Source organism: Desmodus rotundus, chromosome 7 (genome assembly GCF_022682495.2).
Source record: "Desmodus rotundus isolate HL8 chromosome 7, HLdesRot8A.1, whole genome shotgun sequence".
In the NCBI taxonomy this organism is placed as follows: Eukaryota; Metazoa; Chordata; class Mammalia; order Chiroptera; family Phyllostomidae; genus Desmodus; species Desmodus rotundus.
In genome coordinates, this window is record NC_071393.1 from 125874199 (window position 1) to 125946287 (window position 72089).

At 43.5% G+C, this 72089-nt stretch overlaps 1 long non-coding RNA gene across 1 annotated transcript; it reads left to right on the forward strand.

Moving 5' to 3' along the window:
* The first annotated feature begins 1679 nt into the window (after nucleotides 1-1679).
* LOC123480518 (uncharacterized) lies at nucleotides 1680-49174 on the forward strand. Its single transcript, XR_006656554.2, has 3 exons — nucleotides 1680-1717; nucleotides 47749-47929; nucleotides 48944-49174. It is a non-coding gene; the product is annotated as an uncharacterized lncRNA (long non-coding RNA).
* Nucleotides 49175-72089: the final 22915 nt, after the last annotated feature.

Genomic DNA, 72089 nt, shown 5'->3' on the forward strand with positions numbered 1-72089 from the left:
GAAGCCTGAGGAGACAAGACCATTGGGGATGGAGAGGAAGCAAACAAAATGGGCGAGGCAATAAGGAGTTAAAACCTGCAGAAGTTGATGACCATCAGAATTTAGGGTGTGAGGTGAAGGGCAGGTTTCAAGAAGATGCTCCAGGGTGGAGCCCTTCTCCAAGACAGGGCTGGAGGAGGAGGAGTGAGTCTAACATCTCCCCAAGTTTCATGGTGATACCCCAGGGCACTCGGATAAAGACTGGCAAATCCAGATGTCCCAAATGACGGCTAGAGAAATGTGGGCAAAGAAAATGAGAAAATCAGTGGGGAGAGGGACACAGAATTATTACTTTTGATCCTTGAGACTTTTTAGTTACAGCTGGCGCAGCCTCCTCATCTCTCCCACAAGCTGACTACTTGATTCTCCACCAGCCCCCTCGTAAGTCTGATAAAAAGAGGAGGTCAGGTGACAAATGAAAGCCACTGTGAGACTGGCACACAGTTGGAACTCCCTAAGTGGCAGTTGTTATTATTATTTCAACTCTCACGGAGACAGAAGGGCTAGATCCCAGACCAACTCAGCAGCTCAAAGTATGCATCTCATTTGGTTCTAAAACACAGCAAATACCTTCATCTCAGTCAAAAACTTCAGTGCATTAAGGCTCATTTCCTCTGACAATAAGTGGAAGGTGAGGTGAGATAGAGGGATTAGAAATGTATATATGTTTATCTTTTTTTTAGTTTCTTTAACTTTTATAATCTTTATTGTATTTTTTTCCATTACCATTGAGTCCCTTTATACGTGCCCCCCCACCCCAGCAATGACAACACTGTTGTCCATGAGTCCTTTTTCCTTTTTGTTCAAACCCTCCACCCCCCAACCTTCCACCACCACTAGCTCTCATCTTGCTCTCCATCTATGAGTCTGTCTATATCTTTATGTATATATATAATGTGTGTGTTTTTTATATTCACTTGATGGTGGCTTTAGTGAAGTTGCTACAGATACACAAGCTGAGCTCGGGAATAAAATGCATCTGAATTGCTCCCTGCCACTTACTTCATGCTGCTTCGAGATTGCTACCTTGGGCATAGAATGAGAGCAGGAAATGTGCTTCCTGTTTGTAAAAGGAAAAAAAAAAATAAGCAGTTACCCTTTAGTAGCAATGAACGTAATGTCTTGTAAATGGCTCCTTTTATCTTGTTTGTTTGGCAAGAGCAGGACAGAAGTATTTTAACAAAGCTTTGCTCTTTGTCCTCCACCCACCCCACCCCCAACCAAAGAAAATCCCTTCCAATCAGACCTTCAGATTGCTTAACCTCAAGGATGACAGCAAAGCCCACAGGTGCACTACTCCCTTTTTCCAGCAGGAGGAGCTTTCATTGGTTAGCTAATCCCAGCTCTCAGTTTATCATCCAATTGTCTGCCTGGCTGAAAGTGTTAGGAAGGTAGTGCCTAGGTAGCTTTGAAGAGGGAGAAACAGGGATACCTATACAGCCTCTGAATGTTTCTGGTGTAGGACTAAACCAACAATGACTTCTCTGTCTTCTGAAGTTTGCATACCACACCCTTTAGAAATCAAACTGGAAAGAAGGAAGAGAAGGAGAATCCAACCAAATAAGAATTGAGTCAGGAGCCTCAACTTCTAACCTGCCAGCACATGCACAGACAAGGAAAGAGAAGGAGGGGGCAGAAGAGAAGGAAGACAACAAAAATCCACATTGAAAGGCAGCACGTGAGTGATGATGATGGCTTTGGGCAGTAAGATAGATGAATCAGAAGAGTGTGAGTAAGTTCAGCGGGACAATTTGCCATTACTCTGCCAAAGTCTCTGATATTCATCAACCAAATGTAGTCCAAATTGGAGTCTTGGAGTAAAAAGGTTTGAGATGTGGGATAACGACTCACCCTGTGGTTATGACAGTCTTTACTCCTGGTGTTCCAACAAGTGCAGGGCCGCCCCATCCCGGAGACCTGCTGCAGCCTTTCACCCTGCAGTTAGCATGGCTTGCCGACCTCGGTCAAGGCTGCACAGCCCCTCCCTGCGGCTGAGCTTTACACACCTGCCACATCGGTGGGGCAAACAGGCAGTTCATCATAATCAAATAACCAATAAACCTCAGGTCTTGAAACTCAATGCCCCACCTAAAAGGTGCTCGGGCTCGGGGAAGTTAGGGGAACACACACCAGGTCGGCGGCTCTGCGGACTGCCCCTAACACTCAGGGGTCGGCGCAGAGCGGAGAGTGGGAAGATTACAGAAGTTTCAGAGTTGTCTGAGGGTGAGTTTATGATCTGTGAGGAAGGGGCTGGCCACTGTGAACAAAGCTAAGCCCGGTGTCAGGAAACTTACTTAGTGTTTACGAAAAATTTGGAAGAGGTCCCAGGGCCCATCATCGGAGAACTCAGGCAGTCACCGTGCAAACCCCACCTTAAATTGGGAAGGCAGTTTCATTCCCTCCACTTAAATTGAACTTAAAACTGGGAAGGTTTGCACTTTTCCAAAAGCTGATTTTCCCTGTGAAACACAGAGTATCGTTAAGAAGGGGCAGGGCGTGCTCTGGAAATGTGCCGTTCTCATCCACCTAGAGTCCAGTGGGCCACTCCAGCCTTCCGGGGCTGGGGCTGGGAGGGGCCGTGACAGTGAGGGAGTGGGAGAGGAGAATATGACGACTTCGCTCTAATTCTGCCTTGCCATAAGGTCAGGAAAATGCTTGTTTAGCGGAATGTGAAATTCATAAGGATAATTACCTGCTGTATTCATATGAGTGGCTAAAAAGCTGGTAAGTCTGCAATCATATTTAACTATGTTGCCTTAAAGTGGGGAGGCATTTAAGTGCCTTTGTGGATATTTACACTTACAGGGATTCAGAATATCAAGGTTTTGTGTTACACACCAGATGCATCAGTTTTAAAATGTATATATAAGTATACATACCTAATAGTAAAACCTATGTTATTTATATATTGCTGGGACAGCTTAAAATAATAATTAACATGCATTATCTTACACGGTTTCAAAGGGTCAGGCATTCAAGAGCGGCTCAGCTGGCTGGGGGCCTCTCCTGAGGTCATCGGCACGCTGCCAGCACGGTCTGAAGGCTTGACTGGGCTGGGAGATCTGCACCCGAGATCATCCACTCACACAGATGGCAAGTCAACGCTGGCTATCGGTAGGAGGCCTCGGCTTCTTGTCACATGGACCTCCTTGTAGGGCTACTTGAATGTCCTGACAACATAGCGACCGGTTTCCCCAGTGTTTGTAGTAGGACACGACTGTACTTGCTTAAATACAGTAGACATGTGTTCTCTCATTTATAAAAAGTCCCGAGATAGGTGATGCATGCGTGGTATAGTGGCTCAACTAAGTCTTCAGACACCCCGGTCATTCTGTCCACCGTCTATTCTACAAGAACTGAAGGTTGCCTCCTTTTTAACATCGCTACCAGAGAGCCAGCCATCTGTCCACAGTCCAATAGGAAGCAGAATTGAGAGTGGAAAGGCAAACACAGGTCCACACCAGTTGTCTGCTTCATAGTTCTACTTCCCAGAGGATCTACCCACTAATGAGGATGGCCACACCAGATTATAATAGAGGCTGGGAAATGTAGATCTCAGGCAAGCCCATGGCCACTCCAAATGAAATCAGTTCTTATAACCAAGGAGGAAAAAGGGCATAGGATCAGCAACAAGTAGCTTCTGTCATATCTGATTTTGTAGAAATGGCCAGAGTGTCCTATGCCAGAATGCTCACATGGTATTTTCATAGATTGCAATGTATTTTTAAAAACCAGTGATAAAAGTTCCAAGTAGAGAACAGTGGAGAAAACAGGTGGGTGAGAAGTAGCCACAGCAGAAGAGATAGATGTCTCATTGTGGGTAAAAGCATAAATTACTGTATTTTTCAGACTATAAGATGCACTTCTCCCCCACCATAAATTTGGGAGGAAAATGGGGGTGCATCTTATAGTCCGAATGGGCGGCGATGGAGTGGGGTTTTTTTTCCTATTTTCCTCCTCTAAAACTTAGGTGCGTCTTATGTTCTGGTGAGTCTTATAGTCCGAAAAATACAGTATCTGGAGTACTATCCCATTGTAAGGATCAGAGGTTTGCCATGTTCCCTAAAGAGTTTTAATGGTTCCAGGAAATGAATGAGAAGTGACAGATGCTCTGTAGCCCTAGCCCACCATAACTGGATTATCTCTTTCCAATGTGATTGGGGACCCATTTGAACATTAGGCTGAAATCCAAAGTTGTTTTTCCATTCTTTGTCCCTGACATTTACAGTAAAAGACTGAATTCTCTGCCTACTAAACTGTGAGTCACTATCCTAGTGGGTGTTGGAAAATGATACAGAAACAAACAACATTATTTATGCCAATGGGGACGGTAAGTCACCCTTCCTTTGCACCCAAAAGACACAAGTGCAAATCAAAACTTCTTATGCTTCAGAAGGGAAATAATCCACAAGTTTCTCAGAGGAAGGAATTACCTACCTGCCTATACAGTGCAATAAATGTCTCTTTTAAAGTGAAATAATTTCTGAGCTCCTCAGCGGAAGACTTATGGTGAAAAAGACAGCACCAATATTAAAATTTAATATACCCAATATTGTCATGTAACAATAAATCAACCTGTAAAAAAGCAGCAAGTATTTTTTTTTCTACTCCTAAAAAGAGTTACAGTGCTTTAACTTGAATGAACGTTGGGTTATGATTGTGGGTTATGATGGTGAAAAGTATGAATTTGAGTCCCAATGGCAATCAGATGGGGTTGCACAGGGCAGTGTATATAAAATGCAGTGTACCTCTCTGTCAGTGTCAACGAGTATTTGCCTCTCTTACTAATTCAAGACTATAAAGATGACAAGTTTAGAAGCCAAAATAATGACAAATTGAAAGCTTTAAGTATTTCAATCTTTTCAGCTTTCATGGTGTTTTGCAAAGATTGTCTAGTTCTACTCAGACTCGGGTGTACGGGGATTGGTCTGAGTGCATATTAGTAACAGAAGAAAACTCCAAGGCTCAGAGGAAAAACTCTTCTAGTAGGTGGACTTCTCATCCTATTGTCTACAGACCAGATGGACTCTGTTAAGACCATTTCTATCCATAAGTAGAGTTTGGAGCCATCATTTTTCTAGATTTGCCACCCAGACAAATCTAGTTTAAATTCCGGCCCTGCCACTTAGCAACCGTGTGTCATTGTGGACATGCTGCTAAATATTCCTCAGCTTTTACCTATACACATGTAGGTAAAAGGCACGCTAAGGTGCAAGGTTGGCGGAAGGAATACCTTATATGAAAGGGCGGAACCTGGTGTAAGTGCTAGGTAAATGCTAACCACCTCCTCCACACACCCCTTTCTGAATTACAAAATCAGGAGTTGGTCTCTATAGTCTGTATGCATCCCCATCAAACAGATCTTTGAGCTGCTTCCTTAGCTCATTATTCCTGGAAGATTAAATACTTCTGTATGTAAAGTGATTAATGGCACAGGGCACCTGGTAAGTCTCAGAAATGTGAGCGCTCATCATTATCATCATTATTACTGGAGGTTGCTGGGTTCTATCTATGGCGCTGCCGGAGCTCATACAAATGACCCCAACCCACAAATTTCTCATTATGACATGACTGGTGGAGGGACAGTGGAGTTCCTCATAGAGTGTGGCTACTTTCACTGCTAAAATTTGTTCAAAGACCTTTTTTCAATCCTTTTATTATTATAATTCATCATAAAAAGGCCACACTTAGACCCCAGGAAGCCCTGGCTTCCGGACTTCCGAGCTGTGTTGGCTGCGTTTTGATTTATGAGAGGTCAAGGATGCAAAAGAACCAGCCACAACGGTACACATCCACTCTAGCCCTAAACCTAGGGCAGACGAAAATGCCACCACATCACCTGGAGAAGAAAGCACAGGCAGGCAACCTGGAGTCCCCCCGACAGAGCACAGCTTTGTGGAAAGAGAGTCCTCCTGATACTGTGCCCAGAGCAGCCCTCAGCCTGCATCTCCTGTGATGATTTACAGACCACCCACACCTTCCATCAGAGCCTGAGTGGGACAGCAGCCCACTGCCATCCAAGCTGATTTGTTAGCCGAAGATCAATCATCAGGGCCGACAGAAATACAGTGGAGATTAGAACCCACATGGTAAATGTGAGCACCTTCCCAGGGAGGGCAGGGTGGAAGAGAAAAATGATGGCTAGGGCTAAACAGATAAAGTTTCTTTTGTGGCGATGTTATATCACCCTTAAATAGAAAATACGATTCATTTTCCCCAAGGCTGAGGACAGGCAGGGCAATCCTTTCCAGACCGCTTTGCTGCTTACACTGCACTCAGGGAAACACGTTTTCAAACCCTTGTGTAGTGCAAAGAGAAGCAGCCAGTGGTCACCAGAGCAGCTACTGGGAATTGAGCCCCAAGCCCTGTGCTACGTAACGTGTTCCCTTGATTCCCAACAGTGATGCTGGAAGCTAATATCATCCCGATGTTGTACATGAAAATAAACCAAGGGCCAGCAAGTCAGGCAGTTCATAGACATTTATTGGGCATCCATTGTAGACCAAGCACTGACTGTTTTACATGCTAAGGATTTAGTGGTGAATATAAAAGACAATGCACCACAAGGAGCCAACATTCTAGTAGGAAAATTTTCTTAAAAAACACTTAAATAGTATGATTTAAAGTGCAAATAAGGCCCTGACTGGTGTGGCTCAGTGGATTGAGTGCCAGCTTGCAAGCTAAAGTGCAAATAAGCACCGTGAAGGGAATGAAGTAGTTTGGTTTGTTACAGAGTGATTTGCTAGGAGAGAGGCTGTCATTTCAGCTGGAGTGTTCTGGGGAGAGGTGACATTTAAGTAGTGTGCTCAATAATGACAGGTCAGCCATGAAAACATGGTGGAGAGGGCTTTTCAAGCAGAATAAAGAGAAAATGCAAAGGGCCTGAGGTCAAAGCAGAAAGAAAGTGCAGAAAGAAAGCTTGTATGGCCAGGGGCCAGGATGGGTGAGGCTACGCAACATATCTGAAGTCACGAAGTTAGGAAGTGACAAAGTCAGAATTGTCACCCAGAACTGTATCAGAAGCTCATGTGCAATCCTCTTTTACACACATAGGTGAACACACAGCAACAGCCTGAGTACAGCCCACGGGTTTGGAGTCAGCCCACCCAGGTAACAACCCTGACCTTACCAGGTACAACTTGTAGGGCCTACTTAAATGGAGTTACCTGACTTCTCTAAGGCTTCAGTTTCTTTAACTGAAAAAGAAAATGACTGTGAGCATTGAGCAAGTGGTGCTATCTTTCCTACTCCTAGGGATTTTTCTAAAAGGAATGAAAGAAACATTTTCCATCCTTGCCCCAAGAGTTAGATGGGTCTTGGTCCTTGAAGACTAAGCTCTCTCTAGAAAAAGGCAATGGGTTTTCTCATGAAAGGTTTAAAAAAAACAAAATGAGAATCAAAATTTCTCATTTTGGTGGAGACATGCCCAAATAAGAATAAGAAGTATAAGTCTTCCAGGATTCCTCCCTCAGTTTGTAGGATTGTGCAAAAGCAAGCCAGTTTCCCTGAGCTACCTTCTCCGAGCCATTCTTATATCTCAAGATTTCAGGTTGACCCAATGAGTGAGGCATCTGACATTCCCGAGGGGAGTGTGGGTCCAAAGGAGAAGAGAGAGAAAGGGTGGATATGGGTGCCTATGTATGGACTTTCTTTTTATGTTAATTATTTTGCATATGAGCACTATACTCACATGGAAAAATATTCCAATAATGCATAATGACTGTAGAGTGCTAAGTGGTCTACTTCCCATCTCCACTTGCAGTTCCCCAATTTATTTCCCCAGCAGTAACTACTGTCACCAATTCTTAGGCATCCTTCCAGACTATTGTCTACAGAAACATCAATCAGTTATCAGAGTTTCTATGCATCGATCCATGACGTACAGCTCATAATGACATTTATGTTGACGTTGAAGAAACAGACCTTGAGATGTGAAAGGAGCCACCCAGATTTGCCACATTCCAATGATGGTGCTACTGGCACCATCTGCCCAAAAGAACTTTATCCCCAACACATCACAATGAACACGGAGAGATTGCTCTTCTGGGCAGAGAAGGAAAGTTTCAGTATCTCTTCATTGAACACCAACTATCTGCCAGATCCCAAAGCAGGCACTTGTGAGCACATCTGGAGAGAAGAAGGGGTCCCCTCGACCCAGCCCTGTGCACAGCAGCAGAGGGGAGCAACTTGTGTTAACCTGCAAATAACGAAACCATAGCAACAACAGTCTGCCTGCACCCACAGGAAGTCGTGTCTAGTTTGAAATGGAAAACCTGAATGAAATGCCCATTTCCCTCCTAAATGAGATACATCTGCTTACTGCAATCCAGTATTTTTCTCCTAAACAAATAAAGCATCAAAAGGAGCCCTGAATGGGCCCAGGATCCCAGAGGTAGATGGGGTCTCCAGGTAGCAGGTGCAGACAGGGTGAGGAGTGGGAAGGGCGCAGAACACCGTGGTTAGGCAGCCGATACCATCCTGTTGTTTCTCTGGTTCTTTCTCAATGTCTCAGCTCTCAGTAGGTAACCAGATCTTGTTGTGATTAATTATAGAAGGAATGCTTTGGAATGGATGCACCACAATTATTAAAAGTAAAAACAGCCCTTGATCAACACCCTGGCAAATGTTCAGTCAGATGTGTAGTTAGAAAGAAAAAAAATTCTTCCCAAGAATAGCTCTGATCAAGAAGCAGGTGTCATTATGGAAATGATGACTGTACATCAGCCAGCAGTCACAAACCGAAGGCAGCACCAACACCTTCCTGCCAGCTCTCAAAGGGGCCGATTCTTCCGTGCATCACCCCTACCCCCTCTCCATTTTTTTTTAATTCATGCATCAACCAGGTAGGACAACTTTCTAAGGCTTCCCTTTGCCCCAAATTTTTCAATTCTCTTAAGTTGCCTTTACTAATAGACTCTGTGCCAAAGTAATATTCCAAAAGAAATTAGCTTTGTGCAATAAATAAAGGCTTATTGAGTGAAATGTTGTAAATCTTTGAACAAAGCATTTTCCTGAGTTTTTTTTCTTTATTTCTAATCAAAACCCACCCTCTCATTCTCCTCCCGTGCCCATCAGTGCCGTCTTTTCTCTCAGCAGCTGCCGGTCCAACCCTGGGGTGAATTGGATGCAGGTAACACTCAACCCTGCTCAAACCCTCAACTCCCCAGCAAAGAGAGAGAAACAAAGACCTTGATAAACCTTGAACCTGGAAGTATGACAGTTAAACACAGCATCTCCCCCTTGTTAACCCTCAGTCCTGAAGGGAGCTGCATTATCCTGGCTGGTTTTAGGGAGACAAACAAGAGGCTTTTTACTTAAGTTTTTTACTTAGACCCAACAAAGAGCAGCCGAGGATGGATGGTTCTAACTCATGATTGACACTACAGCCCATCAAACCACCATCCCGTAACCAAGGACTACCCACTCTGGGGCAGGCACAGGCAGTGACCAGGGGGGAAGAGGTGACAAAGACCAAGTCCTTGTCCTAAATCAGAACCAGCTGAGAACCAGACATGCTGCCATATGCTGTGTCTAAAACAAGTAGGGGGTACGGATAAAATTCCAGGGCATACAGGAGATTTCTATGGACGCCGCTAGGCTCCGGGAACCTGAAGGGGTGTAAACAGAATCCCAGGCATAAGGAATCACAGAGCAAAAAAGTTAGCAAAGAAAAGAGAGTTTGGAAGAGGAGAAATATATGGGGTGATGAAAAGAGAATGTAAAACAAAACCTGCATATAAAAAGGAGAGTCACATCAGAATGAAGACTGATGGACTAAGCATCTGGGAGGGATGATGCACGAGCATAAACAGCCCACCTGTTGTCAAAGGAAACACAGGTGATAAGGTCAGGAGGCCCAGGACCTTTGATCCCACGGGAGCTGGGGCTTCCTGCATACAGATCCAGAGGAGGCCTCACAGGCCCTGTGGAACCATGAGGACCCATCGCGGTCTGTGAGGAAACCCCAGCGCTAACAAAGACAAAGGCTGGCACCGGATAATAAGAAGCAATTGGAGGTCAGACCCCGGGCTGGGAGGCCTTTATGGAATAATCATGTGAGGCCCCTGCTATGACTTCTGTGGGTCTCTCTTCCCCTCCAGACATGGGCTCCTCAAGGGATTTTCAGGACCCAGACCCTGTCGGTACACCCTAAGAGTAAGTGTTAAATATATGAACAGGTCACTTTATATTTTCCACAAGGTTTTTGTGTATATGAGCACATTTAATCTCCTCATTTAAACCTCATGAGTTGGGTGTTAGACATTCTAATTTAAAGTGGAGAACTGGAACTTGGAGAAATTGAATGCCTTTTCTAAGATGACACAGCTAGGAAAGAACAAAGCCCAGGTGACCCATCTTCCCGGGCGACCTCGCCGTTCACCTCCACCATCATCACCACATCCACCCATGGAATTCCAGCCTTTCATTGACTATGTACGATAGTCCCTTAGTGCTCTGACTTCCCTCGTCCTTCCTCATTTCCACACACTCACCAAACAAGAGTGCACAAAGTTTCTACGTGCCAGAGACTGAGCTAGGCACTGGACATACCACAGTGCATCAAAGCCCCTGCTTGCCTGGGGCTTGCATTCTAGGAAGGAGACAGATAATAAGCAAGACAGGACATATTTGAACAAGATAACCTCAGTAGGTGAGAAGAGCGACAAAAGTAATAAAACTCAGGGTTGTGATGGAGTGTGATGGAGGAGGCGAGCAGACTGGGTATGGTGGAGAGATAGCTGAGCTGCAATGTGGTGAAAAGGAACCTGCAGAAACCTGGGGTGGCGTGTCCCAGGCAGAGGGAACAGCATGTGCAAAGCTTCTCGGGTGAGAAGAGCTGGACATCCAGGAGGAACAGGAAGGGGGTCGATGTGGAAGGGGCATCAGCAAAGAGGAGGGAGCAAACAGATGAGTAGGGAGAGGAAGCCTAGTCTCATACAGAATCCAGATTTGAGACCAAGCTTATGGGAGCTGTCGTTAGAGAATTTTGAGCAGGGGAGTAAAAGGTCGTGATGTGATATCTTTTTCCAAATGTGATGCCAGTCGCTGTGTGGAGAACAAAGTGTAAGGATCTGAATCAAGCAAACAGAAACCATGCCCTGTGTCTCAAGCAGGAGTGGATTCGATATGGGGACTGAGAAATGAAAGGGCTATTGGAAGGTCTAGGGGGTGAGATCAGAGAAATTGCAGGAAATCACAGGTGAAGGAAGTCCCAGAGACTGTCCTCTGGAATCTCAGTGACCTGGTATGATTCAGAGGACAACTGGGAAACTCTGCCAAAGCCACAGGGACAGGTGTGTCTCCACTTCCCTTCAGGCTTCGGAAGCTCACAAGGACACCATGTCGCACCAGGCAAAACCAACCTGGAGTCAACCAAAAATGAGGGGAATAGCCCTGCATTGCCATTAGACTCTCTAACACAGTGGACAAGAACGGAAGTAGCTAGGAGTCTACCGCAAAGGGAGATGAGGGGACTCGGATGAGGGTGGCGGCAGTGCAAACAGAGAGGCCAGGAATGATCGGGAGCACATTTTTGCCGTAAAGTCAACGGGACTTGCCGATGGGGTGGATTTGCTCACTATTGTCAATCCTTAGAATGTCCTCTCCCAACTTTCTTCCCCACTGTCCCTCAGGGGTCACTGTTCCTCTGGAAACATCATTGAAATTTAGTTCATAGCCATATCATTCACCCACTTCAGTGTGTAATTCAAGGACTTTTAGTATATTCACAAAAGTTGTGCATCCCTCACTACAATCCATTTTAGAGTACTCCACAAAAAAAGAAGCCCTGCACCCCTTAGCCATAGCCCCCAACCCTTCCATTTCCCCACCCAGGTGAATAGTAATCTCCCTTCTGTTGCTAGAGATTTGCCCATTCTGGACATTTCATATAAATAGAATCATACAATAGTTGGTCCTGTGTGGTCAGCTTCCCTCAGGTAGCATAATGTTTTCAAGATTCATCCATGCTGTAGCATGCCTCTATAGTTCCTTTATTTTTAAGGTCAAATAGTTTGCATTGTGTGGATATCGCATTTTATTTGCCCGTTCTTCATCTGACGGGCATTTGGGTTGTTTCCACTTTGGAGCTCTTATGAATGACTCTGCTATAAGCATTCCTGTACACGTTTTTCTGTGGACCTATGTTTCATTTCGTACATATACGGAGTAGAATTGCCAGGTCATAGGGTAATTATTTAACCTTTTGAAGAACTTCCACTTTTCCAAAGTGGCAGTACCATTTTACATTCCCACCAGCGGTATGTGAGTATTCTCGGGTGTCACTTTTGAGGCCTTCCCTCAGATCTTCTTTCCCTAAGTGCCCAGGATGAGCCAGATGCTTCCTCCATTCTCACCAGCCCTGTGCATATCCCTATGATAGCTCTCTTTGTACTGTACTGCCTCCTCTCCATGAGCATCTTCAACAGAGACGGTCTCTTCCACCTCTTCATCCCCACTGTCTAGCGTAATTCCTGGCTAAACGTTGGTTTCTGATTTCCACTCAATTGGTCAAAGAGACAGTCCAGATTAATTGGAACATACTCCGAGATACTTTTGAGGCAACAACAGGTCCGATGTCTTCGGGGAAGCTCAAAAATGCAAAACAAACTCTGAAAGCAAGCTGCTGCAGATCTGAGACTAAAGGGAAGAAACCTTTCTGCTTCCATAGCTGCATTCCAACACATGTTATAAATGAATAATTTATAAGTGTGCAATTCACATTTTCTCTACGATGGTGCCCAGAATGCTGATACGGAGAGAACAGGGGAGACTAATGAGATTTTTACGAGGCATTGTGTGCAGGTTGGTTCGGGATTTGTAGTATTGGTTTCTCAGCAATCACTGAAGGCTTCCCTGGTCACTCCCAATCCCTCAAGCTGAAAAAAAGAACATGGACTTGCACAGAATCCCAATAATACACATTTAAATAATTATTTCATACCAGACAAGGCCTACTTGCTGAACAACGGCACATGGTCTGTCTCTGTGGCAGCCCCAGTGGGCAAAGGACCCCTTAAGATGGTGTTTAGGAAAATCTATTCCTAGCTGGGCTCTATCCCTTTCTGCCTCTTATTCTTTATTTAAGAGGCCACATTTTCATGGAAACAGGATTTTTGTTTTATCCAAAAGGCTTTCTACTTAAAACTCTTTTAATTATGGTGACAATCTTGGGACTGATGAGAAGCTCAGAATAGAATTATAGCTCAGGAAGGAAGGGAGGGAGAGAAGGAGGGAGGGAGGGAGGGAAAGAAGGTGAGAGGGAGGGAGGGAAAGAGAGAGGGAGAAAAGGAGGGAGGGAGGAGGGGAGGGAGAAGGAGAAAAGCAAACTCAGGTTCTAGGACCAGCTTCACTACTAATTCACAGAGGAAATCGCTAAACAGTGTGCTTTTTTTCACACATAACAGGACTGAACAAGGATGGCATTTTTCAGCATAAGGTGTTAGGTTGATAGGACTCCTCAAAATATGCTTTTTTAGTTTTCAAAACTTTATTGAAAATACAAAAAAACATTCCCTACTAAGGCCACCTAAATATCTAAAATTCAACACTGCTAATTGACACCTAGCAGTCTAAACACATTTAAATAAAATTCCACATTCCCCCCCCTAAACCCACTTTTTCCAGCCCACCCACCCTCTCACTCCATGAAATGAGCACTCAAACAGTTGCTCATGCCAAAAATGCCACAATCATCTTGAACTTCTCTCTGGCCCTTACTCCCCTCATCCAATTTGTCAGGAAGTCCTACCAGCTTTACTTCTAAAATACACCCCAGATCCATCCATTCCTCTCCATTCCCACTGCTTCTGCACCAGCCTAACCCACTAGTCTTCTTCCTTGGCCTAGGGCATTAACCTCCAGCCTCCCTCAAAAATGGGTTACCCCATGCCAATCTATTCTCCACACCACAACCTGTGACCACGCTTCCACAAACCCCACCATAGTTCCTCTAGCCCTTGGCAGGAAGTCCTGCTCTCTACAGTGACCTGCAACCCCCCCTCCAACCCCACTGCCTTCTATATTCCCCCACCACATTATTGTTTAATCCTCCCTGGCCTTCCTTCTATTTCTAGAAAAGGCCAAGTTCTTTCCCTCCTCTAGGCCACACTTGCTGTGCCCTCTTCCTGAATTGTTCCCTCCAGATGTATCATGTGGGTCTCAGCTCAGGTGTCTCTTTCTCTATGAGTCTTTCACTCCATCTCTCCAATATTGCTCTATCTAAACTTGACAGGACCACTCTATTTAATGTTGCCCACCATCACCTTCTTCTAGTCTTTATCTCCATTTGATTTATCATTGATTTGATTGATTTGAAACTAAATGAGATATTTTTAATTATATGCATTATGTTTTTCTTTTTATTTACTTTATATTAGATCAGTGCTTGGTCAAAAGTTCTTTCAATTCAATTTTTCACACTGATCCTCTTGGGCTGAACTAAATAAATTCAGATTGTCAGTGGCAGATGGCTTTAATCTTTAAAAAGGAGAAAAATAATTTTGGTAATAATAGTTATGGTGAAGACAGCAAAGATTTATTAAGCCTTTATCAAGTACTAGGCATTTTATAAGTATTTTATGGGCATTTAAGCCTCAAAATAACTCTTCTCACATAAATACTTTTATTATGCTCACTTTACTGATGGAACTAGAACACAGAAAGACCCAGCCAAAGCCTATGCACATTGTGATGGAAGGTAAGAGGACCAGGGTTTGAAGCCATGTTGTCTCAATGTAAACTCCATGTTCTTAATCATAATAGTGTTCTGCTCCTCTTAATAGTTACAGTTAAAAAACTTTCCCCTCTAGAATTAAGTTTCTAGGCAATAAAAATAATGAATATGTATCATTATCTGAAATAGTTCAGATGTAATTTAGGATCACTTTTAAGTGCCATAGGATCCCAACTGATCCCACACTGGTTCCTTAGTCTAACAAGGCAGACAACTGGTTGGTTATCACACCAAATTGCAGATGCCAATCAACCAAGTTGACAGCCACTGTGTCATTAATTTGTTCATTTCCGGTGAGAAATAACTGTCGTCGAGCAGATATGATAGAGAAGTTGGAGAATCAGGCCGTCCTCACTCCATAGGCAAATCCATGTGGAGAGAAAGATTATGAGCAATTTACTTGGGATGGATGGAATCCAGGTGGGAAAATGAGGATGAAGGTGCTGCTGGCTGATGCTCCAGGCAGGTAGCTGGAGGCGGAGTTTCTCTCCCGCAGAACTGACTTAGACAGGCGTTGCCTCTCTTCACCTTCTTCCTGCTAAGTCCCTCCTCCCTTTGCCTTGTGTCAGTGCCTCCAAGATGTCTCGGCCTAGGAAACATTCTATTTCTAAGATGACATTGCGTTTCCCCACACTGATCTAAGTCAGTTTCATAGCTTAACTCTCAGAGACCAATCTTACCTATTTTGAATTCTCATGAGGAAGTTTGTGCCCTTGTATTTTATCTACAAGAATATTGGCCTAAAATGAGAGGGAGAGATGATGGGACATTCTCAGCTCACCGGCTAGGTCCTTTCTAACTCTCAATTTCAAGACTTAAATGAGCAAGGGGAAAAAATGTTTCTTTCCCTTTTGCCCTTCAGAGGTTTAAATTTGATGCCAGCAATAAGGCATCCTCTGCCTATAATTCTGTCTTAATTCATCATTTGTGACAGTTGATCTTACAACCTTCCCGAGTTGTATTGTAATGAAGAGAAAAAGTGATGGGCAGTTGGGCAAAGGTTTTACCAACTGCTATTTCTCTTACCTTACGATCATCCATGAGCATGGTTTCACTTTCACTTCACTCCCTAAGCGGTTCATCGCGTGAATTAAAAGCCATAGGGAGCCTGGCAGAAACATTTCTAGCAGGGTTCTGATTTTCAGGAAGTTCCAAGTCATATCTTTGGGGCGGCCTCGGGTTAAGTGTCCTCTGTCTCATTTTGATCAGAGGACATTTTATTGGTATTGGGTATAGATGAAAAAAAGAAAAGGTCCTCGAAAAGAGGTTATGCTCTGAGAATTAAACTAGTAAAATACACAGTATAATTGTAATTAGGCATCTGTGGGCATAAAGCGAAAGATAGAGTCTGAATGTGTCGCTCAAGAATTCATCGACAGAAACCTCCAGTAATGATGATGGAAATCATCTAGGGGGATGAGGCTGAAATTTGACAGCAGTTTAGAAACTAGAAAACTAATCAATTGACCTTCGTAAGAAAAGCTTGGAGAGGGGGTGAGATCGCCATTCCAGAGAGCATTCAACGCTGAAGTGCCATCAGCCAATGTTGGAAAGTTGGAAGCTGCCTACTGGTCTGTGAGGAGACTCACCAGGAAGCCCCCATTAGGTACAGCTGAAACTTACTAGAAATTCACTGATGGGTGTCTGCAAGACCCACTGACGGGTTTGTGTCGGGAGGCTCCCCTTAAGCTCTGGCAGCCTCACACCACAGGAGCCAGAGATAAAAGTACACAGGGAACAGGAAAAGGAGCCCCTTCCTCCCTCAGTGGCCCTCCAGAGCCCTACTGACAAGCCATGACAAGCCACCTGGTAAACAAGAAATGCTTACACGGTACAGCTCCAGGATCACAAGCCAGGGCAAAGAAGCATGTGTGAAGCTGGGAAGCAACAATCAGGCACCAGTACATATGAAATATGCTGAAAGAACTCTAATTTCATAATTTCTATCGAGGATTTCTATCGCTAGTTGAAAAGGTCCAGAATTTAGAAATGAGGCTTATGTTAAAATGCATGCATAACTCCTCCTTCCCCTGAAACCCACTAATGGATAGAAACAGTAAGAAGAGAGCTTGAAAAAAGATTTTCACATTCAACAAATGAGTGGAAGACAGAAAGCAAATGAAGGAGTGGTAAGTGACTTGGAACGGTGGCTGCTACAACCAAAGACGCCTGCAGAGGGGATGGGAGCCGGTCCACCCACAGAATCTTTGGAAGGTGTAGAATTTGGAGCCGGCAGGTGTGTCATACAAGTCAGGGGTAAGAAACAAGACTGAAAACACAGGACGTCAGCCATCTCGGGCTGCCACAGTCAGGCACCATAGTCCACAGGGTTTAAAGAACAGAAACTTATTTTCTCACAACTCTGGAGGCTGGAAGCCCAAGATCAAGGGGTCAGCAAAGTTGATTTCTTCTGAGGTCTCTCTCCTCCACCTCCTTCTCTCTGTGTGCAAATTTTCTCTTCTTATAAGGACACCAGTCAAATTGTACAAGGGCCTCTCCGATGACTTCATTTTAACTGAATTGCCTCTTTAAAGACTCTATCTCCAAATATAGTCACATTTGGAGGTACTTCAACCTATGAATTTGGGGGATAATAAAGTAATGCAGGTATTAGTTTGAAATTCAAATAGTCAATGGCTTATAATGAAAAACAGAAATGCCCAGTTAATCATTCCCCACTCTACAGTTCAACTCCCCACAGGCAATCACTTTCAACTCTTTGCTCTTGTTTTCTCGTACTTAACCTCCATACTTATATAAATAAAATGTGTGCCTTGCCTTTTATGAATTGATTAATTTTAGACATTATGTATTGACATGTCTTATGATAGATGAGGATTTAGCTCTCTCTCCTGCCTTCCACTCCCATTCCACTTACCTTCTCTTCCACACTCTCATTAAAATGATATAAAAATGTTCATCAACAGTCAAGACTGACATTATTGTGACTATGAAAAAAATGTTAATAATGAAGAATAATTATATAGCATAATTATATTTTATTTTTTTTTAATATTCTGGGAGGTTTTGAGTTAATATTTTACTCATATTTTTCATTTGTTTACTTTTTATGTTTGTATTTCATTTTCTCATGCTTCGTTGTATTTCCTATACATCCATCCATGTTATTTTCCAATGGTCAAATAAATAAAATAATCTGTAAACTATTTTTCCCTGAGTTCCTCTCTCCATGTGCTTCCCCTCTATGTTTCTGTCTGGACAGTTGGCACCAAGGCCTGAAGCACAGTTCTCATCATAAACTTTCATTATGTCTCTGTGTTGGATCCACTGTGTCCCAGGAAACTTTTTGTTTGGTTTACTACTTCACGTTGCTGGAGCACATGCTCCTGGATTCATAGGAAGTTGTTCATAGTGATAATTATGTATTTGACATCTTGCTTTTCTAAAAATGTTTTAATCTACCTTTATACTTAGTTGATAATTTTTCTGGGTATAAAATGTTAGGCTGCAAGTCATTTTGCATCACAATGTTGAAATCATTTTTGCATTTCTTTCCAGATTTGTTATCAAGAAGTCTGATAATGTTCTCCAGGTCCAGCATGGGTGGACCTAGAGAACACTATGCTAAGTGAGATAAGCCAATCAGAGAAAGATAAAAACCATATGATTTCATTCATATGTGACATCTAATGAACAAACTGAACTGACAAGTGAAATAGAGACAGACTCATAGATAGAGAGCAGGCTGACAGCTCCAGAGGGGGGGTTGGAGGTGGCAGTGTTGGGCAAAAAGGAAAGGAACTCGTGGACATGGACAACAGTATGATGATTGCGGGATGGGGTGTGGGGGAGTAGAAGGGGGGTATATAGTAATGGAAAAAATATAATAAAAATAAACTAATTAAAAAAAGAAAAAGTCTGATAAAATTCCATTCCATACTCTCTATCAATGACATTTTCTCCCACCCCTAAGGAAATTTATAGGTTTGTTTTTTTTTTTCTTTTACTCTATGGTCTTCTGAAATTTCATGATGAAGAAATTTCACTGATGAAGGGCCGGTGTGCTTGCCTGTTGTCATTCACTGTGCTGGACACAGTGGGTTATTCTTTCAATCTGGAACTTCTGGGAAATTTTCTCTGTTAGAATCTGAAAATGACTGCCTCTCCATTTTTAAAATATTTTATTAATCTACTGTGGGGCTTCTTGTGTTGATATTCTAAGCTTCTTACCTTTTCCCCCCTAGTTATTTCTTCTTGTTTTATTTGCCTTACTTTCTGAAATGTTTCTTAGTTTTTATCTACTAATTTTTTGTGTTGCTTTTTGTATTTTGACAGTTTTCCAGTTTTTTTCTAATTGTTCCTCCTTTACCTTGCCTAACCCCTCTTTTTCATATATTGACAATGTCTTTTCTTATCTCTCCAATGTTATTTAGTCTGGCTTAGGGAATATAGCGGGTAATTTTTCTTCTTCATTCTTTATCTATTTGCATCTGCTGTGTTTTGGGTTCTTCTCATATTGGATGCTTTTTTCCAAGATGTCTGATAGTCCATCCACATTCAATAGTGCTGCTTCGAAAGCTGATTAGAAGCACTGAAAGTGTGGATGGGACATATTCGTAAATAATACTCAAAATCCTGAGACTGACGTCTATCTACAGATCTGGTATCGGCATCTGGCATCTCTGAGGATCTTAGGTTTTTCGAAAGTAGACTTCCAAAACTCCTACACGTATGGAGAAATTTTACCTAAGCTCCTGCTTTCCACTCGTGACCTGTCTCCTCCTTGGATCTTGACTAATGTCCTGAGCCTTTTCCACTTGACGCCCCTGGAAATAAACCACTGATCTGGTGTATGTATATGTGCATGTGTGTGTGTGCACATGTGATTTGTTATTAACACTTTTTCACAGTTACCATAATGTCAATCTTGACTGATTTTATCAAAAATTTTATATCATTTTATGTCAGTGCCAGAAGAGAAGGGAGGTAGAATGGGAGTGGGAAGAGGGAGAGAGAGCTAAATCCTCAATTATCATAAGACAATGTCCATACATAATGTCTATAATTGACCAATTAATAACTGACAAGGCGTGCATTTTACTTATAAATATAAAAGTAAGTACAAGACAACGAGCTTAAAAGAGTTGAAAGCAGTTGCCTGTGGGGAGTTGAACTGTAGAGTAGGGAATGGTTAGTTGGGCACTTCTGGTTTTCATTATAAGCCATTGGCTATTTGAATTTCAAACTAATGCATGTATTACTTTATTAAAAATTGAATTTAAGAAGCAAAGAATTGAACCAGGAGATTGGAATGAGAGGTGACAGGCAGGTACCTGGGAACTGGAGCACCTTTGGAACCTTATAAATATTGAAGTGAGTAGTGGACTTCCTGCAGGTCTGTGTAAAGGAGGCTCATGTTATTTTAACTGCATATTAAAAAGAAAAATGAGGGCAACAGACTGAAGGACTTAGGAATATCCAGGTTGAAAGCAGAACTCCAAATTCATGAACTTTAATATATACTAGGCTTCTTTACGGCTTAATGGTTGCAGACTAGTAATCAAAAGTTATTCAAGAATAACTCCATTCGAAAAAGTATGAAAGGAAACTCAATTCACTATACACCACAACCACTTTTTACCATTTTTAAAACCCTTCCTCCTGTCTTCACTCCTCAGGCTCCCTTCACAAGGCCTTGGCTCTCACAAGCCAAGCTCTTCTCTCTGCTCCACACACCCAGCCCAGATCATGCAGACTGATTGGGCGTCTCTTCCCTTTCTCCACATCTGTGGTTTGTCCTTCTCTATGTACTGTTGCAATTTTATACTCACGAAGTAGGCTGGCAAGACCTGTTCTTTAATTAGCAGAACTGGGGAAGAGAGAAAGTTATCATGAGGTACTCAATTCCTAATTGTAGAATCTTCTGAGCTAACATTGAAGACATGGGGAAAAAGTCACATGTTGCCTTTTCTTTGCATTATTCCTCTGAGGGACAGTCTCAGGATGTGTTTACTCCAAGGGGTGAGTGTGACGAGCTCTGAGGAGAGAAAACAGAAGCCCAAATGTTGGTTGTGTCCCAGGGTAAGAGACCTAGAACTCAAGGCCCGAACAGTCGCTAGCATGTACAGTCCTGAGGGCAGAGGATATTGTCGACTTGGCTGACAGCTGTACCTTCAGTGCCTAGAGCACAGCCTGCCCCGAACTAGGTGCTCGATAAGTTGCTGAAAACTTGACCCTCTGGCAGCTAGTAGCCTAGTAAGGTCACAAACTGCAGGTCCGGGTCTCACCAAGCAAGCACCTTCTCCCTGCAACAAGCTAACCACAACGGCAGTGTTTGGAAGGTGGTGTTTCTCTTGAAGAAACTGGAGTGCCAGGCTCTGCCTGGGCCTCACCAGGTGGTTGACACGGGCCATTTTCCAGCACATTCTTAATATTCTAAGAGAGTCTGTTTTCTGAGTACACGCTGTCAGGACCTGACCTCAAACCAGGGTGGAAAATGCCACCTTTCAAGAGGCCCCAGCAGCCTGCCAGCCTCCTCTGGCGATAACCCCAGCTTAATATATAACCTAGTGCCTACAGAATGAGAGCCCTGGGCTACAAACCATTAGACCCAGAACCGAAAACCAAACGCAGAACCCCTCCCACTACAGAGTGTGGTATTTTACACACAGGACCCAGTGGAGTTGCCGGGGCAATACCCTGAGAACACACGCTACAGAGTCACAGAGCTACTGAGAAGTCGGCGTGTGGGAGGAAACAGGGGCCCCCTCCTGTGTCACTGGGAGAAACATCGGTGTGGGGGGTCAGTCAGCCAACGTGGATGACTCCAGCAAGACTCAACGAGATAGGATCGTTCAGGGCTTATCAACACGACAGAGGGAATTTTATAAAATACGTGTCCGCAGCTGCAGATGACCCACAGGCGCACTGGAACAAGCTGTTCCGCACGCCGTGCCCTCCGCGCTGCCCCCAGATGACTCCGCTCGGGTCCCCGGGGTAGAATGCATGCCCCATCTTCTCGGGCATTCGAGTAGAGGGAAAAGAATTTCCCATTATAACCTGGGCTCCTTTGTTATCGTGGTGCCTACTGTCATCTAAGTCACTTCAAAAATCTGAAAAGGAGTCTTATTTTTAAATTCATAATGTTGACCAAAGAGACTTGCCTTTATTATGCTCATAAATCATTCATACCTCTTTCATAACAAAGAAATTATTTTTAATTTTTATAAGGCTTATTTTTCTCTTTCTTCCCAACATGAGAGGAAATGAGAATAATATTTTATGTTAATAGGAACAAAATGTTCAAAATGTATGCACCGTATAGAAACCCTATAAAATGTTTCAGTGGAAACATTTTTAAACCAACAAAGGAAATGAAACACAAAAAGCCACATTAAAAGAACATTGATGATTTTTGCTTTAACAAGGAACCTGAGAGGAGCGGATTCTGGGTGGGTGGAGGCGGCCTCTGAGGGGAAATTGTATTCCACAGGGCTCGTGCGGCTAGGGGATGTCCCTGAGCCCAACAGGAGCCCAGCCCAGCTCTCAGGTGCTCTCTTTGCCGGTCAGCCCCTTCCAGAAGCAGGACAGTCCCCCCTAGAGGGGTCCAGATCCCTGAGTTCAGCCTCCAGGGACTGAGGCGGGTGCTGCCCTGCAGGAAGCCTCTTCACTTTGCCAGAACAATGTCACAAATCCTTGGACCTGGCAATTACTCCACTGAAAACCCAGGAATGCCCTTCAATCCACGGAAGGGTTAATAGTGTGGGGAAAGGAGAAGTACATAGTTTACAGTGAAGAAAATGGACCCCCAGTAGATATCCACAGCATCAGAATCCACAGCATCAGGGACAACAGTGGTGGGAGACAAGATTTGGAGGAGAATCTTTTTGTTAGCAGAGACCAAATGGCATGTGCTTGTAGCAAACATGTTAGAGTACATTGCAGCAGGACCATTTGCACGCAGTAGGACAAAGTCTAGGACAACCAGACTTCCCAGCTTCCTGGTGACCACATTTGAGGATTTCAGCACCTTCCTGTGGAAACAGCCACGCTGAGTCCTGCAGGCAAAGTTGATGGGGCCCCTGAGCAATGCAGGAAGGACCTGAACCACCAGGGCAAGGCAAGCTAAATAGACAACCACCCCTCAACATCAACTCAGAGAAATGGAGATGAGCCCTATTCTGCCCGTTGGCCTCCCCAAAATACCACTCACTGCGTTACTAACTTCTAAAATCTCCGAAATGCTTGACTTGGCCTCATCATTGTTAAAACACTTTGGTAGACATTTACAGCTTGCACAATAAATGAATCACAGTTTTTGGAGAGCAGATTTTGATAAATGAGAAAGGGGCATGCAGTGAGAGGGAAAAAAACCATATTTCGAGGACCCATTATATGTCGATTGCTTTGCCTGGGTTATCTCATTTAATTTTCACAATAGCCCTCATAAATAGATATCAGCTACTAAACTGGTAATTGTTTCGTTTGCTGGCTGCCTTCCTCCTCTCTGCATTTGCTTCCTGCCATGTGGAGAGCAACACCCAGACTCTTGCATCTAGAAGGGACAGGCCCATGGGGGCACTGGTGTAAGACGACAAGGTGGGAGGACAGAAGTCAAGGTGTTTGTTTCCTACGCCCTCCATGTTTTCAAGCTGCATTTCTGTCTGCAACTGTTTTTCATCATAAGTCCTTTAATAGCCAACTCTTAAACTATTGCTTGCATTTCTATGATAACAATTCGTTTTAAGGAAGGAAGAACTGGGCTAGTGGGAGGAGATTGGAAAGAGAGGTGACAGATAGCTAGCTACCTAGGAACTGAGGCATCCCCCTTGGGACCCTGAAACTCTCAGGGACTAATCAGAAGGCTGGTGGGGACCGTGCTACCTACACACAGGCTCACAGGTAACCCAGTTGGTGGCACATGTCCTCCGATGGTGCCCTCGTAAGGATGGTTTCCCTGGCTTCTTGCTTGGGGCAGTTTTTCTCTCTCCTCTTCCTTCAGAAGTGGCAAACCCTATGGGACCTGTGGGCCAAAAAGCCCTCTTCACTGTTTGCTTCTAGAAGATGTAGATGGAAGTAGGAAGCCTACGTCCAGCCCTAATATCTGGGTTCTACTCCGACTCAGCCTCCACCGTAACTCATGCTGGACTACACCGGCCTAGGGAAAATAAGTGACCAATGCTTGCCCACTCGTCTCTTTATTCCTACGGCAACAGAAAGAAGAAGAAAGCCATTGCTTGGTACACTAACAAAATTAAATAAAATTTAAAAGAATGTTAAAACATTGGATTTTTACTGCCCAGGAAGAAATGGCACAAAGTGAGCATTCCATATAAGTAATGAGAAGAACAACTGTTTCCTTATTCCTGGGATTTTACTATTGAAAGAGTGCCGTTGATATAAAACACAATTTTCTGTTTATTATGCTACTTTTGTTTTGAATTTGAGGGGCCTGTTGTTTGAGACATGCTTTTTGATCTGTAAATACATCTTTTTAAGGCTATGCATGTCTTCTGATGTTAACAGAGCAGCTGTTAATCTGGAGAGGGGGGCAGGGAAAGGCCTCTATGTGGAAGCCATCAGAATTTTACTGCAAAAATCCATACCTGTACATGGGAGCTCTGGCGTGCAGTGAACCAGTCCCTCACCGCCTGGGACTGCCCTCTGCCCCAGGCTTCTGGGAGGCCAGACAGACCAGGGTGGAAAGTAAAATTCTATCAAGGAGAAAAGAATCAGCAACCAATTCACACCTTCGCTCAAAGAGCGTGACTTAAATTAGGAAGGATTGCATATGTCACCACGCGATCTGTGGAAAGCTCAAGAATAAAACTTACATAGGCTGTGCTTTGTAAATAAAAGAAATTTGGTATGCATTTTTCCTAAAGAGCAGCTTTTTTAAAGGTGCAGATAAAAATGCTGTCAAACGAGCTAAGGTAGGCACAATTCCATTGAGCCAAAAATTTCTAAGAAAGCCCTTACCTAAAGCTCAGAAATGAAGAATGTTCCTAGGGATAACCCGATGACCTGGACACACCGCGTGGTCTCTGCCCCCTGCAGTTTTGCTGCCTCTGGTTCCTGATGAAGTCTTAATCCTTGTATGGCTGACAGAGTCCTGCTCCCAGAGCAAAGAGACTATTGTAGTAATCTGGGTGATTCATTCTTGAGCTAGGTTTGTGCAACTTTCAGACATTTTGAGGTAAAAATGTTATAAATGGATTCACATAGCTGAGTGAAAGCACTCCCTATGGGTGTTAATTACCTTTCCTCTGTGGCACTACATTGTCATCATTGTAATGGTGAATTTTATGTGTCGACTTGACTGGGTCACGAGGTTCCCAGACATTTGGTTAAATATTATCTCTGGGTGTGTCTGTGAGTATGTTTCTGATGAGATAAGCATTTGCATAAGTAGACCGCGTGAAGTAGATTTTCTTTCCCCAAAGAGAGCGTTTTGGAGGGGACATCAGCCAATCCATTGAAGGTGCAAATAGAACAAAAAGGTAGAAGGAGGGGAAGTTCTCTCTCTCTGTCTCTCTCTCTTTCTCTTTCCCTCTCCCTCAGCCTAACACTTAGAGCTGGGACATCAGTCTTCTCTTGCCGTTGCACGGGGACATCATCAATGCCCTGGTTCTCAGACTTCGGGCTCAGACTATAACTTACACCATCCTCTCTCCTGGGGTTCCTGGCTGCAGGCAGCAGATCGAGAGACCTCAGCCTCCACAACCATGTGGGCCAATTCCTCATAATAAATTATGGGGAGCTCAGACTAATACAATCATCATCATCATCATCATCATCATCACTGGTGTAAGTAGTAGAAAGCAATACAAACAATACCAATAATAATGCAAACTCACAGCTACTGGATACTTACCCTGTGCCTGGCACTGTCATGTCAGGTTTACAAGGATCGTCTGAGTTAAGTGTCACAGAATCTTTTAAAGCAAAGAGGGACTATCATTATTCTCCCTTTCCAAATTCAACGTTCGGTGTATATTTACTGAGCCCTTCCTGTGTTTCAGACACTGATCTGAATTTACAGCTGTAAACAAGTTTGATGTGGAGCCTGTTTTCTTATGCGAAACATACAATAAATTAGTAAGCCTATAGATAAGCAAGATGATTCAGACCATAAAAAATTCCATAAAGACAGTAAAATGAGACAATGTCAGTGAGAGCCACCTTGGGGACAGGGAGTGACTAGAGCCAGGTTCTTCTGAGAAATGATATTTGAGCAGAAGCTGAAGGTTGACAAGCAGTTACCCCTGAAGACTCTGGAAAGGTGGTTGGCCAGCCTGGTCTGGCCTTGCGGGGTATCCCTGGATGTGAAGTCGCTGTACCCAGCAACACTTCATTGCTCCACCACGCTTCACGCCACTGCACTGTTAGCTTCTATACCCCCAAAGGATGTGTTACTCTAGATCGGTACCCAGCGAAAGGAGTATTTACATGTCATTCTGATGCCACCTCTCTGATGATGCATAGACAACTACCACCTCTAATCTCCTGTTGCTGTTTTCATTATAATTACATTTTCTTTACAGTATCTCACATTTTAGTTCTAAACAATGCAGGTCAGAGCTGCTGTGTGTTATCAGAACCAGCCGTTTGGCTCTTTTCAACTATTCTGAATAGACTGAAAAGAAGCAGAAGCGTAAAGTCACTTCTGATAAATAAAGAATGCACACAACACACACACCATCAGAATTAGCACTAAAACCAAACACGTCTGGCATAGCATTCATCAGTTTCATAAATATCAGAAATTACCCACATGCTTCTTATTCGGCATGATATATTCTTTTTCAAGAGAGATGCTTTAAATTTTCCGTTTTGTGCCAAGGTAAGTTTTATGCCTCCGTAATGTACAACACATGGATTGTATGACATTATACATTATTTGCATCCCAATAAAACAGCTCATTAATCAAATGGCCTCTTGTAACCCCCAGCTGCAGAAACCACAAAACACACCCGACAAGGAGGGTCATTTTTAATTCAGAATGTGTCCTTTTAAAGTAATATTAGTCCGATTGTGTTAAACAGTGGTCACATGTACAGGAGACGTTAGTGTATGAGGAAAGAGAGGGTCACACGGGCATAGCTGGCCCTGAAACACACAGCGTGAATTTCTTCTCCGATTTTGAGCCACTGTTTTGCTTTCCTACACTTGATTTTGAATGTTTTCTCATGGGGTCAAGACAAGGTCTTTTTGTACCAACCAACATTTAGCCATACTAATGTAAAGATAAATTAGGAGCAGGTCGATTGTCGAAGAGTTCATTAGAAAAGTAAATTGGTATTTTATACTCATACCAATGACCACGGACTCACCAAACCTAATGAAATATGCAAACGAGACCATGAGCCCTAGTCTACTGCTTCATGCATGCTATTCTTGACATGTCAGGAATAATGTCTCCATGTCTCCATCTGCCAGGGCCCTAAGGGCAAGCAGTGAAGGCTCACTTAAGCAAAAGGGGATTTCTTTGGAAGAATACTGGTGGAGAGAGGGTGTTGCTGCTAACTCAATGAGTGAGCAGCTGGAGGATCAGACTTGGGAATGAGCAGAAAGCCAGGGAGCTCCACAGGGATATGAGGCTAGAAGCACAAAACACGGCAACGTCCCCATAGCTTACACAGCTTGGTCAAGAAGCCTTTGTTGCCATTGCTCCTCAAGGAGTAATCGGTTTCCTCTGACCTTATATCAGTCACTCAAGATTCAAAGTCCCAGAAAGGAGTGGCTAATGAGGCTGAGTTCAGGCAATGGGCCTGCTCAAAAGGGAAGAGGGTCACCCTCTCACTGGGTAGGAGGTGGGTACCTGGAATTACTCTCCCACTAAGACCTCTATAACGTGAAAGAGAATCAGCATGCTTTAAAAGGGGGAGTGATTACCATGTTGTACAAAACATTGATTGAGTGTCTATTACATGCCAAGAACTGTGCTGAATAATTTTCAACAGATGTATTTTCAATTAATGACATTTAAACCCGCAAAGCCATCACATGGGATTTTCTACTCATTTCAAATGTGGGGACGATGAGGACTGGGAATATTAAGTGACCTTGACAATGTGACAGTGTTTAATAAGGTGCTAAGTCTAAGGCCCAGTCTTGGTTTCCTAACCCCTGGTCATGTATGCAGAAGCTCTGAGTTCACCCAGAACCTTGCCTTTTATACACATCTGATTGAGCCAATGACTATATTTTGTGTATCTCTGTTGCCACATCATGACATGGATTACAGTGCCCTCTTTAACACAGGAAATAGAGTGATTAGTGCCTTTAAATCTGGAATTAGAAAAATCTAGAATCAATTCAGAAATTTATCCCTGAGATCCTGGACTTCTATAATGACTCTTGGCGCCAGTATCTGCACCAGGTGGAGTTCCAACAGAGAAAGAGAACCGGTTTAAAGTGATAAATAAATGGAAAGATTGAAAGGTTAAGGATCTCCAAAGATTGAAAGAGGTAGGAAGAAAAGAGGAAGAAGGAAGGAAGGAAGGAAGGAAGGAAGGAAGGAAGGAAGGAAGGAAGGAAGGAAGGAAGGAAGGAAGGAGGGAACCAGGGGCTGGCAAATCTGAAATCTGTAGCTGTAGGCCAGCAGATTGGAAACTCTAGGGCAGGATCTGATGTCATCTCCCAGAGGCATAATTTCTCCTTCCTCAGGGAAACCTCACTTTGTTCTTAATGTCTTTCAACAGATTGGATGAGCATCACCCAGATTTTCAAGGATAATCTCTTTTACTTAAAGTCAGCTGATTGTAGGTGCTAGCCACATCTACAAAACACACTCACAGCAACACCTAGATTAGTGTTTAACTGAATAACTCAGTACTATTGCCTAACCAAGTTGGCACCTAAAACTAACCACCACACTATTGTCTTCTCAGAAAAATTGAAACATTAGAACATGTGACATTTCAAGAAAATGAAGTCCATGTGATAGTCCATCATTCCACATACTGCTCTGGCATTGAACTCAGCCCAGGTAATTCTGGAAGTAAATCAAAATCCAATAACTGAGATGAGGCCAATGTTGATCTGTCAAAGAGAACATCGAGCAATGAAACCTGCATCTCAAGATAGCTCAGCCTCTGGATGGTTCCTGGCCACTCAGTGGGTGAGAATTAAGGGACTGCCCTGCCCCAAAGGAGCAATTCTGTGGCATTACTTTTCCAGGAGTCCCTTTTAAAAGCTATTCCTGAGGATGTTCGTATTATGTCATTAGTAAGAATTATACTAAATATTAAACAAGACTTTTGGTAACTATCTAAGGAAATCAAATACAGGGAAGTGTGCTGTTGCTGTTTTAACCAAAGCAGAAAGAGGAGGGAAGGACCCTTGGCTGAACAGCTATTTCACTTTAAGATCGCATTATATCAGTTCACATTAATCCATCGTGTCCTCAAAAAAAAACCCAGGAGTAAAATGTATGATCTCCATTTTAAGTTGGGAAATTGAGGCTAATAATTGGCAGTGCTGAATGTTTCTCCATCAGTCTGGCTCTGAATACACTTTCCACTACATCTACTTTCTGTCCAATCAAAATCTATCTCTAAGAGATGCAGAGAGCCCAGGAAGCATAAGGAGAGATCCAAAAGAGAGTTGGAACCTGTTTCACTTCTTCCTGAAATCATCCACTCTAATTTCTCCTCATAGGCCAGGTTAGTCATCTTTTGGGACATCCAATCATTTCTTGTATAACCGTAGGTCAGATTCTCAGCCCCATGTACCCTTGCAATATGGCCAGAACTGCCAGCCCGGCTCTAATATTTGCAGGGCCCATGAAGAGGTCCAGATGAAGGCCCATACACCATATGTATGGGCTTTTAGGTATTATAAACTAAGCAAGCAAACTATTACATAAAACACAGTCTATTTTTCTACCTTGACAAGCATGCCATCATAGTGAGCAGGGCCAGTTAAACTTTGCCAGCCTCACTCTCTGGAGGTTTGTGCTAGAACATGCTGGCAATGTGGGGGAAGTTGGCCTGGCCCTCAGTCCAGAGCTCACCCTGCTTTTTCTGTCCCCAGTTCTCTTGTACCATGAGAAGCTTCGTGCGCACAGGTGTGGATATGCCATCCAGCATCTAAGCTTCGTCCACACCTCTGCTACGAGCCTCCTCCGCAACACGGTAGGGACCTGGTATTCCTACCTCTGAAGTGATCTTCCCTGAGGAGCATGGACTCCAGGAAGAGACCTAAGATGTGTGGTTGGGCTATTTGGCAGGGAATTCCAGGCACCAGGTAGCTTGTTGGAACAAGATCTGGAAGGGATGGGTATGGATTCTGGGTAAGCGCATCCCTTTGCCTCTCGAGCTCTGCACCCAGTGGAGAAGGACACAGCTGGGAAAGGGTCAGAGCAGGGCCCTCTAAAGCACGGAGATCCAGGGCAGGGACCCCTTTTGCTTGGAGAAAGACTCGAGATGACTTCTGAAAACCTGGCTGCAGCTCCCAGTCCCTCAGCTGCTACTGAATCTGGTCCCCTTGCTTAGCCTGCCCCACTTACTCACTGCCAATTCCCAACCCATTAAGACAATGTATTGTTGCAATGTTCATTTTGCAATAACACACACAGGCATGAATTCAGTCTCCAAGTCTCAATACACTTTCAAACAGCTATCGCTAGAGGAAATGGTCTGGCGGGATTTTGCAACTGTATTATTTATCGTGGCAATAAAACAGAGTGTCCCCAACAATTCACACACACACATGCACGCACACACACCATCACCTTGTTCTCGAATTCAATAAACGGGAGCAATAAATGGAAAGAACACACTTGATTCAAGTCCCTAAATATAGGCTTTTCCTTAGGGGGGGGGAAAGGAAAATAAGTAAAAGCCAAATTTGGTTATACACTTTTATTTCTCTAGATCACAAGGCATAATTTTTCAATAGGATCTTGAAAAACTTAGAAAGACAAATAAATGGTAACTTTCCTAAATTTGTCTGCGTTCCTAGACTCTCGGGGGCTTATTCATGATTCCCAAGGTTTGAATTAGGCATTCTAGCCTTCACCATCACAATAGCATAATTTGCATACGCTTTAAGTTGGACAGAGAGTCCCCATAGCTGTATTGTGGGGAGTTGCCACAGTGCCCTCCAGGCACTCCCAATGCTCGCTGGTGGAGGCTCGGGGCTCCAGACCTATGTGTTTGTGTCCTATCCTTGTCCGTCCCGGCAGGTAACTTTCCAGCCCTTTTAATCTTTCTCATCGCTTTATCTGAATTATTTTTCATTTTTCTCCATGGCGTATCATGTGCCCATATACGGCACATACAGCATTTTCAAGCCCTGCACGCGAGGGTGTGCTGTTCCAGGTGTCCCCGGACACAGCAGACAGCCCATCTTCCTGCCTTCCCCCATGAAGATCACTTCCTTATTTTAAGTAAACCCAACAAGAATAGCACAACTCATTCATGGTTGTGAATTAAGAGACACTCAGAAGCACGAGGGGAAGAGCCAATCACTCACTGGGTTAAATAAATTGACCCCTCACTAGCCATAGGTGTTTTTTCTTTGCTAGTCCTCCAGGAGTTAAAGCTAATTAATGCACAAAATGGTTTCCGTGCATGAGTTTTATGCGGGGGAAGTAACGTAGTGTAATGGAATATAAAGTAGATCACCAAACACAGCAGGTTCACACCTAACTTACTCTGCGACAGTGGGTAAAAATCTCCCTGCCCAGAAAGCCCACCCTGTCGGTAACAGAAGGTAGTTCCTACCTAACAGAGCTGTTTTAGAAAGAAAAAGCCGTCATGCCCTGATACAAAAAAGGCATTTAACAAATGTTAGTTTCTTCCTTTCCTCTAGCGTATAGTTAGTTAGATGTATGGTCATCCCGCCTCTATCCATGGTTTCACTTTCTGCAGTCTCAGTTACCTGCAGTCAAAAATATGAAATGGAAAATTTCAGAAATAAACAATTCATCAGTTTTAAATTGCGGGCCATTCTGAGTAGCGTGATGAAATCTCATGACATCCAGCTCTGTCCTGCCTGGGGTCGTGAATAATCTCTCTGTCCTGCGTCTCCACACGGTACACGTAACCTACCGATTACTCACTTGACAGCCCTCTCGGAGATCAGACCAACTATGTGGAGTCCCAGTGCTCGGGTTCAAATAACCCTTATTTTACTTAATAATGACACATTCACACAGCTTTTGTTACAGTTCACTGTTATAAGTGTAATACTTTATTATTATGGTTAATCTCTTTCTGTGCCTAATTTATAAATTAAACTTTATCATAGGTATGCATAGAGAGAAAAATCATAGTATCTATATGGTCCAGTATTGTCCCCACTTTCAGGCATCCACTGGGAGCCTTGGAACATATCCCCTGTGGATAAGGGGGAGCTACGTTATGCTTGTAGTTATGACATAGGTGCTACTGAAATCAGAAAGACCAAGGTTCAAATTCTGCTACTTTCTGCTCGGCCTTGGGTGAATGACTCACCCTCTCTGAGCCTGTCTCTCCGTTTGTAAAATGTTACCCACCTCAGAAGGCTGCGGTGAGGACTAGGGAGGCCGTGGGTGTGGGGTCCCCTCAGTACAGCAGTGGACACAGAGGAGACACTCGATACATTTCAGTAGAGCTGAGAATGTAAAGTGCAGCAGGCAAGTTTCAAACCCTGACTCTGTCACTTACTTACTGTGTTACCTTGGGCACATTAACCTCCCAAGAATCATTTTCTTGGTGAGTATTCTTGAAATAATTATTCCTACCTCACCAGTGTTTTATGAGATTTATATAAAATAATTTAAGAAAAGTGCCACATTCACAATATGCACATCTGAAGTATTAATAAATGACAGCAATTATTAATAAATACATTTTAAAGGGGAGATTAAAAGCTACCAGGGAAGAAAATTATTAAATCCCTATGTTGCAGACGTATGTGGCTAGGTCGGGGAGAAATAGGTACAACTCAGAATCCAAAAAGAGAGAGGATCTAGAGATCTGTTTCGGGAAAATTCTCTGAGAAAACACATACATAGATATATTTTATATTTGCATATAAACATGTATACATATGCATTATATAATATAAATTGTATCTGTAATATAACAATTATTACAGGTCACTGGCACTCTGTCACACTACCTGCCACACAACACTAGTGCCCTAGAATAACTGTTGACGTGAATTGGATGAAGCCTGTAGCTTCCCCTATTAAAGCACCTGTCACCCTGGGTGATAAAGTGAGAGCTCCTTAAAGCCAGACACTGTATATGCTTTTCCCCTGGATGCTTATCATAGAGCCTGGCACACATAACTACTCAGGCATTTTTTCATTGAATGTATTGGGGTACAGGTTTCAAGTGCACAACTCAATAAAACATCATCCGCACACTGATCATGCGTCCATCGCCCCAAGCAAAGCCTATTTCTGTCCCCATCTCTCCCCTTTGCCCACCTCCACCTACCCCCAACCACTTGCCCTCTGTTTCTGTCTCTATGGGTCTGGATTCCTAGCAGAACATAAGCACCTGGAATGCATGGATGGTACATTTCATGTCTGTATCCCTTGCATCTGATCAAAACCTGGCACATAGTGGGTCCTCCACAGGCTTGGGCCATTAGTTAATTAATTTTACTGATGTCAAGTAATTAAACTGAATTAGTGAAACTGACAGAGAATAATTCCGTGTGTCCTTGAACTCCTGGGAAGCACGGGAATCCAGCCGCGGTATTTTCTCGTCTACACACTTATCAGTCACACGCTAAGCTGCGGGGCTGTAGTGCAGCTTTGTGATTGCTCTCTCCTCCTACTGTTAGAACAAGCATCTCCTAATAGGCCGGACCTTTCAGCAAGCAGCCTCTTGCTGTGATCCCACCAGATAAACCAGAGGGGTAATGATAAAACTAATCTTGCTGAGAGTAAGTCATAGAGACATAGGGACGTCAGGGGCAGGGATCTACCATGGCAAGCACTTGAAGGAGGAGTGGGAGGAAAGGAAGGTGCGGAATGCGGGTCCAGGAGAACCTTTCTCTCTGTCACCCTGGCCCATGAAGTCAGAGAATTGCTTGTGGGTTAAGGCGGTAGTGAAGAAAGACCAGGAATAATGAAAGGGCAAGGCTTCTCCATTCAGAATCTTTGGTTTGCAAAGAACAAAAATGAAAAAATAAAATGGTAACTTTTCTAAATCATCTTAATCTCTTTGGAAAGAAATCTCATTCACTGTGTGGTTCAGTCTACCCCTCCCCGCCCCTCCCCAGGACTGTGCCTGCGTTCGAGGGGGCAAGTACAGGGTGAGAGCACAGTAGTAAGTTCTGGAAGAGGCTCCCTGGACCTCATTCATTACCTGCCCACACTGGCATCAGGACATGACCCCAACTAGTCTCCTGTCCTCAGTCTACACCTGACCTCAGTCTACACCACTCAAGGCCATATTGCTCTTCTTCTGGATTTCAGGGCCTCTTCGGGTCCTGCTCTCTCATTTTCCTTGCCTTCCTTCCTCTTGCAAGTGGGAGAGCTTTGCTGCTCCTAATCGCCCTGGGATCAGGGGGACCTGTGGGGCCAGGACCTTCTGCTTCTGCCACCCTACCCTTGGGTGCGGGGAGATAGCTCTATTGGCGCCATGCCATGTGGGGGCTTAGCGGGCTGGGTGCGTGAGGATGTCTCAGGACCACCTACTGGACATCCTGTGCAGCCCTCGCTGCTCTGGGGTTTAACACCTTCCAAGTGTTTACCTGAGATGCAGACACTGCACTCCAGCTTTTCCTCTATTCTCAGCTCCTCCAAACCTAACTGGGGTTTATGTACACTTCGTCTCCCACAGCTTCAAGGCTGGGCTCCCACAGTGAGTCTCTTCCTCCCCTTCCATTTTCCCCTCAGCCCAGGTCATTGATCTTTTGCTGCCAATTTTCCTAAGCCCAAGATCTGAGACTCAGAAGGCAAAAGTCTGGCCACTTTGCTATACAAGTATCATGCCATCCCTTCCAGAGGCAAGGAGAGCTGCTCCGCAGGGCAGCCCCTCTCATGGCGATTGTACAAGAAAAGTCAGAGGAGTCTGCACTCAGAGGCTGGAACGGACACCCTCCACAGCCGCTCTAATCGGCCTTGGTGAGTGCACAGAATGGTCCCAAGCAGCCTCCCCAGCAAAACCCTGCGGGTTCAAGCTTCATGTTCTTTGCTGCACAAAACTGCACATTCCAGAGAGGGTGTAGCTGAAAAATGATTCAAAATCAGGTTACTAGAGGATGCAGGCGAGTAGATGCCATTCAGGGGTTCTGACCATGAGGCCGAGGCCAGACTGGAAGCCAAGATAAGATGCTGAGTCCCACCAGTAGGCTGGGGTGGGTAACTCTAGAACCCCACCAAACTGGGGGAGAGGGGAGGGGAGGGTGGTCAGGTGGAGGCAGGTTCCAAAAGCAAAGAGACTTTGACCAGAATTTAAGCCACAAAAATGGAAACGGTACAGAGTTCTGAGCCGGAGGCTGGGAAGAATGACCTTCAGATTAGCTTGTGCATGGACCCCTGAGTGGGCTCTTTTTTTGTTCCACTCTAGCTGGACACAACCTTTTCAGCGTGGGCAGAAAGAGCTGCAGGTCTGAGCTGAGGCTTGGTGGCCTGGCGGCTATGGTTCAGATCCCAGCTCCGCCCCTGTTCCTAAGCAGGTTGTTTCACCTCTTGCTGTGTTTCTGTTTCGTTATTTCTAAAAGGAAGTAAACTTTCCCCTCAACTTCAATACAAGGTTTTGAAGTTGTCACACGCAGACCCACACACACCCTCTGCAAACAGAATCAGCCACTCCCTCGACTACCTCCCTCCTTCCAGAGATCCTATCAACCCCCTGAAGAAAAATAAACTTTCTCACTCCCTGACGGTCGCAAGCCCACTGAAAATTGAGTACTGAAGCTATAGATTTTATTTAGTGAGCTCTCCTAATTATCTGGGTGGTTGCAAACTCCACCTGTGCTCACTATCAATCCTGGCCGGCACTAATCACTGTGAAACCTAAGGGCCTGCCATCTAAATGCACAGCGACGCCCAGTGGAGGCCCATGGAGGGAATAGCACAGGATTATTCACTTCTCTTAGAAATTTAGGGTGTTCTTTATTTCCTTTTCTTCTCTCTCGCCCCTGCCCCTGCCCCCCATGAAGACCCAGCACTGAGAAGCAGCGCTGAGCAATGAACAGAGAACACCTGGTGGGGAAGGAGGAACGGGAGACCTGAGCACTAGGCCAGCTCTGCATCCTGAAGTGCTCACATGCCCCATTGTGAACGGACTGGACTGATGGTTGCAGCGACCAATCATCAGAATCATGACAACGAGGACCCGTGCCCTCTCTGTCCCTCTCCAACCTATCAAGTCACAGTTTCCAGGGCGGACGCCCATGACTCTGTATTTTTCAAAACTTTCCAGGAGATTGTCAAGATCTGTCAGGTCTGAGAAACATGGGACTCTACAGATAAAGGCCACTTCAGCTTCAGTGATCACCTCCCATTGCATTTGCGCTGTAGCTACTGCCGTTGAGAAAGACTGTTCCGAGTGAGTGGGGTCTGGCAGTATTTGGAGCAATTCTCAAGCCAGAGGAGTCGGAAGGGTCCATCGTGTAGGAAACAGCTTCATGTCACATCAAAAGGGTGCTGGCGTGCTTCACAGAAACGTGGGAGCTTATTTAGAGCTAACTTGTTCTCAAGAGGGATTCTGTTGGCTCTTTGAGCTGGCTGACTTTACCTTTTAGGAAACTGTTCCATGCATTATAGCATATAGCATACCTGGCTTCTATTCACTATACTTGTCACCCCCTCGGATTCGCTGTGACTACCAAACACAGTCTCAGAGGAGGAAAGGGATGCCAGCCTGGGGGCGGGGAGTGACAACTCCTACCTCACCAGAGTATTGTGAGAATCGAATGAACAGATGCACGCACAGCATTTAGCACAACATCTAGCACTACAAAGTGTTCAATAAATAGTGACTATTAGTATTATGAAGCCAGAAATACCATAAATTTTCAAATAGGCGAGTATGGCTCTATAAGTAAAACAGAAGCTGTAAACCAATCGAACATTGGTGTTTGCTCGGTTTTTCAGGCTTGGTACCAAATGGGACCATGGCGGTCCATTATTAATGCAAGAGTCCTCTTCCCTCACCCCACCCCATCTTCATGTTCTGCCACAATCTAATATAAATGTGTGTGTGTGTGTGTGTGTGTGTATAACCACCTTAGTGATATGGATGAAAATGGAGTTTTCAGGAAGTTACCTCAGTATGTATTATTATCATATTTTAAACTAAATTTTCCTTACTATAGTTTAGTCCCCTTCCTACTTCCTTTGCCCTCCTTTAAAATGGGGAAAATTGTCTTTCACCTTGTCCACTACATCAGCACGCCTATTTATGGAGTTATTTCTCCCCTAAGTCTTCTTGACACAAGGCTGAACATGTTTAGTTCTCTTACCACTTTCTCAAGGGTCTTATTTTGAAAACATTCCATCATTTTTGTAGCTTTCCACTGAGCTTTCCCTCAGTATGTCACGAGGCAGGAATCTGTTTCAAACTGCATCACTCATGGAAGAGACTTCCAGGAGCGAAAAAAAAGAATGTTAGGCCAATACTGAGGGCTCTCGTGGCCCTTCAGACCTTCAGGGGTTCTGCTCTCATTAATGGATTGTTGTGAATGATGATCTTTTACGTTTTTGCCCCCGGGGATCAAGAAGATAAAATTCAATAAGTACTAAAGCACTGGAATCGGTGCATTTGTTTGCATTAGGCCAGGTACTCAATAGATCGATGTAGGATGAGGGAAAATTTTAGGAACATTATAGGAAGACTCCATTGTATTCACTATAATCTTTTCTTTTTACCACATTTGCTCCAGTGAAGGATTGGCTCTCGTGTGTAAAATCAAAACAAAAGCGGCAAGAATTACTTGCTTAGAGCAAAAAGCACACTTAATAATCAAAATCAAGGAGGTACCATAATGAGGTTAATGGAAATATCTCAGGACTGAGGGTAAGGAAATTTTAATACTATATTTAATATCCCAGAATGGCTTTATATTAGCTATGTGGCTTTAGGTAAATTACTTAACCTTCCCAAGTATCAGTTACTTCACCTGTAAAAGTGGGGAAAAAAAAAAGAGGTGATAGGATTTGTCTGAACTGCGTAGGGTTGTTTTAAGGACTGAAAAACACAATAGACATAACATAAACCTGGCACACAGTAGGTATCAATGAATGTTATTGTTATTGTTGTTGTCAGTATTTTCTAGCAATGGGAAAGTGCGTATCACAGTATGAGGGACATAGTAGGTGGTCATGTAAGTTCCTAAACCAGGAAACCTTCATCTTGAGCCTTCACACATTTCATTCCACCTCTTTACCTACAAGTGAAAAAGCTGGTGAGTAACAAAGTGAAAAAAGAAAAGCAAGGTGTTCGCAAGGGGCAGTTATGACGCATGTGTACTCATTTTTCATGTTCTCATCTTGTCACCCAGAAGTTCAATGGCCAGGTGCAAAGAAAATGCCTTCGGCAACAGGAACAGGGCACGTCTTGCTTCCCACAGAATTCATTTTGAGCCAGGACTTTACAGAGCTCCGTCCACAGTGAAGGCCCTGCAGGATCTTATTATAAGATGATCTCATCTTTATCTTGCTTCCACAGACAACTCCTACCATGCTATTTTCTGAGGCTCCAGAGTATAATCTATGCATTTCCTGCCTGCCAAGAAATTCAGCTCTTCCTTCCCTCTAGTTGCTCACTAACTAAATTGATTATTCTACTAAGTCAGGCAACACCTCATTTCTTTATCAGGACGTGTTCTCTGATCACATGTCTTAAAAGTATTGAAAAAGTCATTAGGCATTTGCATTGGAAACCACACTGTCTCGTTCCATTCTATATTCTAAACACTCATGCAAGGTTAAACAGAAAGTAATGAGAAATGTAAGACTCAGGGGAAAAACTTTCCCAACATCTGAATCACTAGGACACTCTGTTGAAAGCCCTTTCTTTTTTTTTTTTTTGCAATTAAAAATAGACTTTTGGGCCCTGGCTGGTGTGGCTCAGTGGATTGAGTGCCGGCCTGTGAACCAAAGGGTCGCCGGTTCAATTCCCAGTCAGGGCACAAGCCTAGGTTGTGGGCCAGGTCCCCAGCTGGGGGCATGCGAGAGGCAACCACACATTGATGTTTCTCTCCCTCTCTTTCTCCATCCCTTTCTCTCTCTCTAAAAAAAGATAAAATCTTTTAAAAGAAAAAACTAGGCTTTTGATTTTTTTGTCATACTACAAAAGCAATACATATCCTTAATAGAAAAATAAATACAAATAAGCAAAAAGAAGAAAAAAAAACTGATGCTCTTGTACAAATAGGTAACCATGATTAACCCTAGGTTGATTCATCATTTATGGGTGCTGTATTTATCAAGACTAAAGGGGGCGCTAAAGAGCACTACCAAAAAGTGGCCACCTTCCCACTGGGGGAGGAGCCAGGAGAGAGAGGAACAATAAGGATCTCTAGGCAGGACAGATGGATGTAAAGGACAGTGCTACCAGACTCTGCTTTGTCAACTTTCCTTCTGTCACCGATGCGAAAGTCTCCTGCAGCACCGAACAGCCTTGCATTGCTGGGCCTGGGAGGGATGGAGGGAGTCATGGAAGGACAGTGGCCTCTCCCCCAAGGCACGATGGTGGTTACAGCAACACAAACAGCAAAGGTATTTGTCCCGGAGTTCCAGAAGGGGACAGGCAAGGAGGCACCTGCCCAGAGCAGGGAACAGCTGCCAGAGGCCAGGAGAGCTGAGATGCTGTGTGAAGCCTGTTTGCTGAAGGAAAAGATGTGAGACAACCTCCCCGTTTTCAAAACCAACAACACAGAAAGGAAGTTACATTCTGAGGGTGTAAAGAGAAACTAAATCCCCTTTTTACCTGAGTAAGGCCTAGCCACAGACTATGGCCCAAGCAGGCGGCCAGTGCCAGAGTCCCATACCTGTCTTTATAGTAGAATTCAACAGCTTTCTATAAGTGTCAGGGAACATGCTGCAGCACTGAGGCAGGTTGTTCCAGAGATGGCCACATCAGTCCCTTGCACGCACGCACTGCTTCACACCATCCCCTCCCCTTGGACTTGGGTGGCCTTGTGACTCACCCTGACCAACAGCAGAATGCAGTGGAAGTGACACTGTGCCAGATGGGGATGCTGATGGCACCTAGACAAAGACCACCAGGAGCACACCCGTGGTTGAACAAAGTTGGATTTGTTGACTAGCTGCAGGGTGGGGGGGGATGCACACCCTGCTCAATTAGAGGGTGTTAGGGAGGACTTACTATAAAGACTGGACTTATGACAGGGGATTTTGGAGAGTTCAAGGAATGGGGTTTTTCTCGGGAATAGATGCTCTTAGGAAATGGGGTGATTCTATGATTGGGTGTCATAATCACTTCTATCTAGAAGCTAGAAAGAACAGAATACATTATAACCAATAAAGAAGCAGCACTCATTCGCATTAGCCACAAGCTTCTTGCTTTTGTTTACATTTGAACATGATTACAGAGTAGCCTTTGGGGGTTGGGGTGAGGTCTTACTTTATCTTGGACATAGAATGCCCTTGTCTGACGTCAGTTGTAAGTGGAAATGTTTGTTCAATAGGAAAAACTATGGGCTAACAGTGAGTACAGGACAGCTCCTGGCAACACCAAGGTTTAGCAGAGAGTGCTGGCCAGCTCCCTAATCTCAAGGATTGTTTCTCTCTTTCGTGGGCCCATAAACTTTAAGAGGCCTAAAAACTTCCACTTTTGCTTAGAATAAGCCAGCCACTGTGCAAGGAACCCAACCACCAGGAGACCACCACACTGTGGAAAAGCCCACGCTCAGCACTTGGGGAAACCACGCTGAAGAACCCCGCAGAAAACACCAACTGCAACCCCAATCATACGGCTGTCCTCAGCCTCCCCGATCAGCCTGTGCAAGGCACCTCAGCTGATCACGGAACGCAGATAAGCTGTTCTAGCTGTGACCTCATGGATCGCCTGGTCCCTAGGATCCTGAGAAACAAAATGTCACTGTCTTAAGTAAGTGTGCTTTGGGGTAATTTGTTACACAACAATAAATCACTGAAACAAGTAGCAAGCAAGTTCTATGATGCTGGTGAGACAGTTCTTGCTTCAACCAGTGGACACTAAAGAGTTGGACATTGACAAGATCATTATTAAAAAATTTTAAAGATTCATTGCAGGTTGATGCCAACAATCCCTCATTTTTATACTAGAGGAGCAAATTTCAGTACTTCCTTGAAGAGTATAACTGTATATTAATAATCTAACTTTATACCTGTGAAAATACATGGTACACACACCATTGTGATAAAACCAAGCAAAAAGAAAGGCATCATTATTGACATGTCAAAAATCAACCAAGCCCACCCCGAGCTGCAGAGACGAGGGTATATACAGTCCCTGTGGGGTTTTCTAACTCGGTCCAGGTTGGCCCTAGGAGACAGTCCTGAAGACAATTAGGGAACGTGAAGACTGGAGCCAGTACTTAGACCCGCCCCAAGCAGGCCTCTCACAATGGGGCCGTTGGCAGAGCTGAGCCTGAGCTCCGAAGCCAACCCAGAAGTGCCAGCGTGAGCTGGACCTGAGCTTCCCGGTCTTGACTCAGCTGCCAGAGCACATCCATCACATCAGAACAACGACCCCGCTTCACTCGAGCCCTCCTGAGGGACTGACTGTGTTCTCCATCCTCATTAACTTCCTCTCAGGGCTCCAGGACAGCCGACAGAAAGCCATGGGGTTTCCGGTTAGCCATCAGCTCCTCTGTCAGCGAGACTCTCGTGGTGGCTGATTCCTAATCACAGCAGACAGAGCGGAAAGCACAGGCACGTTTTCCAATTGCAGCTCGTGTTTGCAACAGGGGTAGCTTGGGTGGAGACAGTTACGTTTTGCCTTTTAGACAACCTGAGTTGTACTTGTAGCAAAAATGTGCAATGGGGGAAATTTCTAGCACTTCTTTGTTGCCATTTCTTTGCTTTCCTGACTCTGCTCTACCCCCGTTGCCTTGGTGAGCATTGGCTCTTTCAGGGCTTGCTGCCCTCCACCCTTCAGTTCACTGTGGTCCAGCGGGGACATGATCAAGCCACAGAGAAGAAGCACTATTGTAATTTTAAATGTTAGAGTAGCCACATGAAAGTAAAAAGACAGATAAAATTAGTTTTAATAATATTTTTAACATACTGTATCTAAACTTTATCATTTCAATATAGAATCAGTATAGAATCATCCAATGAGATTTTTTTTTGGTTGTTGCTACAAAAATGCAGTGTATCCCAATTCAAACTCACCACATTTCAAGCATATGACTACAGCTACTACCATTTGGACAGCACTATTTATTTATTTGAAATGTATCTGTCTATTCTATTTCTCAGTGGTTAGCTGGTAACTTTGTTCCGTAAATTAATTCAACTCTGAGACAGATGCACCTTCAATGCAATAAATTGGTATTAACAGAGGTAGAGAATGTCTTAATAAGCATTTCCAGAATTATGCCAATCCATCCAATGGCCAACCTCTATCACCCCTCAAATCACACAGGTGGGCTCCTATACCTACATATCATGTTATAAAGGAAAAATGAGAAGCCTAAGGAAACTTTACCAAGCCCAGAACTGACCCCAATTTGACCTAACTTGAAGGTAATTTCTTTTTGTAGAAGAATTTGCAGAGCAATAGGTAAATACATTCCTGGTGTATCTCTTGAAGTCATAATAATGTACATTCTCACTTTTCTAAAATCTATTATCAGGAAAAAGATGTCCTTAGGCAATGGTCCTGAGCAGAGCAGCCGCATCTGCAAAAGCGTAAATGAAAGAAGGACATGCAGGGCTGTGAAAAGAGCCGAGGACTGTACTCCAAGGATCCAGGAGAGGCGCCTCAGGAAACTCAAGAATGCTGTTGGGTCCGCTGCTTATCAATTAATTATAACAAATGATTGCTTCTAAAACTGCCTTAAAACTTCTGCAAAGACTAGTGTCTGCAAACCTCTTCCCTCCCACTGCTATGGTGAAGGTGAATTTCATGGCCTGTTGGTGCCGCCGAGTGGTTAGGAGCATAAACAGTGATGGCGCTCCCGGCTTGGAAACCTGCTGCTGCCAGTGCTACTCAACAGCCGTGAACTTCAGAAAGTTTCCGAAACTGCCCAGTGCCTCCGGTTGCTTATGTGCAAACTAGGGATAAGGAGGTCCCCATACGCTCCGCATCACTGATCATCAGGAAAACACAAGTTGAAACCACAACGAGATAACCCCTCACGCTGCTGGACAGGCTACAGGCAGGAGGTAACGAGGCTGTGGGTGGGGAAAGGGAAGCCTGGCGCACCACCGCGGGAATGCAAGTGCTGCAGCCACTACGGAAAACAGTATGAAAATTTAAAAACGCAGCTATCGTATGATCTGGCGAACCACTCCAGGGTATTTGACTGAAGGAAATGCAGTCACGACCTTGAAGAGGTATCTGTACTGCCACATTCATTGTAGTGCCTCTCACAACGGCCAAGACAGGGAGACAACCTGGGCGTCCACCAGCAAAGGGATGGACAAGGAAAATCTGAGATGCACACACACACACACACACACACACACAATGGGATGTACTCAGTGTAAAAGGAAGGAAACCCTTCTATTTGTGACAACATGGATGAAGAGGGCTTTATGCTAAGTGAAATAATTCAGATAGAGAAAGACAAATATTGTATGATGTCACTTACATATGGAATCTAGAAAAACCAAACCCTTTGAAACAGAGTACAGTGGTGGTTTCCAGGGCCCCAGGGGGTGAGGGGAACATTGCTCAAAGTGTACAGACTTCCAGTTGTAAGATGACTACGTTTGGGGTATGTGACATACAGAGCGGTAACTATAGTTAAAATACTGCGCTGTATGTATACTTGAAAGCTGATAAGGAAGTAGGAAAAAGGACTCACGGACATGGATAACAGTGTGGTGATTGCTGGGGGAGCGGAGTTTAAGGGGACTAAATGATAATGGAAAAAAATACAATAAAGCTTAAATCAAAAAAAGAAAGTATATCTTAAATGTTCTCAGCACACACATGCACACACAATGGTAATTATGGGAGGGGACAGATGATATTAGAATGATACTGTGGTAAACGTTTCACAATGCATATGTGTACCAAATCATCACACTGTACACCTTAAACTTACATAATGTCATAGTCAATTACAGCTCCATAAGGCTGGGGAAAAGTTCCTATAAATACAAGTACTTAAGGATATTATGTGTTAACATATGCAAAAGCCTTAGAACAGTGCTGGGCACATGGCAAGTGCTCAGGAAGGGTTTGTTGATTGTTGTCATTCACTGAGCATTTGCTGATTTTTCTGGAAGTCGCAAAGGTCAAGGGCTGTGTAGCTTGGCCACCTGGTTTCAAATTCTACCTCCACTCCCATTAACTGTGATGCTCTGCACCCCAGTCTCCTCGTGTGCAAATGAAAATAATGATAGCACCTGCCTCTTAGGGGCTTTGCAAAGATAAATTACATGCAGTGCACTTAGCATAGGCCCAGCTAAAGGTAAGAATGCGACAAATGTTTATGATTGCTGTCATTCTCGTTATTACAATGTGTCTGTCATGTACTGGGTATACAAAGGTAAATAAGGAACTTCAAGCATAGCCCTTGTCAGAGCTAAAAAGAAACCGCAAATGTAAAGCCTTTGATTTAATGAGGTTTTACACTGTCCAGTCATCCTTGAAGAGAAAGCAGAAAACAGAAAATTCTGTCGGTTGATATCTCCTGTATCTCGAGTCATTCTCTGGGTTTCCGGCAGTTATTTTTACTCTTTGCTTTGGGCCTCTCATTTGCTTAAAACTGATGGCCTGGAAAGGGAAATTCATCTGGATTCCCTTACCAAGTTGACAGTCTACTGCCACCGTTATTACAGTGATTTATCGCTATTCTTTCTCTGCTGTTTTTGACAGGCTAGGGAGGGGGCCTTCTGTCTTACGCATTGACTTTGATAGACACATCTCCGCCAAAAAAGCAACGTTTGTTTTCTGATCTCACCTCATGAGAGCTATTTTCTCTGATCCACCTAAGCCCACACCTCCCAAATACGTGCCAGGTACAGCATAGACCCCTGCTAGTCTTTGCCAAACAGGTTTCTTTGAAAAAATAATCAGTGCATCAGGTAGTTACCACATTGTAATTACTAACAGAGATTAGCACGTGTCTTAAGTTCCAGCCTATTTATTATAGAAATTTAAGGAACGTGACTCCCAATTCTTGGGAACACCTGTTTCTAACAGCACACTTTGTAATGGCCCTCCTTGGGGTTCAGCAGGGCTGGGAAAGTGACCCTAATGAATAGAGATTGATGCATGTGAAAATTATCCAATAGACACAGTTTGTATTATTTGTGCTTAACACACACACACACTCCCCCACTCACCTGTCTCTCCAGGGCCCAGCCAGAAGTAGGCCTAAGCTGGGGAAGAAGGAAGCTTCCCTTTCAAATAAAGGGAAGGGGTTTTACTCTTACACTGAATAATCAAAATAACTGAGGTTGTTTCTGTGACAGGAAGGAAAGGGAGATCTTTTTATTATCACAAAAAGGCTGGAGAGTTTTCATCCAAGGTGAAGAAAACACTAGTCCCACAGAATGGGTATAAATGGCTCTTGGAGCAAAAGGAAAAGAAGTTGTTTTCTGAATCCACCCCACAGTTTATGTAGGCTCACTGTACCAGTCACGGTTGGTCATTGCTGCTGTTGTTACTATTCCCTTTTTCACCAGACTTTGAGTGACAGGAGGGCAGGCACCCCATGCTGTGCACCTGTATACGCACAGCACCAGCACAGTGCCCGAAACCCCACGAGTAACGCGTTAGTAATGAATTAAATTAATATTCAGTGACCACGTGCATCAACATCCCATAGTAATTGGGGGCCAAGCATGATTCCTAGTGGAAGCAGCCCTCATTAGCATGTCCCAACCACATCCGCCATCTCAGGAAGATCCAACCCTCTTAAATTGTAGTGATTGTTTTCACCCTGAACTCTAAATTTGTATAATTATACCTTACAACTATGGCACACACAGCTCCCTGAGAAGAGGGCCCCATCAAAATTTATGAGGCAGAGAGTTTGCCGCTCTGACTTCAAATGGGCTTAACCACTCGAATTCAAGTAGTTTTTTCTATTCTGGAGAGAGAGGAGGGTGTTCGGGAATTCAAGAGCAATGAGGGTGGCGATAGCCTCCAGCCACTGTCTGATTCAATCTCTGCTGGCGGGACTGAAGGTGGGACCCAGGCGCGTGCGGGCTTCTGACAGAGGAAAGTGAACATGTCAGCTGATCAGAGCTGACTTGATTTTTCACAGAATAGGGAGAGTAGGGTTACATGAAATACCAAGAGTCTAACACAGGGAAACAATAAGGTGCTTCCTGAAGGAAGAGATCAAGCCACCTTCTTAGAATGAATGAGGGTAGATCAGCAAGTGAGGATGTTGGCAGTGCCACCCAAACTGATCGCCTAGCTCCATGGGCTCCGGAACATTCCAAAGTGATTGAGGAGACCGGGAGTTTACTTGGGCCTGACAGCAACTAAAGAAAGCTGTAATCCAGGCAACTTGAGCAAGAAGAATGATGCTAACTAGATAGTCTCTGTATGTCTAGAAAGGAGAGTCAAGGGCAATTATCTGTCAAGCCTTAGCCAGCACAGCCCAGGGCAGAGTGACAGAGCCCAGCAGAGGAGAGGTGGGCCCTCCCGTGGTCCAGGGAGGGCACCAGATCTTCCCAAGGCCTGGATCGGTCCATCACAGTCATCTCTCCTGGGCTCGCCAAGTAGTTTTCTGATTACCAATTTAGTTTTGTGGATTTGAGGAAGAATTTTGAAATAATTAAGGAATGAACATCTAACAATCTCCTCTCTAATTTAGTAAACTTGTGTTTTGGTTTATACGTGTGAGCTTAAAAATGTCTGAGTCATTCTCTAGCGATTTTTCTGGGCTTCCACAAACCCTCCACACCGTGGCTGTCCACCGAGGGCCCTCCGGCACAGCCCGGCCCCCGCTCTCTGAATTCTAGTCTGGGTTCCTAGGCCTGGATTTCGCAAAGCATTTGGAAATAATGATATTCTGGAATACTCATTCACACACACACACTGCTAGTGGAGAATTCCTTCCCTTCTTTCAAAACCCCATTCAAATGCAACAACCTCTGGGAAGTTGTGTTTTTTTTGTTCTTTGTTTTTGGGGGGAGTTTTAGGGTGGGGGAGGCTACCCAGTACCATTGGGTGTAAGAGACATGGAGAAAAGGAAGCATAAAATAATGGATGGAATCTTAGAAATCCCCTGTTTTTCTAACCTTTTTAGCTGAAGAAACTATTCAATCAAAAGTTAATATGGAAGCCAATATGGAAAACATTTAAAAATGGATCTGTTCTGGCTAAAGGGGGGAGAGTAACTGCTTCCTGGATTTTCTAAGTCCACCCTCATCACTGGGAAACCTCTCATACCACAGTTTGAAAACCACTTATCCAGTCACACTCTCATTTTACAAATGAAGAAACGTACTGAATCTGATGTCAGAAAACAGTTTATACAATTGTTTCATGTAGCTCTCCCAGATCATAGATGATACATAACATGACATTAACACTGTCCATTGCCAGCCTTGGCAGACATAACTAATCAATTCCAGATGTGGCCTCAGAATCCTTCTCAACACAGTGGTCTAGTAAGACGCTAGCAGCTAAGTAGAATTGACGTGTAAGATTTATTTATCATTTTTATTCTAAATTATCAATTTTTTGCTAGGTGTTAATGTGTCATTTTATACCTAATATATTATCAACTCAAGTTATTAATATGTAAAAATATGTAAAAGGCTTTAATATGATACCTAAGCTAACAGGAATCCCTTTTTAACATCACTTCTCCATTTAAGTAATGGCCTTAAATGATACATTTTGGGAGTTGACCTTGAATGTTTAGTGATATTAAGCAAATAATTATCATCTGATTACGTTTTTTGTACTAGATTAAAATGTAAAAATGAAGGTGCCAGATGTATTCCTTGTTGGTGGTGGGCAACGCCAGCTCAAAAATAAAAGATGGGAGGACACCCTGTATCTTTCTACCACCGCCAGCCACACCCTCCCCCAATACACAGTAATGGAGCTGGACCAGGATCCCTTCACTCCAAGTCTTGGCACAATCAGGTAAGAGAGTCCACCCTCACTTGGTCACTGCCCTCCCCACACATCGGTTGCCTACTCTCCAGTAGCAGCTTAGATTCAGCTGCCTGTATCTCTCATAACTCTAGTTTGTGAAAGTCAGGCGTGTGTTCCCCATCCACAGCCCTCCATGCTCTCTTCCAGGTATCTCTTTGGGTAACAGTGACTCAGAGTGACCGTTCAATATCTCAGCCCCTGGGAGCGGACCACGGCCAGAGAAGACAAGCCTTCCCCTCCTCTGGAACTAGGGCTGAGCAAAGACTTCTGCCACCTGACTCAATTTTTAGCAGCAAATCAGTATTTTGGCTTGAAAGCGTGAGGCTTCAAAAGATTGATTTATTGGGAGGCCAACATGCAGCTCTGATTAGCTGCTATACAGACTATGTAGAGATACAGATACAGGCAGAGACATAAAAGCAGATACAGAAGACAGATAAATAGCATGGTGAGCAGTGGGAGGAGTTTCCAACACTAAGGTTATCTCTGAAATCAGAGTACATATTCTACTTGCCACTCTTTCAGGACTGAAGTACTTATGAGCTTATAAACTTTCTCCCAAAAACTTGCTTGTCAAGTACATGGACTTTGAGCCCTATGAAAAATTCATACATTTTTCTGGGATCTTGGAAACCTTTATGGAAAAGTTTTCATTTCTGTTTTTAATAATTTAAGTATAAATATAAAATGAAATATATCCATATAGTAATACAAATTCAAATAGTACTGGGTAACTCAAATAAAAATTAAGTCTTCCCTCTCAGTGACCAAGAGTTCCACTCCTCAGAGGTGACCACTCATAAATGCTTCTTCTGAATAACTTTTACGAGATTACCTCCATAATTTTAAATTGTACACATTATATTTTATTTTTAATTTGCTGACTTTAAGCATTATATGCTGACTCTTTGCATTGAAAAATGAAGAATTCAGTTCATTTATATTGTCTTCCATACCATATCTTGTATATTTTTGCCAGTCACTTTTTTTTTAATTTTGTAGGTTATATTCACAAGTCCAAATCCTGCATTTTTAGTCTTTGAACCACTGACTTCACACAGTGTCTTGATCCATGAACTTCAGACGACATGTTAGGATGAGGAAGTCAGTGCCTCCACATTTTCCTCGCTATCACCTCATCGCCTTCCAACTCCCGCCTCCCCATCCACCCCTTCGTCCAGCGTGTCAGAAGTTTATTACATGGTCAATGTCAAGGTTTACGGCATTTACATAAATGCCAAAATATAACTAAGGCCTTCATGCTTTATTTATAAGTTCATTCTGCATTGAAAGCTAGTAACTAGCACTAACAATATATGATTATCATACATTGCTAACTGTAAACCATGAAATAAATGAACCAGCAGAGAAAACACTGGAACCCTCTACCACTAAAACTGTTCTGCTTCATTACAAAACCTTTGAGGGATGGAGACAGAGGAGCAGAATGTTTTAATTATGAATACATAAAATAAGCAATATGCTTTCACAATGTTGCTATACAGTCTCTTCACTCCACTGTTGGTATCACTTTCTTCTTGCAGATATTCTTCAGGAATATTTTTACACCCTGTCTTAATGTGGCCTGACTGCCAAGCCTACTTGAAACTCCTCATCCTAGGATTCTTTGCTATTGTATTTCTGGGTTGTATTCACTTTTCCTTTCATCCATGTCTCACATTTCCTTGGATTTCATTATTATTGTTGTGGTGGTTGTCGTTGTTGTTATTATTATTAACTTTTGATTTTAAGATAATTGTAGATTTATAAGCAATTATAATAAATAATACGGAGAGATCCCGGGTACCTTTTACCAAGCTTAACCCAATGGTAACATCTAAAAACTATACTGTGAAATCACAGCCAGCACATCAACACCTTCACAATGAAGGTACAAAGCGTTTCCACCACCGCACGGAACCATTTCTACAATTCTGTTATTTCAAGCATGATATACAAATGGAATCATACAGTATGTAATCTTTTGTAATTGGCTTTTTTTTCTCTCAGTATAATTCTCTAAAGATTCATCCAAGTCATTATATAGATGGCCTGTCCAGAAGGTATCCAGCCATGTCATATGAAAAGTAGAGACATTAACTGAAGAAGATACAAGAAACATTATACACAGAACACTGACACCTCAGTGCCCTTCAAAGTAGGCATCTTGGGACCTCACACAGTTCTCCCAATTGCCAATAGCTGCCCCATTGTATTTTCCTGAATCTCATCAACAGTCTGAAATCTCTTCCCTTTCAAGGGTGATTTCAGTTTTGGGAAAAGCCAGAAGTTGTGGGGCACCAAATCTGGGCTGTAGAGGGGCTGAGTCACCTGGGTGACTTGATGCTTTATCAAAAAACGCTGCATGAGACATAATGCATGAGTGGGTACATTGTCATGATGAAGCTGCCAATCACCAGTTGCCCATAGCTGCAGCCATAGCTATGGGCATAGCTGAATAATCTGAATAATTTCTGTGGAGGAATGTTCAAGTTTAATGAAACTCCAATGCAGATTCGTTGCTCTACTTTCTCAGTCATTTTGAATGCAACAGCCACATAGTACACATGCTCACTCAACAATGTCTACTGCCCCCACTGACTAGTACAGTGAAGTCATCATTGTTCACACATGCACATTCCAGTCCACTCTCCTTGGCTGCCAGTTTACATCGAACTGTTACACAAACTGTTCTCACTATGTTAACAATGGCTGGACTTTTTCTGGACAAGTATATATATTGTTTTTATTTGTTTGTTTCTTTGTTTTTATGCATCTCTGAAATAAATCCCATGTGGTCGTTCCTTTTATAGATTGCTGAATTTATTGGCTAACATTTTGTTAAGGGTTATTGCATGTATATTCATTATGGATATTAGTCTCTAGTTTTATTTCGTTTTGTTTTGCTTGTACTGTCTTTGTCTGATTTCGGTATCAGTGTGATACTAGCTTCATAAAATGAGTTAGGAAGTGTTACATCCTCTTCTATTTCTTGGCAGAGATTTTGCGTAGGATTGATGTTAATTCTTCTTCAAACATTTGGTAGAGTTCTCTTGTGAAATCATCTGGGACTAGAGATTGCTTTTTCAGAGAGTTCTTAAATTATAAATTCCATTTCCTTAATAGCTATAAATCTATCTAGCTCATCTATTTAATTTTGATTGACTTGTGGTAGCTTTTGTTTTCAAGGAATCAAGTCCATTCACAAGTTGTCAAACTTATGTGTGTGGAGTTGTTCATAACACTTAATTGGTAATTTTAATGTATTCCTGCTGGCTGGATGTATTAACCTGAGAAGGAGAAACTCCTAAGGGCCACATGTGAGGGGTACCCCAACCCTTTCTTAGGTTTGGCCTCTTGGAGCCCCGTCAGGTTCTCACGATGAAGAGTGAAGAAAGGTCCCCCAGTGACTGTCAGGAAGAGGGGGGAGTTACCATTGTCATTGTTCTGCATGGCACAGTCCAGGAGAAAAATTAAAAAGACTTCACCAGAGTCTTACCCACTCCGGCCATCCTGTCTCACCTAAGGGGGTGGGGGGGAAGGGGGGGAAGCTAGAAACACTTGTGAAGGTCACAGCCCTGAAACAGGAGCCTTCTGAAACACTGAGATGTAATTAAGATTATGAAACAATTATAAAATGTTTCCCGTCCCACACACCTAACCACCAGATGAAAAGGTTTCTAGTGTACAGAACGGATTACAGCTGAAAGAGTTGCAAGACGCAGACTCTCCCTGGGGAGAGGAATTTAGAGAAGCCGAAGCCAACCTAGAGACAAAAACAAAGACATTAACAATTTGAGGTCTCTGGCACTTGCAGCAAACACTAAGCATAACCGAACCCCTTGCCAAGTTAGCATAAAACATCACACTAAAGGCCTATTCACCTCAGTTTCAATTACCCAACACCTTGGGCTTTTGACAAAAAACTACATGGCATGCTAAAAGGAAAAGAAAAACAGTCTGAAGAGGCAAAGCAAGGATCAGAACCTGACTCAGATATGATACAGATGTTGGAATTATCATATAGGGAATTAAAAAAAAAAATGACTAATATGCTAAGGGCTCTAATGGAAAATATGGACGATGTGCAAGGAATGAAGGGTAATATAAGCAAGAGTGACTGTACACGTTCTCACTTTCTCCGGGATACTCATTAACAGTGACTCCTCTTCACTTTCAAACCTGTCCTGGAATTGGTCATCCTGTTGGTACCTCACCTTAGCTGACACCCGATGTTTATTCCTGAATACATTTAATTCTATTTTGCTTTCAGAAAGTCCCTTGAAAAATAGGTATTCTACTGTAGTTGATTTGGGTTCTTTTAGTTGATTTTAGAAATTTTGAATTGTTCCAGGTGTCTTGATTATCCATCACAACTGTCCCAGAATGTTCCTAACTTGTATTTAAAATCAAATTATTTATTGTTTGAATTCTTCACCCAAAAATCTAACAGTTTCTAAATAAAGCCATAGATAATCTAAAGGTCATTTTTCTAAAAGGTATAAAAACCAACACACTAGGTATGGAGGATCCCAGCAGGACTGTTTGCTTATTCTCCCACCCCCACTGTGAAACAGCCCTTCTGTGCAACAAGGTCCTGCCCACTGGCCACAGTTGATTGGTCCAGGGTAGATATTTAACACAGTATGGACCAATCAGAGGTAATCAGAGTCCTTCTTGGGAATGCATTCATTGGATCTAGAAGAAAGTCTGGGTGGCTGAAGATCTAAGAGGCAAAGCTATGGAATTTTTGTCAGTCTCCTGAAAAAGAGAGAAGGGGGCAGGAGGGGAAAAGAGAGAGAGAGAAAAGAATGAAGCCAATGGCAGCAAAAAGCAAGAATGGGACAGGAAGAGATTGAATACTTGCTTCTAGTCATTTCTGAGCCTAGCTGCCTCCTTATCTTTCCTGTGACTTGGTTCTGGTCTTCCACAAAGTCCCAGATTCCTGCCAATAAATTTCCCTTTTTCCTTAAGTAGAATGAGTTTCCTTTCTGTCACCTTTAATCAAGGAGTCCTAACTAGTGCAAGAGGTTAATGCATGTGTCCCATTTACGAAGAACCTTATGGCAGGAAATTCACAGAGAAACTACGCAGTTAAAAGCCTTTAATTTTTAGCTGAGATGCCCTCAAGCGATCTGGCAATTCCTCTACTTGCCATTTAGGAATCTAAAGGCATTTTTTTATACCCTCTCCTACCTTTCTCTGTATCCCTAGAGTCATTCAACCACCCTTATCCTTTCAACTGCGTCCATTAAGGAAAATAGCAGATACTTTTACAGAAAAGCATATTTGCCCTCAAAATCCCCCTGATTAAAATATGTATATATTTCTAGGTAGGCCATTTCCAGCATGCACTTTTAAACCATCAAGGCCTCGCTTTGAAGCTCTTGACTCTATACAGAGTGTCTTTGTTATGAGCTAGATGGTGCCTCCCCCACCAAAATTCATATGTTAAAGCCTTAACCCCCAGTGCCTCCAACTCCGACTGTATTTGGAGACAGGGTCTTTAAAGAGGTAATTCAGTTAAAATGAGGTCACTGGGGTAAGCCCTAATGCAATATGACTGGAGTCTTTATAAGAATTGTAAGTCTGGAAATAGAACACAAAAACGTACAGAGGGACAGATGATGTAAAGACACAGAGAAAAGGCAGCTACCCGTGAGTCGAGGAGAGAGGCCTAAGTAGAAAGCAACCCGGTCACCTCTTGATCGCAGACTTTTTGCCTCTAGAAGTTTGAGAAAATAGATTTCTGTTGTTTTAAGTCACCCAGTCTATGGCACTTTGTTATACATATAGCAAACGAATACCATCTAGATTAGTCAGGGTTCCCCAGAGAACCAAACCAATAGGAAGGGAGGGAGGGAGGGAGGGAGGGAAGATAATAGGTAATAGATAGATAGATAGATAGATAGATAGATAGATAGATAGATAGAAAGAGTAAGATAGGATAGACAGTTATATGGTAAGGAAATGGCCCATGTGGTTATGGAGACTGAAAAGTCTCAGGACCTACAAATGAAGATAGAGAGACTTATCAGCCTCCACGTAGTTCCAGCCTAAGTGCCCACAGGCCTGAGAAGCAGGAAGACCTGATGTTTCGGTCCAAGTCCAAAGGCAGGAAAACAGCCAATCTCAGAGGCAGTCTGGCAGCAGGCTGTCTCTCTTACTTGCAGGAGAGTTACTCCTTTTGATCTATTCAGAGTTTCAACTGATTGCACAAGGCCCACCCGCATATGAAGGCCAACCTGCTTTACCCAGTCTACATGTTTAAACATCCATGTCATCCAGAAACAGCCTCACAGACACACGCAGAGTGCTTGGCCAACTGTCTGGGCACTCCACGGCTCAGTCAAGTTGGCCTATAAAATAACCACCACACCGACTTATACAATGAGATCTACAGCTTAGACACCTAATATTCCAAATTCTTGAAACCAAGCCCCACCTAGGCTTTCTACACATATTGCAGATGTCATTTCGGTAGTAGAGTCGCCTGTCACCACGGTGGTCCATAGCTGAAGCCACCAAGGTATATAAGCTTCCCAGTGGGACTGTCCTTCCTGCCAGCAACTGTAATTTCTGATTCTGATCCCATCAGGAGGCATCAAAGGAAACCTGTGGGGAGAGTTTTCATCAAAGAGCAGTGCTTGGAGGCACTTCCCTTCTTAAGACCCCCTTCGCTCTCTTTCCTCTAATCTAGTACACTTTATGAGGCAAAGACGAGGTTTTCATATGAAAGCCCTCACCAGCACTGCCGAAGAGGGCAGTTGGCAAAGCCGTTACCGGTTCCACATGCCTCTGTGTTTGTCAGCACTTCCCTCAGCTCAGCCTCTCTGCTCATTTTGGGCAACAAGCGCCCTTTGGTGTCGGCATGTGTTAGGGCTTTGGCTAATTATCACCTGCAGCCCATGCAATGTGGCTAACCAGGTGTAGTACGGGGTTGGGGGGTGGGCTGGTTGAAAGGAAGCCTTGGGCAAGAACTGTGTGCATTATCAGAAAACTATTATACCGATGCTTTACACGTTGAAAGCGCCAGAAAGTTGGGCAACATGGGAAGAGTGAGAACCAGCGTCTTCTCCGAAGCCGCACCTTCTGCCCATTAAGCATGCCGAACCTCTTGGCCCCCACGTCAAACTACTTGTGAATTAACCCTCGCAGTGCCAACTGTCTGACCTCTTTAGGGAATAAAACGATTAGTTGTCAGAGACGTCCATTTTGTCTTCAGATTCACCACCGCCAGTATATTCAATACTGAAATACGTGGGCAAGTGCAAGATCTTTTCAACTAATTGCCAAACACAGGAAGGAATCAATATACACAGAGCTCTTCGAGAAAAGGGGGAGGATGGTTAACGAGGACGTTAGCTCCTCCAAAGGATCTTGAAAAACATGGCATGGTTTGGACAAAACTTCCTCCTGGCCCGGTGACTGTTGATACTTAGGTTGACCGTGAGTCCAGGTGTGCCTGGGGCAGCTCCCGTTGACTTGTGTTCTCCCTTTGTAATTATTAATAGCACTTCATTTACCTCTCAAAATTGTCCTCATTTGTATGATAAAGTGGCTCTGTGAATTAATGGAACCTTGTGGAAATATGTTCTCAAGCAAGAGAATAACCTCCCTCATAGGAATGTGAGGCTCACCTCAGGTCAGACCCACTAGATGGCTGTTCTTTTCAGCTGGTCATGGGCCAGATGTAGCCAAACAGTCTTAGCAAGATGGCACCAAAAGACAGTTGCTGGTCCAGCTCAGCTTCTCACATAGAGAAAACTATGGAGCCCGGCAACACTATGTTTTATGAGGGTCCTCCTTGTCTGTCTTCCCTGTGGGAGTGTCCGTCACAGGGTTCTGCCCTGACTGCTCCTGTCCCTTTCCTTCAGAGAATGTTCCCTGTTCACACAACCTCAGATGCCATCTCCGTGCATTTCCCTGAATTATTACCCGTGATCCACATTTACACGTGGTTCCCAAGTCCCAGTCCCAGCTCCCTATGTCAAGAATACTTCGCTACCTGACTAGCCCCACAGCACCCCAGTTTTCAACAAGCCTACAGCTGCGTACATTCCCTCCCGCAATGTCCTTTCCCCTCTGGATGGCTACTTCCTCTAAATAGTAATCATTTGTTTCCCATTTATCCTCCTTATCTATGGCTTTCCCTCTTTTTTACCTGTTACTTCATCTCCTCCATTACAACTTTTCTTTAATGACAGAGAAAAATGCACATGTCCTTCCTCTCCCTCTTCAAGGTGGGCACACTGGCCTGAGCTCCATTTCCTCAGGTGATGGGAATCATGTCGCCCCTGCCTTGGCCTTCTTCCCATTCCCAAACTCATAGTAGGGAAGCATCGCTCGACCATGGCACCCACCTGCTCAGAAACGCTTACCCGTGAATCTCATTTGTCCACAAAACAAAGTTCAAGGGCTTCACCCAGGGAGCCGAGACCTAGCACAGCCTTGCCCCGGACCCTCTCTGGTTTGAACCCCCATCCTGAACAGAGAGGTGCTGTGAGTTGTGTCACTGGCACTGCAGTTCACGAATCGCTTTCTCAGCCATGATCCCTTTAGCTCAAAGAACAACTCTGTGAGGCTAAGGGATTCAAGCAGGTCCTAGACCCCAGGCCTCACAGAGTCCCTCATTCTCTTCAGCATCGGCCTCCTCAGCCAAGTGGGAGAAATAATCGGCTTGTCGTTTACATGGTACTTAGCATTAAGTGTATGTGATGCTCTCTATTTACAAACTAAAAGGAAGAGAAATTGCTACCTGCTTCCTTGTCCCAATATTTCTAGAGCTTCCCTTCCCTCAAAGTGTATTTCAAAAAATCCAGGTTGTCTCCTTATAAATCTAAAATACAACACACATGGAAACACATGAATTGCAACAAGTTCACGTAAAAGTAATTAATGTCTTTAGGACAGTCTTAGATTTACAGAAAAGTTGCAGGGAGTTCCCAGGTGTCCCACCCCCAATTTCTCATATTATTGACATCTTATACAGTAGTCCCCCCATACCCACAAGGGATGCCTGCCAAGACCCCCAATGGATTCCTGAAACCCTAAATAACAGTCGGGGTTTTTTTCCTATACACACACACATACCTATGGCTTCTCTTTGGCAAATCCAAATTGCCAGCATCGCTACTCTTGTGCTGTAGGGACATTATTAGGTAAAATAAGAGGAACTTGAACACAAGCCCTGCCTATCATGTCAGTCAATCTGATGACCGAGATGGCCGAGATGGCTACCATGTGTGTGACTCACAGGCAAGTAGCGGATACAGCACGGATGTGCCGTACGAAGAGACGACTCACGTCTTGGGCAGGGCCGAGCAGGGTAGTGCGAGAATTCTTCATGCCACTCAGAACAGTGCCCAGTATAAAGCTCAGGAATTGTTATTTCTGGGATTTTTATTGAATATTTTCAGACCATGGTTGACTGTAGGTGACCAAAACCACAAAAAGCAAAACTGTGGGTAAGGGGGTCTACTGTATTATATGGCGCGGTGCATTTATTACAATTAATGCAATCATATTTTCCAGTTATTACTAACTAAAGCTCACACGGCATTCAGATTTAGTCAGTTTTGCCTGCCACACTTTTTCTGGTCCAGGATGCCACGCAGGATATCTTCACGCTACATCTCGTCACGTGTCCTTAGGCTCCTGGCTGTGAGTTTCTCAGGCTTTCCTTGTTTTTGATGACTTTGACAGTGTTGATGAGCGCTGATCAGATATTTCATAGATTGTCCCTCAATAAGTTTGTCTGATAGTTTCCATGTGATTACACTGAGGTTATAGGATTTTAGGGAAAAAAATCACAGAGGTAAAGTGACAGGTTTTTTGACCCTCGTCGTTAGCATGACGTCACTGTTGACCTTGACCTCCTGTTTGAGGTAGTGTTGGTCAAGTTCCTTCGCTGTACAGTTACTCTTTTATCCCCATGCAGTACCCACTGGAAGGAAGTCACTATGCATAGTCCACACTTAAAGATCGGGGGTTGTGCTCCACCCTCTTGAGGACAGAGAATCTGCATAAATTATTTGAATTCTTCTCTAGGAGTCATTTGGCTCTTCTTCCCCATTTATTTAATTATTTAGTCATTTATTTTCATCAGCATGGGCTCATGGATATTTATTTTATGCTTTGTGTTATAATCTGATACTATTTTATTTATTTTCTCCTGCATATTGTTTCAGTTGGCTATCATGTCCCTTTGACATACCCCCATCATTATGGTGGGGTTTTATGGTTAACCCTTCCTTACTTTCTCACACTTTAAGATGACCCAAAGTCATCCTGTATGTTTCTTCCCCAGACCTAGAATCAGCCATCTTTCCAAAGAGCTCTGGGTCCTTTCACTAGGGAATCGTATTAGAAACTAGGATTTGGGCAATGGATATGTGCCAACTAAGTGTGGATGTACCCCAATCCAAGTGAATATCTTAGGAGCCTTGGAATATGTGCCTATTCCACACACATAAGTGCTAATAAATGGGTGAAGCAATTTTCCCATCTTATTTACAGCTATGAATTATATTTGACCTTTTTATAAGAATGCTTTCATCCTAGCTCCTACTGATTGCATAATGTTGGTGAGGTAAATAAAGTTAAAATGGTAATAATAATGATAGTGGTTATAGCAATGAGGAGGACATTAAGCTAAATACCATACAGACATTATCTTATTATATTCTAATGGTATCTTTGAGACATAGGCATTATTATTATTATGCTTTTAAATAGACAATTAAAATGACATCTATCTTGATTTTCATTCTGAGAACTAAATGAAAAATCACTTGTAAACCCCCTAGCACCAGGCACGTAGAAGTTGCTCAATAAATCATTATTTTCTCACTCCTTTGCCTCTAGATAAAAAGGAAATAGGCAAACTTCAGTAACACATTAGCTACAAAAGTTCAGCTCATAGTCCGTGAGATGAAAAATATAGAGGTTATATTAGCTCATTCGTTTTCTTTGTTGCTGAATAAACGTGATCTGGTGCTCACGAGCTGAAAATCAACATGCTTCATGAAAGACCCCAAACGAAATGAAGACATACTTAACCGACAGTCAGGTGTGTTTATGGAATTGTGCCTTCTAGAACCCAAATTCTCAGACACCAACAAATCCCACACAGCATTTATGGAGATACGTAAATAGTCTAAGGCACTTTTCCAAAACTTTAATGTTTGAATTAAGGTGGAGAAAATATTATATAAATCCACAGTATCTCCTAAGCATATAGAGCTATTAAAACAGTACAAAGTCACCAAATACCTCAGTAATATGCAGGAGAGCTCTGGAAGCTTGGCCTCTCCAGGGGAGTAATTTCACTGTTGTTATAAGTCTTGGGCAAAAAGGTTGAACCACATGCAAATTTGCAAGCTTCCTTAGAACAGATGGAATATTCTGAGAAGGAAAACGCTTGCTGCTTTCATTCTCCATTGTTTTTTTCAATCACATCCTATGTTTTAGGAAGATGAAAATTGAGAGCTAGAGGAAAAAGTTTGCTGCATCTTATAAGCAGCAAAGGTGACATCAGAATTTAGATCTGCTCTAAAAATACTTCTACAACCTCTCTGCTGCCTTCACTTCAGCAAGAAACTTTATTCACTGCAGACCCAATTCCAAACCTCTGGGAGGGCCATTCTCTGCTTGACAAACCCTCACCTGCCTTCCCCACACTACCGATCATCCATTTACAACCAGGCATAACCCCCGCCTCCTCCAAAAAGTCGCCCCCGTGGGCAGTCATCTCTCAGTCATGGAACTCTCCAGATTATACTCTTTGAACCAATTTATGGTTCTAACAGATGTACGCCCAGTGTCCCCAGCTAAATGATAAGCTCCCTCTGGCCTGTTGCTGTCCTTCAAATCCTCTCACCTGCTAAGCCCGGCCCAGATGGTCTCAGCAAATACGTCAGAGTTCTTTGTACTGATTGATTGTGCCTAGGGTTATGGCCTTGTTCTGGGAGGAAAATCCAGAACAAGGATATCTCCTATGCTAACTGCGGGCTGGCAGGGAGCTCAGCAGGTACCTGCCCTCGGCAAAGGTTTTCCTGACGCTGCCATTTGGGAAGCTCCAGCAGAGCTCCGAGAACGTTCCTTTGATCAGATTGCTCTTCGAGGGAATAATGGAGCTTAAGACATTTTTTTAAAAAAAAACAAAAGAGCATAAAAAGTGAGTTTAAAAGCAAATGGACCAAGAATTTTCCCTAGGAAGTCTTTCAATTTCACACATAGAGAATTCCTACAGTATGGACCTATTAGAAATGCTTTTTTTAGTCTCTTTATGCATATTTATTATGTTCTTCTATAGCTCTGTCATCGCTTAATTTGACACCAAGCCTCGAAAGCCACATCTTCTTTCTTCTCAAACTATTCAAAAGGGGCAAAATATTTTAATCATGAAGCTCTGTATAATTTAGAGATTATCTTCTGTCTGTGTGAGTTACAGCAATAATCAAAGGGAGGCTGGGGATTTATAAGACTAAGTACCTAATTTTTTGACAGGTGTGCTGTTTGGTATGGAATTAACCTCTTTTCACATCTTCCACAGACATAAGAGCAAATTGTTGAATATATCCTTCGTACTCACAGACAACAAAGAGGCAGAATCCACTAGGTGAGAACTATTTGCTGCAGCCTTAAGCCAGGCTCAATTATTCACCAATGAGAGGAAAACAAATGATGGGGGATTCTGTCAGCCGCACGGTCTGAATTTGATTAAACAGCCCATCTGGCAGTCCAGGGGAGGCAAGGAGTCTTGATCCAGCTATTGGTTACATTCCCCACTGCAGCCAGAAAGAAGGTTAGGAATGGTTACTGGGACCTATATTACTTTCCAATCCTCCACCAATTCAGTGAGGTGATTGAAAGCAAGGCACCCAGAGTCAGACAGAACTGCATTTGAGGCCTGGAGCCTCTACCTGCTACCTGTGCAAGGAAAGTCACATAACCTTCCAGAATTTCAGCCTCCTCATTTATATAAGTGGCATTCATCACGTCTACCTACAGGGTGTTGTAAACGAGGTACTGCGTGGATAGCACTTACCATAGTACCTGGAAAAGAGTAATTGCTCAGTGAATGACACTTCTTCCCTGGCAAACCTGGTTAGTATCTTGTCACCCATTCACTGGTTTGTTTATTCATTCAACAAGTATTTTTTGAGCCAGACACAAAGTACCAGGAAGTGAGTATGGAATGGTAAATAAAATAAGCCTTGTCCCTGTCTTCATGGAACTTGCTATCATGAGGGAACACGTGTTAAACAAGTAAACACATAAATTCTTAAGTTACATATAAATATGTATGAAGGAAAACGCAAGGTGAACGAGCACAGTGGAGAAGGGAGACATATTAAGGTAGAGCACTGTGTCCATCAGGGTCTTGGCAGGAAGCAGATGGCACACTCAAGCAGAGTAACTGAGGAAAGTTTGGAGAAAGATTATTTACTAAACATTTGTGAGGAGGGCTGAGAGAGGCCAGCAAGGCATGGTGGGGAAATTCCTTGTGGTGGAGAGAAGAACTAGCAATAGACAATTGCCTTCCCCAACCTAAAAGGACAAGAGGAGGAAGCTGTCTGCGGCTGCAGGAAGCATCCTCCGGTCAGAAGCTTTCTCTGCGAGCACACCGCCCACCCTTATGACTCATCAGAGAGGGAGCTCCGGAACGAGTGTCCTGACCTCTCTCCACCCTCCGACCTTCTGATCCAAGAGGAACCAGAAGACAGGGAAACCTGTGGGTGCCTCCCAGAACACTGACCAGGGGAGAGTCTGCTCTGATAGAAGATCAGCCACCACGACCACATCACATTGTCTCCTGGGCAGCCAGGGGCAGAGGAAATGTATGCACACTCACACACATCCTTTTGTGACTGTATTTGTAATTTTTTAAAGACACACTTGACTCATCTCAAAGTCTCCCAGTGATAGACTGAGGGCCCACGGTCCTAAACTATGTGTCAGAGAGAAGCCAACCTTATTCAGGAAAGCGTTTTGAGCAGCTGTGACCCAATGCCTGTTGTAGCCTGGTCTTAGTAGTAAAGAATATATACAAGGTCTGTCCAGAAGGTATCCAGCCATGTAGTATGAAAAATAGAGACATTTATTGAAGAAGGTACAAGAAACATTATACATAGGACAATGATGCCTCAGTCCCCTTTAAAGTAGGCACCTTGGTGCCTCACACACCTCTCCATCTGCTGCCCCATTGTATTTTCGTGAATCTTGTGGATGATCTGATGTCTCCTCCCTTTCAAAGGTGACTTTAGTTTTGGGAAAAGCCAGAAGTCACAGGGCACCAAATCTGAGCTGTAGAGGGGCTGAGTCACCTGGGCGATTTGATGTTTCACAAAAAATCTCTGCATGGGACATGATATATGAGCGGGCATATTGTTGTGATGAAGCTGCCAATCACCAGTTGCCCATAGCTGCAGCCTTCTGAATCATCCAAATAATTTCTGTGGAGGAACATTCAAGTTTAATGCAAAATTCGATGCAGATTTGCTACTCTATTCCCAGTCATTTTGAATGTGACGGCCACAGAGTACTCATGCTCATTCAACGGTGTCTACTGCCCCCACTGACTAGTACAGTGAAGTCGTCATTGTTCATACATGTGCATTCCAGCCCACTCTCCTTGGCTGCCAGGTTACATCGATGTCACTCAAACCATTCTCGTTATATTAACAATAGCTGGGCTTTTTCCAGACAGACATTGTATAATCAAAACTGTCTTCTGTGTCCACCAAGATGAGTCAGCAGCAAAGTGGTCATAGAAGTACTTGGGAGGTGTAACTTAGCGTGTCTAAGAATGGTTATTAGAAATCGCTGAAGCCCACTTGAGCTTCGGTATAATTCATAGTGTCCAAACAATGGCCCCTTCATTTTCTCTCCTTTTGCAAGCTCTTCCCACTCATATTTTCTCTTTTCTTATTGGGAGACAAGAGGGGCATTTGGGTAGAAATTGTGAATGTTCATTCTCAGATGTCATTGTTAAATATCTTTGTCAACAACAGCTTAGGTGAAGAAGAATAGGGACAAATGAGTAAGACATACAGCGAAACATGAATCTCTATGGCCAAAAATCACTAGGATTCAGCTTTTGGATACTTTCTGGTTTTTAAACAGCAGATTTACAATCCTAATCATTTCCTTCTGTACTTATTTTTGTTCCTAAGCCCACAGTGTCTAGCGTGCACTGGCTGGCAGTGGGGTACAGCGGCCCAGGTATATTTCATGGTGCAGATTACGTGCACGCAAGGCTGCGTGGGTGACGACATTCCAGAACAGGTGCACGGCGGCCCCAGAAGCCATGACGTGTTTCTCCACAAGCAGCAACACATGCTCAATGTCCCAGTGGGTGACATCTAGCACCAGCTTACTGCGGTGACAGCTCAGAGCTAGTGGAGATACCTACCTGCTTCACAAAAGCTGCCAGACAAGGAAAGAAGGAATTGCTTTTCAAATGACTTTGTATATTGGCAGAGATCACAGACATTCAGGCCAGCAACAAATGTGTTCACCTATCCTTTCAAAAGAGGAATGATCCCCGAGATTACCTCTAGGAGGTTTAAGTGTGTGGAGAAAAATAGCCCAGAACATCTAAGAAGTAATGGAATCAGGAGTGAATAAGCAGTGTTCACCTTGGTGTTGCCACAAATAAATCATCCAGGACAAATCTGAAAGCTGTTTAAAATTCACAGTGGAGGGACCGAAGTCATGGCAATACATCTTGATTTGGGTAATGCATTTGATACCACATCACAAAATTTTACTTATGAAATTAATTGACACTGGCTTGGATATGAACACTGTCATAGCGATTGATAATTTTCAGGGGGTCTGTAAACAAGGCATAGTGATGAATAGTATGACATCCAGCCAGAGGTAGTTGATTAGTAAGGGTGCCAAAGAGATTGGTGTTAAGCCTGATCATATGCAACAATGTTATTAATGGTTTCCAAGAGAAAGTAAAGAGAATGTTAATGAAATTTGCAAATTATACAAACTGGGGAGGTGTTGGAATAAATCCAAAAGAATGATGGATAGAATTTATTCTAAGAGATATGGACAGGTTCAATATAGGGGTAATAAATAGCAAAATGGGATTCATTTTCAAAAAATGCAAACTAGAATAGATTAGGGGAAAAATAAAAGGAAAAATGATTCGTATACGGGCACAAAGAACTGACTAATTTGGAAGATGCTTTAGGGTTACTTTTATCCTCCCTCCCTCTCCTTCCGAATCATCCTTTCCTATCTGTTGCTGTCCCCCCCACTGCACTTTTCCCTGAAATCCCCTTGAATGATCTGCAGTCTTTTATACCTCTGTACTTTTGCAAAATCCTGGTCCCATATGCCTTTTTTTCCTGTCTGTAAAATCTAATGCATTCTTCAGTATTCTACTAATGATTTGTCTTCTTTGTGATATGGCACTCCTCCCCCAGAAAGCCACTGTCCCCACTGTAGCACCACCTCACTTGGCAAATGCTTTCACCCGGGCTCTTGTCCTCTGGCCTCCCTTGGTGGCTGCGTGCACAGGCGCGCTCACGCACACGGAGAAGGGCAGAGAGGAGAGAGTGTCTTGTCTTCTCTTTTTTATAAGAGCATTAATCCCATCACAAGGGCCTTACTCTCATGATCTAATCTAACCCTAATTACCGCCCACCCTCAAATACCATCACACTGGGAGCTAGGGTTTCAACATATGAATTTTGGAGGGACACAAACATTCAGTCGGAGCAGGCGTTTTGCAAGGATTCAATGACACACTCTTTATTAAAAAGAGCTGGGCCAGTTCGTGAACAAGTTTTATTATCGTTCTTGGTAACAGCATTTGCTTAAGCCTTTTGGTTTCTTTAATCTATGAACCCTCAAGGACACGACAATTATTCTTATTCTTTATACCTCCTCTCGGTGCCTCCCACTGTGTCTCGGGCATAGCTGGGCTTTCTGAGAACCGGTGGCCAGCAAATTAGTGTGGGTTCTTTTGAGAAGCTTTGAGAGCCATTGCTTTAGCTATTTGTAATCTGCGTTCCGTAGGGAAATGGAGGATCTAGACAACAGAAGCTGTTTCCCGATTCCTTTCTGCAGGGGTATTTCAAAGGAAGAATGCCGTACTTTCACCTCTGAGTTGTGCGTCACCTCAAACGTCCAGTAGAGCTTTCTGGGGTCTTTCCAGTGAGACCACGTCCGGAGAAATATGGTGAAGTGCGGGTCAGCGGGAAGGTGGGTGGCGTGCAAAACAAAAACAAAAACCACGGAAATCAGCAATTTTCAACCTGTGTGCCACGGCACAGTGGTGTGGGCCAAGAATTTTTAAAACACATGATACCTGACTGTTTAGTCAGGGGCACTGACCTCTTTTCCCTTAGATTGCAAATAAAAAATGACAACAGCCAACCCAACAATAGCTGCCCGGTGTAAATGAATCAAAATTGTATCTATTTTTTTTGTCAGATCGGCAAAAAATATAATATATTTTTGGGTGTGTTGCAGAAGTTTGGTAATTAGTTTATGTGCCTTGAGCTGGAAAAAGTTGAAGATTCCTGATGTGAATGGGCAAAGGGACCACCAGTCTGACTTATTTTAAGAGAGGCTCTGGCAATAGGATTGTAAAGGCATTCAGAGCAAAGGAATACCCGTCAGTATCTGACACATGGGGGCCCCAAGGAGAGAGCTGGGTCTTGAGACTTCCTAAGGCTCAGAATTAACCACTTGGACAACAAAGAAAAAGTGAAACACAATCCCGATGTGTCTTCTGGCTGATGCCAGTAGAATCCCTCTGGCTCTGGGGTAGTGATTTTAAGTGGGGTGCGGGGCCCTTACATGCAGGAACTTGCTGCAGGTGGAGAGAGGAAGCCCAGGAAAGCTGCAGCCATTTCCTGAGACAGTAGCACACCTTGTCTGATGCTAGAAACCACTCCAACCCGCCCAAATTTGTTCACCAACCCCAGACTCCTTCCCTACACATTTTCCTAGAAATCTTGTATTAGGTAGTTGTTTGCTGAGTAACAAACTCCTCAGCTGATGCTGCATGATGCACACAGGGGCGTGATCTAGCTGAATTTGGCTGGCCGGGCTGGAGTCCAGTCACTCTAGGGGCTACTCGTGTGGATCCCTGGTGGGTGCTCTTCTCATGTGAGATCATGGGGCCATACGAAACTAAGTCAAACCACACAAGTCCTTTGAAAGCCTTTACTCACATTACATCTGCCCATGTTCCAGTGATGAAAGCCGGTCACGTGGCTAAGCCCGACATCTAAGAGGCAGAGAAGTGCACTCAGCCTACACTATGGCAGTATACTGAAAAATCGCATGAAAAAGAGCATTGATGTGCATTTCTACACCAGGAGGGAATGAAGAATTGGGACCAAAATCTAACAGGTACAACCACAATCCCACCTCTCATCTACTGCTGATGCTTAGTCAACTCGCACTAGTTTCCCATACAATTCTCATCATATACCGACCACTCCCGCCACCTCCGCCAGCCTCTAGGTGTGAACACTCTTTGAGAGTCTTTCTCAGTGACTCCATCCTCTAGCTACTAGAGCACTGGTCTTCTCTCATGACCTGTCTGTGTCACCACGGAAGGTATCTGGAACCCAAGAACCCCTCTTGCTGCCTGTACCACCCCATCAGGGGCATCTCTGGGTTCCGACAGCGGAGCTAGAAAGAAGCTATCAATTCTCACTAGCTTGGGTGAACCACCACTTCCTTAGTTGCCACTGAATGAGAACAGCATATTTTAATCAGAATACCCTGGACTATTTTTCAGCACAATCTCACATTATTTAAGATACCTCTTCTCTCCACTATGGTTAATCCTGGCTGATGTCAAGGAAACGTTTTGAGGCTTGATCTTGGAGTCGGCTTTAGGCATAGATTGGAGGAGAAGAATCAGTGATTCTGATGGATGGAATGGTACTCAGAAACAGACAGAAGTTTCAGGAGGCTTCCTAAGATTTTTAAAGTATGTTCAAACGTTCAGCCTATATTAGTTGGGAGGCCAATAAACAGGGACTGGGACTCAGTTGGTGGGAAGGAAAATCTCTCTGTTTTGACCTAGGACCCAGGAAGGTCAATGGCCCCTGAGAATATCTCTGAACTGACAATGTTCTTTTCGCCTTCCCTCACTGTGGTCCTCCCAGGTACCTGAAGGGTATGGCTTTTACTTGAAATTAAATCTTCAAGTCTCCCCCTTGCCAGGCACAAGCCTCTGGCCCCAGCATGGTTGGCCTCGTGGTGATGTGTGCAGCCATTTCATGGAGTGTGAGCTGCTGGACCACCCTGGTATCCTCCACACGTGAACTGCTTTGATTCCAGACCTAATCACAAGATAAACGCACCTTGTCCTCATATTCCTCTATAAATTCCTTTTGCACCTATGTATCAAATGGCTATCATAACAGGGTTCTAAACGCTTTGGTGCCCCAAAGGTGGCCAGGGTGTGGTATCTATCCTCCATGAAGGAGGAGTGTGGGCAGGAGCGGACAAAAGACATATATATACACAGAGAGAAAAACACACGACCAAATATGGTATAAGGGGAAGGCAAACATGAGATTATGAACATTCCAAAGATGAAGAGCTCATAACTGGCTTTGGGAAATCTAGGAAGGCTTCATGAGGGAGATGGGATTCAAAGGAACACTTTGAAACAAGGAGGAAGTCTTTGCAGATGGAATGCCATTGGCCCCCGTTGAATCTGGGTCCACTCAGAGAACAATCAGCAGGCAGATGTGATGGTCTGTACCTGAGTGAGTACAAATGGTGGGCATTACAAGGAAAAAAGTCTCGAAAGTCAGGCAGTGACTGAGGTCTGAGCTTAATGCAACTGGCAGAAATGCTTTCCGGAGGTATGATTTAATCACACATCCTCTGTCGTTAGAGTTGACCTGTTGACTAATCCCTTGTCAAAGGGTTCTTTATGCCCTTTACGCATCCACCATGAAATTTATGGTGCCCTGCGATGTGGAAAGTGCCACAAGAGAGCCTACACAAAGACAGATCGTAGAAATCCTGCCTTCAGCCTTTCTCAGAGTCAACCAGTGATGGCAGGTTCCAGCAGGTGAAATTACATGTGCCTAATTTAACCCAACGCAACTCGCATCTCTTATTGACATTGCCTTTTCCCTTGTCTTCTTAGAGGACATTCTCCCCCGGCTCTCCTCCAATCTCCTTGAATACCCTCTCTGTCTCCTTTCTTCTTCCTTGTCCCTCTGCCTGCTCTTATAGTAGACTTTGGTCTATTCTGGAACTCTGTCGTTCACCCTGCCCTTTCCATACATCATGGCCCCTTTGGAAAAACTCTTCTATTTCCATGGCTTCACCCACTATTTTTGTGCCAATAGTTGCCACCCAGCTTCATCCTGTCCTCTGAGCTCCATCCCACATTTTCCAATGCCTTCTGATTATGTCTACCAGTAATCGTAGCTATGAGTAATCAAGAGCAACATGTTAAAACCTAAAGTCATTTGCTTCCCTTTGTAAAGTCCACTTCATCTTGAACTTTTCTCTGCATGCCTTCCTGTCTCAGTTAATAGCATCCCTGTAGGGTGCAGTGCTCACGCTAGAAAAATGAGGAAACCTCTGAGTCTTCCTTATCCCCTTTTCCTGGATTCTATGATGCCACTTTCAAACATCCATAGGATCCATACTCTGTCTCCATGCCACTCTGAAAGTGTCAACATCTGTTTCCTGGGTTATTCCAATAGTCCCACAGGTGGTCATTCTATCTATGGATCCCCCTCCTTTAATGGTGAACTGGCGCAAGGGAGATCTTCCTAAAACACAAATTTAACAGCAAACATGAGGTGAAACTGGACTGCAGGGTTTTTAAATCCTTTTTATGAAGAACTGAAAAGAAACTTGCACAAATCAACAATAGGATGCAAAAATGAGTCAAACCTGGTCTCTGTCTTTAAGCAACTCCTCCCTCTAGCCTCGTGGGAGGTTGGGTGAGGGAGACAGACAAGGGAATGACTGCCCTACACTGTGAGAAAAACACATGCATAGGATGCTGAGGGAATACCCAAGCAAGCCCTCCAATTCAGACAAGAGGATCTCAGAAATATTTTCAGAAGAAATAGCATCTCATCTATTCTCTGAAGAAAATGGAGACACTAGCTCATCAAGGAAGAGGGGCCATGGCATTCTAGACATTAGGAGAAGTAGAAACAGGTCCAGTAGTGGGATGAGGCACTGTCCTCAAGGTTTGGCGTGGCAGGAGGGACGGGCCCAGGGAGAGGGGACGCAAAGGCTAACTGCACAGAGCACAGCAGCCCGATGAAGAAACAGTGTATTCACCAAGCAAGGTAGTCTGGATTTCTGCCCCTTTACCACCACCACACTAGCTCTGGATGGGGAAAAATGTCTTTCAAGATGCCATACCACCCAAGTGCACTATGACAGGTATAGAATCCAAGTTCATTTTAAGTACATGGTTCAAGACTATCAAAGCTGAGAAATTAACATCAATATGGGTCATGGGACAGTGACACTTCTGAGTCCCATAGAAAAAAGTCCAAACTTGTTCTGTAGGGATATTTCCACAATTCAAATATATAAGTCCCCCACAGGAGAAAAGCCCCCACCCAAGATAAGTTCACAGTCAAAGTTTAAAAGTCACAGGGAGACAGAGATCATCCCAAAGGAGAATGAGCAGTTGCAGGGGACAGCAGAACGAGTATGCCAACTAAAATGCCTATCAAGCCCGAATAGTAAAGTTTGGTATTCTTAAAATCATTCAGGAGAACAAAAAGAGATAGAATTACTAATAATAGAAGATGACACTAGGGCTTTTTTTTTAATGGGTTTTTAAAAGAATTGAGCAAGACTGAAAAATGCAGGGATTGGAATAAAAGACAGAGTAGGCAAATTAAACAGCAGACCGATGAACTAGAAGGTATTGCTAAGGAAACCACCCAGAATGTGCACAGGCGTATAAAGAGAGAACATCAGCGAGAGGTTCAAATATACAGTGAATGCAATGAGACCATCTAACATACACCTAACAGGATTTACAGAGGAAAAAATAAAAATAAGAAAAAGGCAGCATTTGGATTTCCTAAGATTGAAGAAAAATATTTAAGTTCCCAGATTGAAAAATCAAAGTGAGTTCTCATCTTGATCAATAAAAACAATTAGAGAAAACTGCTCCTTTCAAGCATACATTAATCTCATAATAAATGTAAATCATTCTGCGTTAAGTCCACAAAAAGGGATCTTGACAAATTCCAAAGACTCAGTATCATACAGAGTTCTTTGTATGTTCTTTGACAATAATGTTGAAAAAGAAAGCAGTAACAAAGAGATAGTCAAGGAATTTGGGATTTGTACCAAAAGCTTCGGATGCCCACTGGAGGTCTGAAGCAGGGCAGTGACATGACCAGGTGTTAGGCTTCGGGAAGTTCTCTCTAATGTATGGTGTAGCATGTGGAGGAAGCCTCTGAGAATGGAGGCCTGAATTGAAGTAGGAGGGGATCAAAGCAAGAATAAATAACTGGGACCAAGACAGAAAAGCACAGAAGAAATGGAGAGAAGGTGATGCATTTGCAAGGCATTTTAAACGGGTAACTTATTGGTTGAATATGGTGTGGCTAAGAGATAGGATCTACAACTCAGACCTCTGATTGGGTGAATGGGAGTTCTTTCATGGAGATGCCAACCACAGAGACCGGGCGGAGCCACTGTTTTACCCCAGCTCAAAACACAACAAGTAACTACCCCTCTTATATCCTGTAAGTGGTAGCTAAAACCATGAGCACAGGTGAGGATACCCAGGAAAGCATACAAAATGAGAGGAGCCCAGGACCCAGAAGCACTCTGAAAAACACCAGCATTTAGGGCCTCAGCGCTCTTGAGAGAGATCAAGAAGGACTAGCCAGAGATAACTGAGTAGAACTGAGATTTCATAAGACAAGGGAAGAGCAAGTGAAAAGGAGGAAAATATAAACTGAGCCTATTCTCTACAGAAGTTACACAAACCAAGGAAAGAATGTGACCATTGAATTTCCAGTTGTGGGAGTCCTGTGGAATGTGGCAAGAAGAGTTTCAGCAAAATGTCAAGAGTAGACATGGGAAGGGTGTGGATGGAGGGATGAGTGTAAGGTGAGGAACTATAAATAAAAATTGAGGTGTTCTTTCATGAAGGAGAGAGACAAGATAGTAGCCTCAGGGTCCCCTGACCCAAAGGAACACCAAGTCTTTCAAACTGATAAAATGGAATATAACAATGTGTTGAAAGGAGGGAAGGAAGGAAGAATCATTTCATTGAGATTTAGTTCCTGGTAGAATTTTGTTTCTGCAAATAAATTTGCAACTTTTAAGATAACAGAAGACTTCTACAACTCATTCTCATTCTTTATCTTGGTATAAAAACTATGTAAGAGTCCTTCATTATAACATAGTCAAGTATTTTCAGCGCGGGTGCCTACAAAGCATGCATTACTTAAGCTTCACTCATTCAGATTTTCTAACCCTTGGCTTATTCTTCATCATGATTCCAGCAGAGCATCACTAAAGCACTTACAATGTAGGCAGCAGGGTTCAATCCAGGGAAAGGACGGGGTGCTTTTCTGTATCTCATCACTCCAATCAAGAAACAATTTCTCAACAAGTTAAAGGGATGCCTCTGAAACCCAGCCCTCCTGGAGATAACTGAATTGTAGGGATACAATATAAAGTTGCCGGCCTGACACACTCAGTTACAGATTTTTCTGAGTGGTAAATGAAGGGGCTCCATCCTTTATGTAAAAAGTCCTTTCCATCAGGAGGAATTAAATAAATTCAATCAATGGACACTCCTTCAAGTTTGAAGAAGAGTTTTGCCTTGTTTTGTTTTGGGGGTTTTTTTGGTTGGGTTTTTTTTTTTTTCCTTTTTTGTATAAGAGTGGCAGAATGAAGAATTCACCCATACTATTGTGACTGAATAATATTTATTCATGCATACAGTAGAGGTTTTGGTTAGAGATTCTAATGGGAAAAGCAAAAAATACAATATTTAACAACCCCATTTAGAGTCATGATATATATATTTCACTGATTTGGATTTTCTGCCCTTTTCTAGGAAAAAAGTATAAATATAGTTGAACGTGTTTATCACCTGAGATGAACCATTTGGAAAAGAAAAAAGGAGAAGGTA